The following is a 72,089-nucleotide window of genomic DNA, read 5'->3' as shown; positions in this document are numbered from 1 at the left end:
AGGACCTTGTTTACCTTTGTTTAGCTCTGGTGATTACATTGCTTCAAGATCGGTAGTAACAGGAAAAATTCAGTGAACTTTGACTGATAAATGGTGTGGAAAAACCTTGCAAGTGTTTCCCAGCTCTGCTCTAGAGTAGCTTCCAATAATGTTGTTTACAGCAATTTCTCATTCACACACAGTCCACACACCTTGTAGGCCTACATTCATCTTCTCTAGTCTTATGATCCTCTCTTTTTACCATATGAGTTATGATATCTTTCCCTGCTCCCAATCTCTTAACAGCAAAAGCAGACCAAAAGAGGAAAATTCCAAAAAGGAAACCCCATAAAGAAAAAAGGTGTAAAAAAGAGATAAAAAGAAGCAGATGGAAAAGGGAATGACAGTGGAAAAAGCTGAGAGTAAAGAGAAAGATGGCCTGGCTGAAGGCTCTCCACCATTTCTCTTACTTTCCATCCACTGCTAGATTGCAGAAGGTTATTTCCAGTGTTAGGAGTGTGCAGTAAAAGTGCATGAGGTTATTCTTGAGATTTGCTGTTACAGGATATATTCAATTTTTCAATTTTCAGTTTTTCCACTTGGTCAGTCAGTCAAAAATAAATAAATAAAGAAAGAAAGAAAGAAAGAAAAAGACATAGCCCATACTAACAGTAATTAAAAAGCTTGATCTATGCTCTCTGACACATTTTAACTTACTGAGCAACATTATTTACAAAATAACCCATCACTAAGAAATACTGGTGACTTTCAGAGCATCGCTTTTGAAAATTTAAAGCATTCCATATTCTCACCCCTCTCTCTCCTCCTCTTTTTCTTCTCTTCCTCCCCAGCCCTCTTTTTAAAAACTCCAATACAATGTCAAGTCCAGGGCCTCCTATGACTACTTTAACATCATATCTGTATTCCCAGAATTGCAAGCAGTCCATTAAATCCTGCAATTTCAGAACTGGTCAAGTTTTGTACCAAAAATAGTGTTTTTGCCCCCGTATTCCTGAAAGGTTGTTCTAGAACTTCATAGTTTGGATTGTTAGAAATTTCTCCTAAATTTTCAGCCCACATCCTTCCTTGGAGAATATAAATAAACAGACCATATGCTCTTCTGTCAACATTGTCTTTTAACTTAAATGTACCTCCTCCTTTGTGTTTTCCCTCCTGGGGAATAAAAGAAGCAATCATATTCCTTTTTCAACTTCACTTTTGTCAGGCTAAATAAAGTAGGCATTTTTTTTTAGTCTCTTTATATGATAAAACATCTCCTTCCTGGATCATCCTACATGTGTTTGCTCTGCATCTGTTACAGTTATAATTCATCTTCTTCAAACACTGGCATAAGAGTCATACACAGTATTTCAAAGGAAAGCATACTGATACCTAGTGCAAAGTAATTTGTATTTTACAATTTGCATGAAATGCTTTTCTTGATTCATACTAGGATTTTCTTAAGTGTTTTCATAAGTTTGTCCTACTTTACACTATTGAATTTCACCACAATTCTATAATTCCAGTCCTCTAGCTTATCCATTTTTACTCTTTTTTTAATTTATTTTCCTATCTCTTTCTGCAAAATTCAACATTTCCTTTTTGGCAATAGGAAAAAGAAATTAACAAAGCAACTAGATCCCTTTGCCCTCTTCACCTAAAGAAAGAATGTTTTAGGCAAGACATGGTCAGTAAAAAAGTTGAAAAGGTACAAAAGTGCTTAAAGAAGGAAAAGGGCAGGAAAAAAAAAATGGCTTAATTTGAAGCGAGAATATTGGGTTTACATCAGCTTTGAAATTAAGGCTGTGGAGGCACGTAGGTTGTGGAATGTACAAATTCACATCTATCTGAGCCAGTTGTGGAGTATAGGGAAAGTTTGTTTCTGTTAGGTTGAATGAAATACGTTTTGAGTCCACAGGCAAGGACATTACAATTGATTGTCAATAGTACTAAGAAACCTTAGAAGGAATCATTGATTTTTGCAAAATTAGTTTTTACCCATGTAAACACTTGAGCCTGCAGCATTCCTGTCTGCCATTCCTGTGCCAGTGTAGCTAGAGTTTCCTGAAGTGTGGAAGATTGACCTTTCTCTGTAGAGGAAATAGTAAGAAGATAGCTCTTGGTATTTTCCAAGGAACCATGCTTTCACAGAAAAATAATAGCTTTGCAACTAAAGCATTCAATGGCATTTTGCTTTCAGAAAGCTCCTGAGAAAACATAGGCAGAAGTTGGCTTTGCTTCTTGCCAATCTCAAGGCTTAGAGTGCTCTGGCTTCTGCAGTCCATGGCTTTAGAACAAACTTTGTATCCTATCTCAAGGTGAAAGGCAGAGCGTTTCCTGATTACTGACTGTAAACTCTCCACAGCAGGGGCCATAGGAGGGTTTGGGTCTCTTCTTTGTGATCCAGAAGATCTGTGCTATGCTTGAGCAGATGAGGCACTTTAGAACTGAGTGAGGCACAATATTCATACTCAGTGTCTGAAATATTTAATTTCAAAATGAAAAAAACTGCACAAAATGACATTTTCCAGCTGGGGAGTTTGGGGTTGTGACAAACTGTAGTGAAGCAACCTGCTCGCTTTGTTTAGCATGTCCTTTACAAGGCTCTCCCTTCTTTCTTTCAATATTAGCACAACCATCCATTGTAGTACTGCAACTTACTTCATGCTGCAGCGTCAGCTACCACTGCCACTGAAGGGAGAAAATGGAAAGGTGTGTCCTGTCAGGTGGGTGCTGCATGTCTGAATAAGTAGCCTCAAGCCAGCTCTCATTGGCAAAAGATCCCATTGAAAAAAGGAGGTATTTCCATTCCTTAGGACTAACAGGCACTGCATGAAACAAGTGTAGAACAAACTGTTAGAGCAAGGACCCTTGTAAGCTAGCTGGTGGAGTCTGTTAGTGGCTGAAAGTTCCAGAAATGTTTGGAGGTCTTTAAGGAAATCAGGTGAATTCTAGCACTGATGTAATGCTACAGTTCAAACCAGATGGCCCAGTGCAAGTGGATTAAACACAAAATTAAACAATGTTTGCAAAACTTAAGGAAGTATTCAGAAGTCAGAGGAGTTACTGCTTTGCATCTGCAACAGCTTCTGTTTTCATTGCATAATTCTTGAATAACATAGAGATTTATAATTTCTTCTCTGAATTCCTCCTTTGTGTTCCTGACAGCTTTAAAATTGATATTATCACACACACACCCACACGTGCATACACACACACACAGAGAAAACAAATAACAACAAAAATAAAACAAACTAACCAAATGAAGGAAAAAAACAAAACAAAACAAAACAAAACAAAAAAACAAACAAAACAAAACAAACAAAAAAAAACAACAAAGGCAGTTTCCAGGTTACCCATTTTATCAATGGTTATACAATTTCTTTGGCTTATGTAGTGTATTAGCAGATTTCAGGGTATAAAGTGCAGCTTGAGGCTGGAATAGAGAACGTGTATGGAGCCGTAACAGGGCTCAGGTACTCCAAGTATGGTTAGAGTCAGGTAGTGCAGTAGAGTACAAGTCAAGAAGATGGAAGGAACATTTGAGACCAAAATTAGAGATCAGCTTAGATGCTATGTACAACCAAGAAATTGAAAGAATGGCAGTCTTATCTGGGATACGGAAGTTCAAAGTCTTAAAGGGCTAGTATCACACATTGTGGAAACACTACAACCAAATCTTTTGCAAGTCAAAGTACATTTTTAAGCACACAAGAACATTTTTAGGGCAAAATTTTTTGAGCTGTTAAGTCACATGGAGCAAAAGACGATCTCACTACGGAAAAAGTTACTTAGTAGTTTAGTGTCTCAATCTTCAGAGCACATATTTGGAAAGATTAAAAAATGATGATTTTGCTCACAAAATTTTAAATTCCTGCTTTAGAAATGTCAGTTCATAATTTTTCTGTGGGCTAGCTTTCAAGAAAGTACCAGCAAAACATTTTTTGAACAATGCACTAAAGAATATTTTATCATATACAGGATCTCCAGAAATCAAGTGTTGATTGATGTTGTCTCTGAATGAAATATTGATGTAATATTGAAGGCTGTTAGATGAATAACATTCTAGGAGTCTTCATGAATCTTTTGATATTTCTTTTGATACTTGCAAAGAAATTCATAGAGCTTTTTTGCTTTTTTTTTTTTTTTTTTTTTTTTTTTTTTTTTGTCCTGGCAGAATAGTATTCCATCAGGAAATACAAATTTCATCAAACTGTTTTGAAGGCACATAATGAAAATCCATTTTATTATAAGTTCTAGCAGCTTCTAAGAGGCTTGGTCAGCTGTCCCTGACCCAAGGGTGCCTGGAGCTTTGTTGCATCTACCCCCTGATTAGGCAGGGTTGGCAACAGGGTTTGGATTTCTATCACCATGAGACTCTGTCTGAAGATTACCTGGGAGATATGGGATCTGTGTCACTAAGCAGAAAAAGAATCTTTTCCAGCAGGATGGCTGACCTGGTAAGATGGACTTTTAACTAGGAATGATGGGCAAGGGGGATAAGCTACCAGTAGCGCTACGAGGGAATGAAGGCAGGGTTGATGACCAAAGGGCCTGTGGTGATGATAACAGAAAGGAACACACAATCAACAAAATGGGTCTTAAGTGGGGTCACCTACAGCATTTGCATGTGAGTAAGCAAATGTGGACAAGGTATTGTTATGGAAAAAAAAAAAAAAAAAACAAAACAACAACAACAAAACAAAACAAACAAACAAACAAACAAACAAAAAAAAAACCACCACGAACCATTTCTGGGAAATCAGCATACTGGGTTGCCTGTTTGAAGTGCCTGTACACTAATGCATGCAGCATAGGAAATAAGCATGGAGAGTTAGAGATCTGTGTGTAGTTGCAGTTCTGTAACCCCACTGGGATCACAGAGATGTGGTGCAATGTCTCCCATGACCGGAGTGTTGCAGTGGAAAGATACAGGCTCCTCAGGCTGGGAAGATGAAGTGGTGGAGCTGCCCTTTGTGTGAGAAACCCGTTGGAGTGCCTGGAGCTCTGCCTGGGGATGGGTGGTAAACTATCTGAGAGCTTATGACTGAGGATTAAAGAGCATACAGGTAAGGCTGATACTGTTGTGGGTGTGTCTGTGATAGGCTGCTTGACCGGGAAGAATAAGGAAGTGAAGTCTTCTACAGACAGCTAGCAGCAGTCTCATGTCCACTGGCCCTAGTCCTCATGGGGGGACTTCCTCCATGCTGATATCTGCTGGAGGAACACAGCAGGGCACCAGTAATGCAGGGGGTTCCTGGAGAGCACTGATCGCCCAAGTAATAAAGGAGACAATGAAGAGAGGTGCTCTGTTGGACATCAAACTCACAAATAATGTACTTTTTGGGGATGTGAAGACTGAAGGAAGCCTTGGAAATAGGTGAGTTCATGAACACTGTCTCACCTGGAAGGAGTTAAGACCGACCCCCTATGAGACTGCCACAGTAAGTTGGTATGATCAGATTAACTTCAAAAGCAGAGTTCTGATCCAAAGTAAGCAAACATGATGAATTTCCCAAGACTATGAGTAAATATATCATATCATAGCAATGATCTGTGTATTACTACACTAGACCTCTGTGTAAAGGAGCTTTTGCAGGACTACAACTAGAATGTGGTGAGCAGATAAATTTTCAGTGTTCAAACTAGTCATGGCCTTATCAGACAGCTCATGAGGAATGAACATCATTAAAAATCAAGCTTAAAATGAGTAAGGTAACATTGCAGCTACTTTGCAGGTTTATGAGGCTGAGACAAATTATGTTGATACAGCGTCTGACGACAGCAGCACAGAAGTAGCTGGTGAAGATGCTTAGGCTAGAACTGTAGTAGAACTGTACATCCCAGTGTTGCCCAACATGCCAGCAGGCAGACCTAACTGGGGAAACTTTGCTTCTGTCAAGCAACTCAGACACAACTCAGCTGAAATCAGATGCACACTTCCCTCTCATCCTACTAGAGGAATGTTTATACTTCCCTTTGTGAAAGCTAACAGAGGGCTTAGTGGTACCGTGCAGTATGGCTTTACTGTGCAAATATTTGGTTCCTTTGCATGTACATTTGCAAATATTATTCTCCTTAGAGTATCACCAGCATTACACAGCGTTTAAACAAATATCAGTTTTGGAAGTATATCTCAATGGGGCTGTTTAAGGCTGCAGGAAACTGTAGAAGAAATGCAGCATATTTTTCTTAAGGTACATGATTGTGCATAGCTCCAGTCTAGGTCTTCTGACATGGGTAATACAAAATTCTAAGCCTGCAATTTCAGGTTTGCTATGATGACTCCTGTATCTTCTCCGACCCAATGTAAGGAAAAACTTTTTCCCCATCAAAATGATTCAACACTGGCAAAGCTCCAAGGGGCAGTAAAATCTCCATCCTTGCAGCCTTTCAAAACTGGTTAAGTTTTGAGCAAGCTAATCTAAATTTGAAGTTATGACCTAGGAAATTGTCCTAGATGACCTTCTGAAATTCCTTCCACCTTAATTCCCACAGAACTACAGGTTTTGTTTGTAAAGACACTCCCTCTAGCTCTGGTATCTCCCTTGACCATGCTATGATCTGTTCTGTGGGGTGTGTTCTTACAGGGAAGAAAGGTACCACCCTGTGTACTTTTTTTTTTTTTTTTTTTTTTTTTTTTGAGAAAGCTTAACTAGAATCAAACTATTGTGCTATATAGAGTGATGGGGTGGTTACTCTGACTGCTGGTAAACAAAGGAGTTATGTACCAAACCATGACATCTCCATCTGTGGGCAATGGATGGCAGGCACCCAGAGCTGTTAACAGAACTTGAAGCATTTTGAGTCCACAATTTAGGCAGCTTTTTTATCTTCTTAGTGTACTTCTTAGTGTGGGACAGCCTGGGAGCTGAAAAAGCTGGGGCAGGATCTGGTACAGGTTTTAAATTGGAGGATGGTCTACTGCAATTTATCACTGGGAGTGTCTGAGAGAAGAAACTATGCTCAATAAGCCCTTTTTTTTTTTTTTTTTTTTTTTTTTGTCTTAGACTCCAGGTGCAAGATGCTACTGGATGACAAAACAACTCTGCCATGTGCAGTACCTTTCCTCATGCAAAGCAGGGAAAATGAGTAAAAACCAAACTGTCCTAAAGAACTGAAATGGTAATATGTAAGACCCCCATCCTAGCCCTGGCTCCCAGTGAATTTCTCTTACTTGTGAATTCTTGTTGTGAAAGTTTTCACAAAGCTTGCTCATGCACCTGCCCAGGCTCACGTTCGTCCCAGGGATGCTCTTCCCACCCCCAGACCCCCGGACCCAGCTCGGGCTGCAGGGCGACCTCCGGAGGGGCGCAGGTAACGCAGCTGCGCCCAAAGTCTCGCTGTCCTCTTCGTTTAATGGCACAGAAATCTCAGACCCCAGAAATTCGCAGACCCCGGAGCCGAATGTACCCGTCAGCCGGGTTCCTGCGCCTGCTGTGCCACCCACAGGCACGGGCGCGAAATGCGCCCTGTCTCCGTTTCTTTTTTTTTTTTTTTTTTCTTTCTCCTGATTAATTACTTTATACCCTAAAACCTCTCTGCCTTGGCTGCTTATCGTCAGATTTCTGCGGTATCAGCTGGGTATTAGTAGTGCTTAGTGTTGAAGGTTTTTTAACCTTGTGGTTTAGTGCACCTGGTTGCACTTGCTGATATATCTCCTGTATTTCCAGCACTATGGCTTATTGTAGGTACTGCGAAATGCACTTGCTCCTGAAAGTCTAGATGAACTTCAGAATTTATTGACGACAGCTTTTTTTTTTTTTTTTTTTTTTTCCCATGCAGAAATGCCATCTTGGTTTTCTAAATTTCCATTACATTCTGCATGTGTTTTTTGCATGTCAAACTTTGCATTTGAAATGTTTTTTTTTTCCTCTCCTTAAACAACCCATGAGACACAAGTACTATCACATAAAATTTGAACTGTTCTTATACTTCAGAAATTGTTCCTACAACCTTGAAATATGTGTGTGTGTGCTGAGAGAAGGGATTTCACCTTGTCTTGCTTCTCTGGGACAAAGCCATAACAAAGCTTCAGATCTTTTCAGGTCGAGAAATGCAGCTCCCATCCGTTCCTTGTCAGTATGTTTTGAAGCCTATACATGAAAGCTACACAGTTCATCAGAAGAGTCCTGGTTTCCAAATGGTTGAGTTGTATCCCACTCAGTTCTATCTAGATTCACTGACAGTCTAAAGCCATGAACATGCAGTGAAATAGGTGGGCAGGGATTTAGCCCCAAATGTGTCTGCCCCTCAGCTTTTTACAAGCTTGCAGCAGGCTGGGCAAGCTGACTAGCTGCTTGCCTAATCACCAACCTTATATTTTTGTAAGGAACACCTATACAAACATCCCACTATACACATGTTAGGAGCAGTCTGAGTGTGGGAATAAATAAATAAATAAATAAATAAATAAATAAATAAATAAATAATAATAATAAAACTACATTAATTCCTATGTATTTGTGCTTCAGGGATGAATTCTATAAGAATTCTTCTATGTTAATAGAGTTGAGGCTTTTCTCTCTGGCACAGAAATTCCCATTTTTTCTCTCTTTTGTGTTTAGCAATTTCTGTGAAAAAGTGGGAACTTGCTATATCAGAGATCTAAGCCTTTCTGTCAACTTTCTGTTGAAATTGGCTGTGGTGGAAGTGATGGCTGCCAGAGGGACACAAACAGTCATTTGGTCAGAGAGAAATCAGGTGGCACTTGACTAAAAAGCAGTTCTTGGACAATTTTAGCATGACTCCTGTCCTGAGGCTACATTTTATGACCTGTTTGCAGTTGTGCTGGCATGATAGCTTCCAGGAAGTGAGCCAAGGAGGGTTTCTAAACCTGATCTTGTTCAGATTCTGTTCAGCTTCTTACTGAAGCTCCCCACATCCTCCATGGGTGTAGTAGTGCTCCTGGAAAGCCATTCTTATCTCAGATATGAAAAGTTGCTGGAGCTTGGCTGTAAGTTGTTGGTGCCTTGATATCCTCAGAAAAATGATAATTTCTCATATGCTCCTATTAAATTTGCAAAACTAGTCTAAAAATAATGTAGACAGATTCAATTATTGAAAAATGAGGTTTAAACCAACAGAAAGTATGCCAGTTTCAAAGTTGGACCCATCTTCTCTTAAAGCTATGCTACTTAGAATGAACTTGAAGAATCTGTGGTTTATTGGGTCATCTTCACTTTAATCTTAACATATAACTTCACAGATTACCACATTTCAGTTACCAAATAAATCTGAATGCCTCTCTGTTGAGTATGGTAGTTTTTGTACGAGGCCATCTGTGCATTAAATGATACTTTTTGACAACTGTGCAAGTCAACATGAAAGAAATGTAGCCTTAGCTACAGTCCATATTTCTGTAGTGATAATAATGATAAAAAGGAATAGACAGTTCTATAACAGATACTATGTCTTAAAAAGATTTCTTTGACACTCTGAGTAATAAATCTGGCTTCATAACAGTGGTTGTATTGAGGCTACAAGCCTGCAAACATGCACTGGTATGGTCTCCTTCTCCTAGATGGAAAGAGCTCCAGGCTTTTGTGGAGTAAAGTTTCATAACAGTGTTCTTAGTATAAATCCTTGGTCCTATGATTTTCTCCTTTGGCTAGGAAGGTTCATTCCAGGTTGACAGCTGGCACAAAAATGTTGGTGTGACCTAATGATCCAACTTTTGTTTTTGATACTTCTGATGGGAGCAAAACAGCTAGTTGAATACTTCTCATCAGTAGACAAATTTCTAAACAGGAGAATGACAAACCCCTGTAGAATGGGATTTAAAACTGAATGATTCCTTTGGACAGGAGTGCTGTCTCTGTCAGTGTTTGTACAACAGTGAAGTATTATAGCCTGTATATCACCATGTAACTTTGCCCAATATTTTAATATGTTCTTGAAATATCTACTTTCTTTGTTTTTACAAATGCTGTAGAATAATTCATCTAGTCTAACATGCTTAATTATGGGGGAGAGCATGACTCTTCATGTATTTTTTAATAAGTGGACATAAGTGAGGAGTTGTGAAGTTTCTGTTCAGAAAAAGCCATGAAAAAAATGTGCTCAATGCATTGTGCATTTTGGTGCATTTTCCATGAGCAAAGTTGATTTAATGAAAATTGGCTGGGTGCAACATCATCCCATGCTGATGCTGTTATTTGTACTCACCTGTGTAAGGTGGCATACTACACACAAAGACAACATATGGGGTAGACTTGGGCATAGTGTTGCAGTGGGAAGATTTTCCAGGTACCCAAATGTACTTGGAATTTCCAAGTACTTTCATGTAGATAGTCAGAGAATTTTGGATAAAGCAGCTCTTCACAAAAATGTAAGGAGTGTCCTACTTTCAGTTTTAAAGAGCATCCCAACCTGGACAGTTTCTGATTCACTACAAAAATACAGGCTGTGTATCACAAGGTCTCAGTCTAGAGTGTAGCATGGCAATGTATTTTCTGGCCACCTGATAGAAAAAAAAAAAGATGCACAGGTATCGCTGTCTGTTGAACATTAATCTATTTTTTAAGAGATTCCCTGAAATAGCTGTTTAAGTTTATTTTTTTTATTTTTATGTTTCCTCTAAAAGGATGGATAATAATAGATTAAATATTTTAATTGGATGTCCTATATGCCTGTGTTCAAATATGTGAACAGAGCATCTGCTTCACATTTCCTTGACATTCTGTCTGGGTTATCTTCTTTTTGTGTCATGTCTCCCCCTCCCCCATCAACCAGGAGTCCTGTTTTCTTTCCATGAAAAAAACATGTTTTTTTACTTTGGACTTAAATGAAGCTGAAAACTAGGTTCTCAATGCTTTGTCCTACTCCTACTGCCTGTTTCATCAATTAGGCCAAACAACAAGGCAGTACTGCTTAGAAATCTATGTTTGTGTTTTGTCAAGTAGAAAAAAAAATCTGAATATTGCTGTGTATGTCATATCATCATGTTGAGTGTTAAACAATGCAAGTAATTTACATTAATAATGCAATTGCATGAGCTTTTCTGTCAATTTATCTGAGCATATTATATATAAAGCCAGGCTTCCCCCACACACCACTACAAAAGAATGTTCCTTCCCTTCTCAGACTTGGTCAAGAAAATTATTTCAGGAATAGAAATGAATTATATAAGGCTATATCCTGGCCATCTGACAATCTTACATCTTCCCAGTAGGCACAGTACTAACTTTATCCCAGCACGATGCTCAGGCTAATATGAGTCATCTGATAACCTCCTCATTGTGCGTTGACCTCAACCTTGGACCAAAATAAACATAAATTAAATTACAAACCTATACTTGGTATCCTCGCACTTTCTTTTGTGTCTCTGAAGCTCTGAGAAATGTGGCAGACTTGGAGGCTTCACTTTCCTTCCATCTGGCTGTCCTGAAATGGGAGCTGAGTCTCAGAATATATTGTTGCCTTTGTCCTTTGAAGAGCCTCTTGGGCTGATCCTGTTTTCACTGGGTTCAGCACTTATGCTGCTGTGTTCATTTCAAGTGAATTTCTTCTGGCTGATACTTCTGTAAGTGTGAGCAGGTATCCTCTGTCATATGGGAAAAACACTTCTTCCTCTGAAGACAGGACCTTGCTTCCACTATCTAATTGACTTTGTGTCTGATCATATTAATGGATGTGAAAGGTCTCTGAAGCTTTAGTTTTTTTGAATTGTATTTTACCATTCTCCCTGCCTGAAAGACACATGCAAGTTGAGCAGAAAATAGACTTTTTTTTTTTTTTTTTTTTTGGTGGTGGTGGTGGGAAGGGGTTAGACACGCTTTTTGAGATAGACAGTTCTCTGAAGCAAACCTATCTAAATCTCTGTCCATCCTGGCCCTTCTAGGTAAGGGTCCCTTAGCCAAATGCTGTATCCAAGAATGGGCGGCTGAGAAGATGTCCTCTGAGTGTGATGGCACATTGCCACACATGGATATGGGTTTATTTAGAGCTCTGAACAAAAGTAACCTCAGCTCTAGGGTTTGGTCTGCTACTGACTCACTTTGTGTCCTTGGGTAAGCCACTTGGCTTGCTTGTTTTTTTTTTCTGCAAAAAGGGGACCCTCAGTAAGACTGACCCGTTCTAAATATGCATGCTTCATCTGTTTTTTGATAGTGCATTTGGAGATGAGAACAATGTACAAGTATTGGTGAGCATCCCTCCAACAAAATATGACTGCTCTTTTTCTAAAGCATTGGTTTAAAGCTCACTAAACTCTTTTCAGTGAGTAAATTATACAACAAATTAACTTACATTTAAGCCATCCAGTCCTGATTTATTTTTAAATGAATATTTTGAAGCTTTGCACTGAATAGCAAAGGGGAAGTCATCTTATTATGAAGGCTGTCTTTGAACTCCTTGCTTTAAAGTAAGCCTTCCTCCCTTCACTGGTTTTCTTGGTAATTTGCTCCCCAATGTCTGAAACTTTAAAGCAGGAAAGTAATTAATGAAGAGAGAATAGTGAATGTAACACTTTTTGAACATACATTTCCAGATACATTGTAAAAAACCTCCCTAAATTATTCAAAAACATATTGTTGCATAAATTTACAAGGATACATATTTTTATGGCCCGTGAATAATTCTGCAAGTAAGCACAGACCTGCAACCAAACATATGCATATAAACATGCACATGTACACATAGAGATATGTACAAATTTCACCATTATTTGTTTTTAATAACTACCTTAATATCTGGAAAGAATAAAGCAATTTTAAAGGTAAGTCGAGAAGTTTGGGTGGAAGATAATAATGAAATATCAAATAATTATTTCTAAAAAGACCCTTCAAAAATAGAGACTTGCAGACAGTTCCAGTAAACTTTCAGTAACTGAACATAGCAGAGAAAGAAAAGATGGTTAAGTTCCAAAAACCAGCCTACTCACTTAACTTGTACCTGAGCTATCCTGGAATGAAAGGACTCTTTCATTTGAAGCATTCAGACTCAATGCACCTTTTATTCTACATGAAGCCTGAAGTATTCACCTCCTGTCACTTTACCGGTAAAATGTTTTACATCCTTTAGAACTTGATCAGAAGATCTTTGTACTCAGCAGAATGTTCCCTTTAAAGTCAGTCAGTTAGGGATGATTTGTGCATCTTGGTTTTGAAAAAAAATGGCTAATGATTCAGAAGAGCATTCATTTTGAATACTTCAAGGCATCTTAAAAAGTGTGATCCTAAGAAGTGGTAAGAAGCTATTTTGCAAATCAGACCTTCTTTTTCTGTGTGTACAAAGAATACACAAACACAGCAGTTACTTGTGGAAATGTACTAATGAGCTCATGCATAAGCTAAATCTTTTCTGTAAGCAATGTTCATCGTGTAGGATAAAAATTTGAAATTGAGACTGAGTGTGGTGCCTTTGTAGTAAGCACAGAAGAAAAAAATATGTTTTCTTTTTCTTTTTCTTTTTCTTTTTCTTTTTCTTTTTCTTTTTCTTTTTCTTTTTCTTTTTCTTTTTCTTCTTTTTCTTTTTCTTTTTCTTTTTCTTCTTTTTCTTTTTCTTTTTCTTTTTCTTTTTCTTTTTCTTTTTCTTTTTCTTTTTCTTTTTCTTTTTCTTTTTCTTTTTCTTTTTCTTTTTCTTTTTCTTTTTCTTTTCTTTCTTTTTCTTTTTCTTTTTCTTTTTCTTTTTCTTTTTCTTTTTCTTTTTCTTTTTCTTTTTCTTTTTCTTTTTCTTTTTCTTTTTCTCTTTCTCTTTCTCTTTCTCTTTCTCTTTCTCTTTCTCTTTCTCTTTCTCTTTCTCTTTCTCTTTCTCTTTCTTTTTCCTCTTCCTCTTCCTCTTCCTCTTCCTCTTCCTCTTCCTCTTCCTCTTCCTCTTCCTCTTCCTCTTCCTCTTCCTCTTCCTCTTCCTCTTCCTCTTCCTCTTCTTCTTCCTCTTCCTCTTTCTCTTTCCTTCTCTCCTCTGGAGAGCATCAGTATGCTTCTGAATAAATCAATTAGATGTTTTGGCAATGCATAGTGCTTGGAACTTCCTATGGAATTCCCTGGTGTGGTTCTGCCCTTGCAGATAATGGCATTCATTTGGGAACAGCAGAGAAAGAAATACATGTCATGATGATCTGTGCTTTTTCCTCCTCACCCAATGACCTGAGTCACAATATTAATCTGTGACTCTGATTTTATATGCACTACATGCATTGGTATGATTTTGAAGCACACAAATGCTGACACTCAATTGTTTAGGTTTTCAGAACTGTACCTGTTATAATACCCTTAAAAATATCAGTTGCTGTGGCTGGGCTCTAGAGAAAGCTCCCTGTCAGGCTTTAAAAACTATCTATGTTACATTTTATGTTTAAATTTGTGTCTGCTAAAAGAGTCTAGTTCATTCATTTCCATTTCTGATCTGATTTGGGACCAAATGCTGTACACCACTATCATCCTAGGACTGAACAGTTTTTGCTAGCTCTCTGTGGATCTCTTGGACCTCAGTTACCCTGATCTAGACTCACAATAATCCTGATGGCTGCTGTGGAATTTCTGGTTGTTTACCCAAGGATAATCAATAACAATTAGTAAGAAACTGAGTACTTTATTGTTATCCTCTTCACTGTTCTTATCCTGAATTAAAAGATGGAGATCAGACATCATTTATTTGAAACAAAGAAGATGATAGTCCTTCTTTATTTATGAGGATTTAGGAATTACATTTTAAATAGGACTAGCTGGGAATCTTTTACCTGATCAGTTTTCCCATGAAAAAGACGTCAGACACTCAGATTTTATACAGAGAGAGCTTCCCCACTCTATCACCTGCCCCCTCTCCTGGGATGACTGGAGAGAAGGATCCTTGATCGTGTGTTCTGAAGGTTTGAGCTTCAGAGGAAGAGTGAAACTCAGAAGCACTTACCAAGTGCAACACAACAGCCACCTCCCTGCCTGCATCACTCAGGATCCTCTCTGGCAGACAGGGACTGGGAAAGGGGGGAAGCAGAGAATCACAAAACTTTGGTTCTCAGCCTCATGATTCCTATAAAGAACTACTGGTAAATTATCTTTCTCCTTAGAAGTAGCCAGGAAAAATGGCAGAAGAAATAGATAAATAAGGCAACAAAACCCTTAATGACATGCATCTAGTTAGTCAAAATTTCCACCAGTGTATTTCTCATGCAGAGAGATAAGAAAAAGTGGAAGACAGATGCGTGGTGTTCCTTGGGATTATGATTTGAGTAGGTGCAAAGGTCAGATGAATTCATCTGACATGAGGCAAGATTAGTGTGTGCAGCTTGATATTGTTTTCTTGCTACACTGTTCTGCCTCAGCTAGATCTGTCTGCAGTTTTCTGCATAACTCAGAAATAAACAGCTGATGAGACATCTCCTCATAGCAGTGTATAGAATGGCAACTGATATCTCTGAATCTATCAGTGTAAACTGGATATGTTTACATGTAATTGAAGGAGCACTGGAAGCAAATCCATTTAATGGGTTTTCAGTAGCACTGATGTCCTTCTAATAATGTAGCAGAGGAATGAATCTCAGGTCAGTACTGCCCATAGTAAATGTCAAGGAGAGTGGAGAAAGATCAGTCCTGTTTCAGCTTGTGTAAATGCATTACCCTGTAGAAACATCTGCCAAAGATGCCTGCTGGAGTGGAAAACAGTCTGATCCTTGAACAGTGTTCACGTGGGAAATGGATATTCCTGCTTGGTAGAAGCACTGGTTGGCTGCAGAAAGAAAAATCTGTGCAAGAGCCCTCCTCAGAAGGCTCTGGGAAACTTTGTCTTATTTAACCTTCCTAATACATTGTTGAGGAGTACACACAATATTTCACTGGACTACAATCACCAAACCCTGGGCATCAGGTATCACGCATATCTCAACATCTTTGTTTGAAGAATTATTGGTCACTTTTGGCTCACAAAGATAGAGTAGATCCTTAAGGCTTCATTCCAGTAATTGGTTCTGATGACAGCTCAAAATGCCTTACAAAATGAAATACAGTTAATGCTATTTCTGTCCTTAGCTAATCTTTTTTTTTTTTTTTTTTTTTTTTTAATTCTTAAATATTAATAGCAATGTCTCTACAAAAGATTTTACATTCAGAATTCCACATTTACCAGTCATTTAGTCAGACTATTCCTCACATTAGGGGTTATTTATGCTAAAAAGGCTAAAGAAATGCTTCTAAACTGTGTAAAAAGCTGCAGGATTAGGATTACTATCATTATGTGAAATGGTTCCCTTGGGAAAAGTCCTAGAGAATATGCTCCTGAGAAACTACTGGAAATGAGAGGGATTTTATTTGTTGTTAAAAGCTTGGAATATTTGATTTATTTTTAGATGTCTGGAAACCAATCTGGCTGCTTTAAGGATGTTTAAGCTCGTCATTTTATCAAGTGATGTTGCTTATTTTTCATCCAACATCAAGATGTCAACAATAGTTTTGATTACATAGACCTGTCAGTTCAGTTATATTTGCTTCATTAGCATTGTTAGTTTGATGGAGTCTTGTTTGCAAATACTTAGTTTTAAGGGATGAGCTGGCCTATTGCATAGACAGGATACAGCAGAAAAGAGTTAGGCGATTACATTTTTGTAAAGACAGCCTAATTTGTAAAAATCACAGGCTACTGAGTCCAGAGTTTTACAAAGGGTTAGTATGTGATGATGTATACAGACAGAAACAGAAATTCCTCTTTTTCAGGGCTGTGGAACTGAAATGTGACAATGAATTTATGAAGCAAGTTCAAAAACAGTTTTCATGACAAATTTAAGGCTCCTGTTAATTTTTTAACAAATAGTTTTTGTTTTTTCCCACAGGGGGTAATTGACCCCAGTGAGGAAAAAATCAGAAAGAAATTCTGCTCTGAACCATACTGACAAGAGTTTTAAAACCTTGCTGAAAAGCTATGGGAGAGATGTTATGCATTTTTCATAGAAAGAAATAAAATATTAATTCCTTTTAGTGACTTAGATGAACACTATAAAAAAGTATCAGAACTGGGGCAAAAGAGTTACATTATTTAACCACAGCCTCTTCATTATATGTTATTAAAATGATGTTCGATATTTTGAGAGGAAAAGGACTTTTATAGTTCTGGTTATTAGAGAACTAAAATTAAAATCTATTCAGTCTTGGGACAGAGAATAGAGACTGCAAGATGTTTCCCCTCCTTTTTTCCACATCTTCTAAAGAAGCAAGAATCAAAATTGTAATTAAGAATTTTGTTTGACACATTTGTGGGCACATACCCTGTGCTGGAACAGCATTTTGCAAGTTTGCTCACCAGAAAAAACACAACTCATGATAGTTAGAGCCTAACTCCACAAACATTGACATGCTAGGATAGCTCTACTGACTTTGAGCAATCTCAGAGAGGTTAGCAGGATTCCACAGGCCAATTACAGTTGCTCCCATGCCTGTCGCTACAATAGTACCTAAGTGACTATATAAGGCTTCTCATGAGTACAGGATTGTGTAATATTTTTTTCTTACAACCATAATCCATTGGGTGTTGACATCTTCACAGCAAGCTGTGACTCGGCAAGGATATGCAAGGTTAACTGTATGTATATCTCATTAAACTTTGAGAGATGACTTGAGGAGGTCCGTGTTTTATGTACAGGCAGCTTTTGCCTGTTCAGGCAATTTTAAAAGAAGAGCGGTTCTGCTGTTATTTTTCCTCACTTAAGATCGTGTCTGTGGAGCTGAGGCTTGGTTTGGCAACCATTAAGAAAATGCTGGATATAAGTGGATAAGACAGCTCTAATTGTAGAGATGTCATGGAAAAAGTGTGATTCATTGCTTTGAGCTGTGCACAGAGCTCGAATACTTGGTTTAATTTGGTATTAGGTGCCAAACTACATCTCTGGAATTTGACACCAGGACTAGGAGAGATCACTTTTTTCCTTTTCTCTTGTTCTCTGATCCTGAAACTCTTCCTCCTCTTTTGAGAAGGCTCTCCTGAATGTCCCAGGTTGACCACATTCCAGTTAGATAATTATATTTTACCACTATAGACATGCTCTGCAAGGAGCAGTTGGAGCTTGAAAAGGGCACACTTTCCTTGGAACTCCTTATTCTTTAGGAAGTTTTATACCAAAGATATTGCAGGTCTGCTTCCCAGATTATTTGATATGGCTTTAAACTGCATCTAGTGCTTTAAGTTATGATTCTGCCAAGATTGTAATTTTGAAAAATCATGAAATTGGAAGACCCGTATCAGAAATATCTGTAGTACAGTTCTCTATTTCCATTGCTATTTAGCACATATTTCAGGATACATTAAGTTGTAGGATGGTGGCAGTATACATAGCGTGGAGAAGGTAATAGCTTTTGTTTCCTATATTGGTGCACATTTAAGTACCAGTGGATGTTTTATGAGACAGGGCTACACTGGTCTTGCAGAGATGCACAATTTTCCTCTTTTCTTTTCTTTTCTTTTCTTTTCTTTTCTTTTCTTTTCTTTTCTTTTCTTTTCTTTTCTTTTCTTTTCTTTTCTTTTCTTTTCTTTTCTTTTCTTTTCTTTTCTTTTCTTTTCTTTTCTTTTCTTTTCTTTTCTTTTCTTTTCTTTCCTTTCCTTTCCTTTCCTTTCCTTTCCTTTCCTTTCCTTTCCTTTCCTTTCCTTTCCTTTCCTTTCCTTTCCTTTCCTTTCCTTTCCTTTCCTTTCCTTTCCTTTCCTTTCCTTTCCTTTCCTTTCCTTTCCTTTCCTTTCCTTTCCTTTCCTTTCCTTTCCTTTCCTTTCCTTTCCTTTCCTTTCCTTTCCTTTCCTTTCCTTTCCTTTCCTTTCCTTTCCTTTCCTTTCCTTTCCTTTCCTTTCCTTTCCTTTCCTTTCCTTTCCTTTCCTTTCCTTTCCTTTCCTTTCCTTTCCTCTCCTTTCCTCTCCTCTCCTCTCCTCTCCTCTCCTCTCCTCTCCTCTCCTCTCCTCTCCTCTCCTCTCCTCTCCTCTCCTCTCCTCTCCTCTCCTCTCCTCTCCTCTCCTCTCCTCTCCTCTCCTCTCCTCTCCTCTCCTCTCCTCTCCTCTCCTCTCCTCTCCTCTCCTCTCCTCTCCTCTCCTCTCCTCTCCTCTCCTCTCCTCTCCTCTCCTCTCCTCTCCTCTCCTCTCCTCTCCTCTCCTCTCCTCTCCTCTCCTCTCCTCTCCTCTCCTCTCCTCTCCTCTCCTCTCCTCTCCTCTCCTCTCCTCTCCTCTCCTCTCCTCTCCTCTCCTCTCCTCTCCTCTCCTCTCCTCTCCTCTCCTCTCCTTTTTCCTTTTCCCCTACAGATTTTGAATTTGTTCTTTGTTTCCTGCTAAATCTTAGAATCACATACTCATGTAGGTTGGTAGGTTGGAAGAGACCTCTGGACTGATGTGGTCCAGCTCCCTACTCGAAATAGATCCAGCTGTGCCATGTAGCTGAGGAACTCATTCTGTCAAGTAGCTAATATCTCCAAGGGTGGAGATTCTTCAGACTCTCTGGGTATCTGTTTCAGTGTTTCACCACCTTCTTGGTGAGTTATTTTTTTCCATACATCAAGTTGGGATTCCCCATGTGCCAGTGTGTATCTAGTGCACCTTACCCTTCCATTGTGCAGTTCAAAGAGTATACATTCTTCAACTTCCTCATACTCTTCCATAGGGCAGTTGAAAACAGCAGTAAGATGTCCCTTAAGTCTTCTCTCCTCCAGGTTGAACAAAGTTAGCTCCCTCAGCCTCATATCTCTCATTCTCCAGAACTCTCACCATCCTAATGGCCTTTCTCTGAGCTTACTTCAGTGTGTGAACATCTTTCTTCTGATGGGAGACCCAAAATTAGGTACAGTACTCCAACTGTGATCCCACAAATGCCAAAAGGAGGAAAGAACCAGTTCCCTTACTATGCTCTCTACTCTCTGCTGATATATACTGGGATGTGTCTCACATTCTTTTCTGCAAGGACACCCCGCATACTCGCATCTTATTTATGTCCCATGATGACCTCAGGTCATTTTCTGCAAAGCTGCTTTCTATTCTGTGTATACTCAAGCTATCCCAGTAACAACAAATGCATATATATATATATATATATATATATATATATATATATATATATATATATATTAACCTTTTCTTGTCTTTTTCTTGTCCTTTGTCCCTAGGTCCCCTGTCTCACTGAGCAATGGGATCTTTTAGCAAAGGGGTTAGTTAGCCTTCCTTTTTCTGGCAGTTTACTTATAAAGCCCATTCCTGTTGGCCTGAAATTTGAATCAGACTGAAAGCTTGTGGTTCTCCAGTGGTTTCTAGAAAGCCCAGGAGTGAATGGAGATTATTTTGCATGAATAATTCCTACCAGACATGTCATTTCCACCTTATCAGTGGGCTTTTATGCAGTTTCTCTGAAATGCCACACTGACTTTCCCTTTCATCCAAGAAAAGAGATGGCTCATGTTACCAGACTGGTGCTTACATCTGTTTCTTATTGCTTCATATTTGGAGATCATCTTATTGTCCCAGTGGTCAAGAGTAGGGGAAATTACACTTGTTCTTTATAGGCATTAAGATGGCAGCAATGTGTGAATTAAATTAGCCTGAGTAGTGTATTTTCATGTATCAGGCTCCTCTGTTGAATTTTAATTGGCTTTAGTGCTTATTTGGTCAACATTTAGTGAAAAAGGTTCTAAAACATTGTCAGTATGCACCATGCACATGCTACTTTTATCTTAGAAGAATCTGTCTCTTCCTGCTCCTGCTGGAGGGTTTCTTGTTAATCTTAAGTCCTTTCAAATTGCATTTTTTTCATGTTGGTTTTCTACCTTGGGGCTAATTTGTTTGTTTTTATTTAGGAATCTTCTGCTAAAACAAACAAACAAAATATTATTTGGCTGCTGCTGAAACAAAGTTAGTGGAAAATGTTTTGCTTTGCCTGTCAAGATTTATTACACTCATTTTACTGCAAAGCTCTTTTACTTTTTGAGCAGATATGGAATAGTTGCCAGGGAGGTTGTTCTGATATTATGGTTTCATTTTTGCCATCCTTGAAGAAATCTGCTCAGATCTATTCCTTTGACGTGTATTTTCATAGAGACTTGTCAGAGATTTGCCACAAAATCCCCGAGGATTTCCTTGCACGGAGAAGACCAAGGGTTTTCACATCAGTAGGAGGAGCTGTGCTGTCTAAGACCTTGCTGCTCCTGTCTGTGCAGGATGGATGTGATGACAGGCAGCAGAACAGAGAGCTGTTCTTGAAGTGCTCCAAGTGCCTGCAGGCAGGACACTGGGGAAGTTGGAAGCTGTGTGTGTCAGGTGTAGAAATGCAAGGAGTGGCAGAGGGAGCTTGAGATAGGAGTAGGAACACAGTATTGACAATTTTGTCTTCATGGGCAGTGACATGTCCCATTTTGGTCAAAGAAGCTCTAGAAATCCCATAATTTCTATTCCAGGAGTGAAGAGAAATCCCTGTGAAGAGCAGTTAGGCAGGGATGTTGCAAAAAAAAAAAAAAAGCCATTTTTTTTCCCCTCCCCTTCTCAGGTGGAATTGGAATGGACAGGGAGAGTGAGCAGAAAGATCCATGTGGCTCTAGGGTCTCTCTTTCCCCTCTTGTGCACAACTGGTCAGTCTACTGCCTACACTTGCCCTAGCAATACCTTGGGGGAGAAATGGAAAGACATCCTTTTATAGAGACCCTCCTCTCAAAGGCAGCATAATGAAGAGGCCCCACAGACCTGGGCAGATCTGTGTTTGAGAGACACTGCATTTATATGCACAGAGGGATTCTCAGTCAACGGGATGAGGACAGATGCATTATTTGGTGGACAACTGGGTCATATGGAACCATGACGGGAAAGAGCTTTTTGCATCCAGAATATTCCTCACAGCACCATGTTTGTGTGTTGGCGTGGGAAAGTGGCTGGGACAGGATGAAGGCTTACCCTGGGTTTTCTTCCCATCAGAACTACACAAACCTCACTTAAACATGTCTTATCATTCTGTTTTAATAATGATTTGCAGTGCCAACATACAGTAAAGGAGCTGACATTGAACAATACAGGCTACACGTAACACATAGTAACATGCAAAGAGTAACAAATTTAAATATGTTTCCATAGTTGCTTATGTTGCTGCTGCTCTTTTTTTATTTTTCTATTTTTTTTTTTTCAAAAATAATGTTTAAACATACTTAATGTGCATGTGTCTGCAGAGACTTTCTCAGTGGAAATTCTACTGCCTATCCCTAATCTCCCATTGATGGGTGTTAAGGGATGCTATATCTATGCATATGCTAGGGCCTATAAGTGACCTCTGAAGAACCCAGAAGCTCCTCACAAAGAAGTTCCTCATTCCTGGATGTTGGTGCTCAATCCTGAGCCCCCAAAGACCCAGAGATCTCTATCCCACGTCAATGGACATTTGTAGGTTGAAAGAGTAGTGAGGCTGAGTGTGCATCCCAGAGACAGATGCACTGACATAGCCAGCTGCACAGACTGCCACAAAACAGGTGCTGCCTTAAGCAGCACCCAGATGTAACACTGCTAGGTCTCACGTAACTACAGGCAGACAAGTCCCTTTCCTCCTCTCTGGCTGCTCAGGACTGCTGTTCACTGGTGACAGCCATCACAGAGCCCTGCCCTCACCTCACTCAGCCCAGTTCCCCAGAAGCTGTTTTTTGGGATGCGCACACTGGTCCTGACCCAGTGGCAGGGCTGAAACCCTTGCCCACCCCAGTCTGGCACCACAGGTTGGTATGCCAGCACCCTGACCTGGCTCCAGCCACAGGCACCAAACCAACTCACGCAGCTCCCAGTTGGTGGCACCTCGTCCCTACAGCACTCACACACGTGTGGTGGTGAGAGCATGTGAGAGGTAGCTGAGGCAGGCTTTGCAGAAGAAGGCAAATCAAGCTACCAGGCTCAATCAGATGAGCACACTGACTGTCAACAGCTTTTGCGTGCCCTGTGTTGTTATACAGCATCTATTCACTCTTTTGTTTCTGCCTGAACCCCTTCCCCTAAATGTTCCTTAACAGGTTTTGTGTTAAGGAACACAAAACACAGGCCCTCCTCAAATATTCTCAAATAACCTAAATCCTCCTGTTCCTACGTTTTCCCCATCCTTATCAGTTACAAAGCACAGGCTGGCCCTCTCCAAAGCTGTGTCTTGAGCTTTGCTACATTGGCAAGCAATGTAGCAAATACCACAGCATGATTTTAAAGGATTGCTTCTTTTGCAAATAAAGTCATTCTCCTGCATGGGAAAGGACATCTGTTGAAATACTTGGAATTTGAGGAACTGAACCAAATTTAAATATAATGTTTAGGAAGGATGAACTAGAAAATGAGATAGGATAAGAGCAATGGACTGAAAGGACTGGGAGAAATAGAAGATGGGAACAGAAGGAATGAGTATGGGGAAGAGCCAAGGTACAGGATGGCAGGGTAAACATTTGGGGCCAGCTCAGGGACTATAAGATATAAATAAATTAAGAGAATGAAATTGGATGATGGAATCCAGAAACAAAAGAAGCTGAACAGAACCAAAAGAAGACAAAGTCAAGCTGAAGGGTGGACAGACATCTCAAAGGAGCTGCATCTCTGACATTGCAACATTGCAGAACCTGAATTTGGACAACACGTCTCAATAATTCTAAGCTGTCTATCAAACAGTTACGAAACCCCCACTTTATATATATATATATATATATATATATATATATTTGTATGTTTTTTTGTTGTTGTTTCTTTGTTTGTTTTTGTTTTCTGGTGATAGGTCTGCATGCTGTTGTTACCTTCTGTTTCACTCATTCACATGACATAGGGTTGTGTTGTGAGCCTAAATACCGTGGCCGTCTGACAGGCCAGCATGTTTTTTAACTTGTGATAGATATCTCCTGGCAGTTCCTGTAATAATTCTAAGGTATTTCTGAAAGGCGATTAAAAAAAAGTGTTTTCATGAAATATACTTGCTTATTTAGAAATAGCTCATGTTTAAATGTTACTCATCTGTGGGACAAGTTTGGGGATTTTCTTTTAAAATTTAGTTTTTTGAAAGCCCAAGATAAGCACAACTTTAACAACACTTTTAAGGTTACAGGAGTAAGTACTTGAAAGCTAGGAAGTACTTGCACAAAAGTTTCTGATACAACCTTGTTTTCCCTTCCACTTCTCCCTCTATTCCAGGATTGTGACATGCTTTTTAGTTACATGGTGGCATATTTTTCCCAATACTAGAACCTATCCTCATTGAAGGTACAGAAAAGATAGCGCTCCAGGAATATTGCTGAGTGATGTAGTGAATGAGGCTATCACCTCCAGCTTATTGTGGAAGTGTACTTCCTCTTTCCTCACTTAATGATGGCATAGGCATTCTATTTGAAGTGTAGTGTAAAGACAGCCTGTATTGTATGCGATTTATGGGGCAATGTTTGGTAGTGGGGTGGTTGCTAGGGTGGTCTCTATGAGAAGAGTACAGAAGATGCCATGTCAGGTCAAAGACAGTTCCAGCCAGTTCCAAAAGGGACCAACTGCTGGCCAGAGCTGAGCCAATGAGCGATGCTCGTTGCACCTCTGGGAGAGCAGACTTAAAGAAGGGAAGAAATCTGCTTTACAACAGCTGCTGGAAGAGTGATGAGTGAGAACCAGCCCTGCAGACCCCAAGGTGAGTGCAGAAGGAGGGCAGGAGGTGCTCCAGGCACAAGGCAGCACAAGTTCCCCTGTGGCCCGTGGAGAGGCCCCTGGTGGAGCCCCCCTGCAGCCCATGGGTCCCACATGGAGCAGATCTCCATGCTGCAGCCCGTGGAGGAGCCTGCGGTGGAGCAGGTGGATGTGGCCTGGAGGAGGCTGCGGCCCATGGAGAGGCCCAGCATGAGCAGGTCCCCGTCCGGAGCTGCAGCCTGTGGAGAGGATCCCACGCAGGAGCTGCTGCCCACCCATGGGGGACCTGTGTTGGAGCACTTTGCTCCTGGGGGATGGATGGACCCCGTGGTACGGAGCCATGTGGGAGCAGTGCTTGAAGACCTGCTGCCTGTGGGCAGCCCCCGAAGGCTCAGTTCGGGAAGGACGGCATCCCGTGGGAGGGACCCAACATGGAGCAGGGGCAGAGAGGGACCATGAGGTAGCAGCAGAGACGAAGCACTAGGGCCTGACCACAGCCCACATTCCCCTGTGCCGCTCGAGGGGAGGATGTAGAAGAGGGTGGTTGGGGGGAAGGTGTTTTGAGTTTGCTTTTAATTTCTCACTCCTTTAGTCTGTTAGTAATAGGCTATAAATTATATTACTCTCCCTATGATGAGCCTGTTTTGCCCACGACAATAATTGATGAGTGATCTCTCTGGCCTTACCTCAACCCTTGAGCCCTTTTCCATCATATTTTCTCCGCCTGTTGCAAAGAGAAGGGGGAGTGAGAGCACTTAGCTGTCCATCAGGGTGAAGCCACCGCTGTTGCATGTTGTAAATATAAGAGCATTGGAAACTACATAGCTTTTTGATATGCAATTACAACCGTAATCTTACAGGAAAAGTTCATTCAAATGTGCACGTGTGAATGCATGTATGTGTGCATGCATGTGTATTCATTGTGCTATGGCTGATGTAATATCCATATAACTTATCCACTGAGTTTTCTGTTTTTATTTATTTATTTATCCATTATTTTTTCTTCATATGTGTAACTGCTGGGGGAAGGAGGGAACTTAAAAGGACAAATTAAAGGTGACAGCACCTCAGGGATCAGGGATAGATGCACTATCACAGAGTAGTTGAGGTTGCTTGCATTGTGGGAAAAATTGAAGTCTGATCACTGTCCATTGTGGCAGTTGTAGAAACAGCAACATGACTGATACATGATGAGGGTATTGTTAAACACCTGGACTCTCTGTTCACCTTGTTGCCTTCAGATACTTTGAGACCTGCAGATGTATGAACTGAGAATTCCTCATAATTTCTTCCAGTTCACAGTGTAATGTGGATACAAAAGCCAATGTTTCATTTCTTGTAGTCAGTGAAGTTGCTCATCTTTTGTAAGTGTACTTAGTGTTCTATCAGATGAAAAGAGTATCATTTTGGACTGATGCAGTTCTTCCCCCATCCTTGTTCATGTCCACAGAGCCAAACACTTGATAAACAATCCACCTCAAATATAAAGGTAAACAGTTGAACTCCTTGCTGGGGTAGTCTCTGGCCCACATTAACTTTCTTAACTGCTCTCAGGAAATTATGGATGGTTTTAGTAGTTCCAGGCTAATACCATGCTAGGGAACAGGCTAAACAACATTGCTGGCCATGAAATTTGCTGTTATGAACACCATTTTAAGGTCTGCATTATAGTGTTTCTAGAAGTAGGTTGTTATTCTTCTGGTCACTCAGTTCTTCTAGTGAGTCAGGCAGTCAGCCACCATCTGTAGTGCTTACTGGGCAGGGTTCAGTTCCAGCAGGATTTTTGCAAAATGGATATGAAAATTATAAAATAAGTGAAAATATATAAATAAGTGAAGAAACTGGTAGGGTCAGAGGGAAGAGATACTTCATAACCAGGAAAAGTACACAAATGTGGGAAAAGATGACATTCAGGGAAGTCAGGGAGTCAGGGAAGCAGAAGATAGGGGTAGCACAGAAGCCATGGAAGAGAAAACCAGAAGGTTCAGGAGAAGAAGGAATGACTGGGAAACACAGAAAGAAAAGAAATGGAGAAGTTCTGCATATGCGAGACACAAATCTAGATACCCATTTAGGATATCTCAGTTTTGGAGAACTTACCTTGAGGAGCTCTGAATTTGTCTTTGCTGAGAAAATGCTATGTACCCATAATTCTGTGGCAGCTACAGTGCTGAGGACTTCAAATCCACTGAAAGGGATCCAAAGGGATTTCAGAGGGTTACCCAAAATGCTGAACCATGTTCAGGGGTGTGTAAGACATCCAAGCAAACAATTTACTTGTTGAAGCTGTACTGCTGTGCCACAGAGCCAGTCTCCAGGCAGCAATGCCCTTCCAGCTTCTCGACTGTGATGAGGGCTCAGAATCAGGTGTCTTGCTATGCTAGAACCAGCAGCAATTTTTATTTTTCTCATGGATTTATGGAGATCTTTTTGTGCACTTTGGGATCACTGATTGATACATCCCGGGGGGGTTGCAATCATCCTTAACTCTTGAACTGTAGCAACCTATCATAGCTGAGCTAGGAGGGGTGAACATGGCCACCACCTCAGAGACATGTTTAGTGGCACCTTTAGCTGGCACTGATCTTGAGGTTTTGGCCCCAGACCTAGCAGCCAAATCATCCTTTGGAGTGTGTTATGGTATTGCTGTGTCGCATTCTGGAGTACTGTTGTGGGGTTTGCATCATGTCCTCCTCCTTGACATCGCTGGATCTCTCTTGCTGTACTTCTTCAGCAAATTGTATACCACTGCAAGATGCTGGCCCAGCAAGATCCCTCACGGAGGCTGAACAGTGGCAGCCGGCATAGGATCTTAATATAGAAGTGAGGGGTGTGGCTGCACAGGCTGTGTGGTGCTGATCAGTTCGGGAACAGGCTGTGTGCTAAAAAGAGTTTAGTTGCATGTTGCAAAGGCTTATGGGGCTGATACTGAGTCTGAGGGGCAGCCTAAGTTCTCAGAAGGAAGGGAATAGAGGGACTTCCTAAGGGCTTCCAGGAGCGAGTGCAGACAGGCTGGGTGCCTGCTCTAAGATGGACTGTGGTAGCAGCTGAGTAGACATGGCTGGACGGGACTGCAGCTCATGTGGAGGCACCTGAGCTATCTGCAACACCACTAGCTCAAGGTAGTGTGAAGACCAGAGCTGTGGCAGCATGAGATGTCTGCCTGGGCTGGCAAATTGTCCTGCAAACCATTGCAGAGCTCCACACTCTCTCTCCCGTGCTGCTTGAAGCTCTCTGGTTTAAACCTAGTATGTGGTGAGCTGAATCACAGCAGTGATTGCAATCTAGGCATGCCTTGTATCCTCTTATAAACCTCAGGATTTTTTTCCATCCCTCCCAAAAGCTGTTTAAAAAAACAATAGCTAACCACGTGAATGAATAAATCATAATAATTATTCAAATAATCCTATGAATGAATTATTCATTGTAATAATTGAAAAGGAATCCCAGCAAGAAGCATTTTACTATTATAAAGGTAAATATTGATTCATTTTTTTTAGAAAGTATATTCTCCATCAAAGTATTTTTCATCTGCTTGCTATACCCTAATTGTGTATAATATGAAAGAAAAATATGCTTCCTTGTGTGTCAGCCATTTTCATATAAATGAAAAAATATGCTTCCTTTTGCAACAGCCATCTTCAATGCTATTCAGAGGGAAAGGAAAAAGGATTAAGCAATGTTTAGATTATATTCACCTCCTTCTTGAGGACAGAGCCAAACAAGACACCTTCAGCTGGTCAAAATGTCCAAAGCCTGAAGTAACTGAATATTACCAGCTAGTTATAGAGGATTTGGGAGGAGGGGTAAAAAGGGAAATATTTTGCTTCTAGTCCTGTGCTGCTAAGATAGTGTAGGCTAAGCATATGGCTTGCAGCCAGCAAAGGCATCAGATACTATGATGAGAAAAGCCTCATTAATAATATTTAGCACTGACAAAAGGCTTTCAAGGGAAAGACAGACTTTTTGTTCTGGGAATGATGGATGCAGCCTTACCTGTTAGCCCTATTTTCAGAAGGACAAAGAGGACTGTCATAAGTTTCTTTATGCTTTCAGATCCCACACATGACATGGATGGAGCAACAGGTTTCTGAAGGCAAAAGGACTGGAAGTCTAATTGCCTACAAAATGTAGTGTTGTCTCCCAGGGAGATTGGGTAATGTGTGGTGGTAAACAAACAAAGAGCAAGCTCAACTGTTTGATACCTGGAGAAGGGACAAATCCTACGCACTCCAAATCAGAAAGTGTATTTACCTGTGTTTTTCCCCAGCTGCAGTTCAGTGTGTGACAGGTTGCCTCCATCTGTGAGCAGCCAGATGCCACTGCCGTGCTTGCATCCTGGCAGTGGCATTTATAAACGGAGGTCTACGAGCCACAGGCACGGAGCGCCTCGCTCAAGGTCAGCTGGAGAGCCCGCAGCGGGAGCAGGCACAGCACCGAGGGCTCCTGGCTCCAGCATCGGGGTCGGAGCTAGCGGTGTCCAGCCCTCGTCGGGGGTCTGCCTGCAGGGGCAGGGGCAGGTTTTGACGGTGGACGGGTGGGGAGGAAGAAGAGCCAGGGGGTGCCACCGCTTAGGCGAGCTGCTGCAAAGCGCCCGGCCGGGGAGCAGCCCCCTGCAGCTGGTTACACGCGGGGGGACCCCAGGGCCGCCCCCCTTCCCTCCCCCCCGGGCTGGGGCTGCAGCATGTCTCCGTACCTAGGCGTGTGGGTGCCGGCGTACGTGTCCCTGGGTGCCTCTGTCTGTCCCCGCGTGTCCGTCTGTCCCTCCATCGCCGTGTAACCGGCGGGGTCTGTGTGTGTATGTGCGCGCCTGCGTGTGCGCGCAGCGGGGAGGGCAGAGCCGGGAGTGCCGTGCAGCAGAGCACGCCGTGCCCGTGGCCGTGACCGGGACCGTGACCGTGGCCGGGACCGTGGCCGGGACCGGAGAAGGAGCTGCGGCGCTCCGGCAGCCCCGCGGAGCCGCCGTGCGAGCGCGCCGAGGCGCAACAGGCGGGGCGGCTCCTCCCGGGCGGTGAAGGGGAGGCGGTGGGGAGCGGGCACGGGCACGGGCACGAGCACGAGCACGGGCACGGGCACGGGCACGGGCACGGGCACGGGCACGGGCACGGGCACGGGCAGGGGCAGGGAGCGGGCGGCATGCGGGCGGAGGAGCCGCTGGCGCTGGCGGCCCCGCGGGCGGGCGGCGGCGAGGCGGAGGCGGCGGGCGAGGAGCGGAGCGGCGGCGGCTGCTGCAGCAGCGAGCGGCTGGTGATCAACATCTCCGGGCTGCGCTTCGAGACCCAGCTGCGGACCCTCTCCATCTTCCCCGACACACTGCTGGGGGACCCCAGCCGCAGGGTGCGCTACTTCGACCCGCTCCGCAACGAGTACTTCTTCGACCGCAACCGGCCCAGCTTCGATGCTATCCTCTACTACTACCAGTCCGGGGGAAGGCTCCGGAGGCCGGTCCACGTACCCCTCGACATCTTCCTGGAGGAGATCCGCTTTTACCAGCTGGGCCAGGAGGCCATCGAGACCTTCCGGGAGGACGAGGGCTTCATTCAGGAGGAGGAGAAGCCCCTGCCCCAGCACCACTTCCAGCGCCAGGTCTGGCTGCTCTTTGAGTACCCTGAGAGCTCTGGGCCAGCCCGGGCCATCGCCATCGTCTCTGTGCTGGTGATCCTCATTTCCATCGTCATCTTCTGCCTGGAGACCCTGCCTGAGTTCCGCCAGGAGCCCAAGGGCTCCCAGCCTGGCTTCGGGGAGGCAGCAGTGCCTGGGGACGACACGCTGCTGCTGCCACCACCGCCGCCACCGAGTGGGACCCCACAACCCCTGCGACCTGCCACCGGTGCGGGCCCTTTCTTCACTGACCCCTTCTTCCTCATCGAGACCCTGTGCATCATCTGGTTTTCCTTTGAGCTCCTCGTGCGCTTCTTTGCCTGCCCCAGCAAGCCCGAGTTCTCCCGTAACATCATGAACATCATAGACATCGTGGCCATCATCCCCTACTTCATCACCCTGGGCACGGAGCTGGCCCAGCAGCAGCAGCAGAAGCAGCAGCCTGGGAGTAGCAGCAACAACGGGGGCCAGCAGCAAGCCATGTCCTTGGCCATCCTCAGAGTCATCCGCCTGGTCAGAGTCTTTAGGATCTTCAAGCTCTCCAGGCACTCCAAGGGGCTGCAGATCCTGGGGAAGACTCTCCAGGCCAGCATGAGGGAGCTGGGCCTCCTCATCTTCTTCCTCTTCATTGGGGTGATCCTCTTCTCCAGTGCTGTCTACTTTGCAGAGACCGATGACCCCGATTCCCTGTTCACCAGCATTCCTGATGCTTTTTGGTGGGCAGTGGTGTCCATGACCACTGTGGGCTATGGGGACATGTATCCTATGACAATTGGTGGCAAGATTGTGGGCTCCTTGTGTGCCATTGCTGGTGTGCTCACCATTGCCCTGCCTGTCCCTGTCATCGTGTCCAACTTCAACTACTTCTACCACCGAGAGACTGATCATGAAGAGCAGTGCCAGTATACCCATGTCACCTGTGGCCAGCAGCAGTCACCCTTCTCTGAGCCCAAGAAGGGGGACAGTAATCAGTCTCTCAGCAAATCTGAATTCCTGGAAGCAGAAGACCTGGAGTCCATGAAATATTCCAACTTCATTCCCCCCAACAACCAGGGTTTTAAAGAGAAGAAAATGCTGACAGAGGTGTGATCGGTTTTGTTGTCATGGGTCCAGACAGAGCTGCAAGCTGCTGCACAGCCGTCTTCCCACTAGCAGCTGGATCTATTCAGCATTTACATACCAGACTGTGAATTGTGATACCGTAAACAGAGTGATTGTGATAATGGGCTCTTCTCTGCTGATTTGCTGTTTCTCATTACTGTGTGCAGTCAGAAATGTTCTTGCTTTATTCTGTGGAGTGCTAGCTGTCATCCCCACTCCCTCATGAATGTCTTTTCCTTTTTTTTTTTGGAGACCGCTGTAATCCAATATTAGCTCTGAAGCCTAACCTTTCTACTCTGCTAGCAAAGAAACCCTTGCCACAACTTCAGCTGAAGGATTCAACAGGGAGTAAATAGTTAAAGGGGCTACAAACATCTGGCTCAAGCTGTGCCCTTCGTTCCTGTGCCAGTGCAGTGCCCTTGGCTGTGGGATCAGTCACGCCTGCCATGCCATTGCCTTTGAATAATGGAAATGCTGTAGCCAGCATCACAGTGAGTTCTGTAGCTGTAAGGAAAAAGTCAACAAACAGATGCCTTTCTTCTTTGCAACACTTGGCATGCTGAAGACCCTCTTGGTTTATGTTTCGAAAAAGGTGCATAGATCTAAAAGCTCTTTGCCACTCCTGACCATATACCAATTATCAAAAATGGGCATAAAGAAATCAACAGGCTTGTTGAAGTATCTCTGTGTTGTGAGCTTATTTCAGCCTTATTTGTTCCAGTGCCCTGATGTTAATTGGCTTTTATAGTACCAAGTTAATCTTCATAGTGCTAAGTGTCTTTCGATGCTAGGCACATTTGAGAAAATTCATTTGTTATCTCCGCAGTTTATCTCCACAAAATAGTGTTTAATGAGATGTACTTTATGCTTCAGATATCCAGTTCTGTATTCAGGCATGTGAAAGCAATTGACATCGCTGCATTTTTATTGAAGTGTTTCTATAGCTGAGGGAAGTTTGTATGTTGGTATTTTGTTGGCATTGCTGAAAACCCCAACCACCTGTGCTATCTGAAGATTGCACTGATATAGTGGGTCACAGTCATAAATTACTGCAGGGTAAGTGTGTCAACATTAGAGATTTAGACTGGCACTGATGCAAGCTTGCCCAAGCCATCTGCACAATCTCAGTACCCCAGATCTTTCAAATGAGAGGAAAAAGAGCTAACCTTGAAGAAATATTTTTGCTTTTTTTTTTTTACTGATTCAGCCAGTTCTATATATTTTTTAAACAAAAGACAGAGAAATGTCTTTTGCATGCACTAGGTTTTATGAGAGCAACTTATAGTAAGTAGCATTGCAAAATGCATACCTTGGCCCGCAGTGCTGGGCTTGTCAAGGGACCAGAGATTTGCATCTTAAGATGCATGTTTTGCTTCCCAAGTAATTTCTTTTTCTTTCTCTCTTTCTTTCTTTCTTTCTTTCTTTCTTTCTTTCTTTCTTTCTTTCTTTCTTTCTTTCTTTCTTTCTTTCTTTCTTTCTTTCTTTCTTTCTTTCTTTCTTTCTTCCTTCCTTCCTTCCTTCCTTCCTTCCTTCCTTCCTTTCCTTTCTTTCTTTCCTTCCTTCCTTCCTTCCTTCCTTCCTTCCTTCCTTCCTTCCTTCCTTCCTTCCTTCCTTCCTTCCGTCCGTCCGTCTTTCGGTCTTTTGGTCTTTCTTTCTTTCTCTTTCTGTCTTTCTTTTTATTTAATCAGCTGTGTCTTATACCCAACTTTAAAATGTTTCAAATGCTGCCAGTGCGTGAGAAGGGGAAATGGATGCTTTTAGATTCTATGGATGATTTTTTATGTGAGAAAATGTTTTTGTTTGTTTTTAAATGTAAATGTATATTCTGCATTCACATGTGTGCATGTGTATGAAAGCAAAGGCAGCCATTAATGCCTTGCATCATACCGTATGATTTACATATTAGAATGTACTACATATTGCATGTGACACGTGTAATACGTAAAACACGTAATATCAAGATGCAAAATCTATAGAGTACATTTTATGCAAATGTATATATTATGCTTTTCAATCATAAGGCTGAGAATGCTAAAGACATATCCTTTAATATAGTCAGAACTGTCAGGGTTGTGAGATGGTATCTATTTGCATCTTTGTTACTCTGCTTGTTTTTCATTGTCTTGAGATCTGGCTCCATGCTTAGAGAGCTTTTATTGTGGCCTCTCCTCATCTGGGTCCTGATCATATGGTAGCGGTTGTTTGTGTGAGACCTAACTGCTGCATTTCTCCAGAGTCCCATTGTCTTCTCAAAGGGTTTTAATGTACAGGGATCTCCCCTGGGGTCAGAGCACAGCCATTATATTGAAAACTGTTCTCTCTCTTGCTGAAGTCAGTAGCAAAATGCTACTTGTCTCGGTTACTGCAGGTCAGTCTTGGAGATGCAAGTGTTGTGTGGTGAGGGCTCTGTAGCTCAGAGGAGCTTGCCTGAAAAAAAGAGCAGAATGTGTCTTTCAGGGCAGTCTCCACAAAGGTACGTAAGTGCCTAATTACTCTTTGGTTCTTTGGGACTGAGGCAAATGTCTGTGAAGGTCTGGGTCTTGGAAGTCATTCTGCATCCCCTGAAGCATGTAAGTGGTGGGTAAGTAATAAGTAGGACTGAGGAAGGGTCTGCAAGGTAGGATTTTGTGTAAAAAGTTGTCTTGGTCTCTGAGTTAATTCCGTGAAATGGTGTTGTTCTTATCTGTATGTCAGGTTCACTATAATGAAATATTTTTCAGAGTAAAAGGGAGTAACTTCAAATTTTATGTTGCTGTAGCAGATGCACTAAACTAGCAGAGTAACCTGCTATTTAAGAGGGATGTGTCAAGGCTGTTGCAGTCTCCTAGTAGTCCATGTTTGGTGCTATTTTATGCCTGAGTGTATCAGCTGATATAAGTTTTCCCAAAGTAAGATATAAAAAACTCAGGTTAAGCACAAGCCACACTGAGCCTACGTCAGAAAATTCCTGTGCTCATTCTTTCCCTTGGGCCTGACCCCACTGGCCCTGCCAGGCAGGAGCCATCCCTCCTAAGAACAGGTTGTTCTCCTGGCCAGTGTGACAAATGGCTGGACATGGAGGCTCCAACAAAAAAAGATGTGAGGCAAATTACCAGTAACATAATCCCAGCATGTCTTGCAGAGAGCTCATGTTGAGAGGTGAAGAGAGTTTCTGCTTTGAGGTGAAATTCAGAAGTGAGTTTCTAGCTGGAGTGCTGTGGCTTTGGGCAGTCTCCACTGGTGCAAATTAAATTTGCTGCAAACACACAACTTTTTGTACAGCTTTTGTGTTACATATTTTCCAGTTCTGAAAAGCATGTGCAAATGAAAATTTGTGACATAGGACTGGTGGTTGCTCCCTGGATGTTCTGTGTTAAAGCTAAGAGAAATGCAAAAGGAAACAGAAGCTTGGAAATGTAACCTAGGTGTTTTCATTCAGGCATGTAAATACTTTTCTAAGCATCTCCTAAAAGACAGTATAGTGTAGTCCCACAGTCATCAACAATACTATATATTATACTACTTCTGGCATTCATCATTTTTATTAAGCAGCTTTCAGAATTTCTTCAAGTGAGTTAAGTGACATAGTGGTGACATAATGGCACCCATGCCACTGACTTTATAGATGGCTCATCCTGTCAAATCACAGATGCTTTCAGAAATCTTACCTCAAGTCCTCAGCTGTTAACACTCACTCCTGGATGTTTGAAATGCAGTTCTGTCTGTCTGTCTAGATATTTTGTTCTTAAGGCAGAGCACATCCTTGCAAAGTAAAGTAGGCATCTCCAGGGACTTGTTTCCATAACAACCTCCCAGACTGTTTCTCTACCCTGTGACTTTGGCTACAAGCAAAAGCACTCATTGAATACTTTCAGTTCTCAGATATTAGTGCACCATCTTTACAGCATTTTTCCTTGCTTACTGAAGATCCCATCACTTTATATCATGTACAACTGCCCTGTCCAACTCCAAACTGGCAGACCATTATCAGCATTTGAAAACTGACAGTGCAAACCAGGAGATGGGAAAGGACTTTGTATATCCTTGCACACAGAGAGGAGATGAGTGTGTGAAGGACAATCTGAACAATCACGGACAAGGAGCATTGCATTAAAAACCACAGAAACATTTTTTTTCAACAATCTCACTATGAAATAAAGATTTTGCTGTGGATGAGACTTGCTTTCTCCTGAACCCCTGGCTATTCTGTGACAATCAGTTCAACAGAGAATTTCAACAATTAAGAACAGGGCAGAAATCATCTTCTTGTTGGAAGTGAGGAAGGAAGGAAAGGAATAATTTTGTTTAGGGCACCATTTTTATCCCAAACTTATCCTTATGTGAAGGACTGTAACAGTGAAACGCATGAAGAGTTGGAAGAGTTGTTTTGCAGAATTTCAGAGTCTACATTACTGAAGGATTCCTGCACTTTCCTCTAAGATGAAATTTTTATTCTGTTCCTGTTTGGAAAATGTCATATTTTGAGATTTCTGAGCAATTTTCTGTTTTGGCCCTGTTCCTTCTGACCCAGAGTACATGGATAAAAATCACTGCTACAGCAGCTGTGGAGGTGAAGGTGCCTGGACTTGGTGTTCTCTGTTAGACCCACTCATTCAGTGTACAGAGATCCCTATGGAGATACAGAAGAATGAATATAAAGGATATTCAGGACAACCAAAGGCAGGGTAAGGACTGAAGAGTCTTCCATACTGTGATGGAAAGAACAGCATCATCCCTAAAAGCAATGGAACAAACAGCTCCAGCTTCTGCTTTACCTGCAGAAGTAGGTAAGGTTTCTTTTTTATCTGTGAAATTAACAACTATGAGTTTCTTGCAACTAATGAGAAAGGGTTTCCTAATTAAGATTTGCAGCCTAAAGGGAGAATCTGGTTCTGGATGAAAAAAGAGAGAAAGATAATTATATACTACAAAATGTAGTATGAGCCAGATCCTTGCCATCTGCTGATACAAGTTGGCAAAATTCCATTTAGTACAACTACTTTTGTTTATATCTGTCTCCAACACTTCAATCATCTGCATAAAGTCAAAGCATGTGTAATATATGTTAAAATGCTTATCTTACTTTTTTTTTTTTTTTCCTTTTTTTTCTTTTTTTCTTCTCTTGAGGTCCTGTTTACACTGGGGAAAGATCTACAGATTACAGCAGGAGTTAACCACAGCTTACCTGAAAACTCTCATCTAACTTGAGTCCAAGTAAGTCTAGTGAACTCTGAAAAGTTAGGCTTCTCTTTAAATTTATAGTGGCAAAAATAAGAGGAGTGGCATTATTATTATTATTATTATTATTATTATTATTATTATTATTATTATTATTATTATTATTATTATTAATGCAGTAGTAGAAATATGCAGGCCAATTCACAGATAGGTTTGAGACTAAATGAGATTCTACCCTCAGCTGTGGCCATGTATGCATAAGATAGCTCTATTTACATTGTGGTAACTGAGATCACAGTCTGAGTTCTTCATTTTTGATTTTTGGAGCTTGCATTCTAGACAAATCCCATTCTGACAACATTTGTAGCCATATTACCAACATGTTCATAGTAGAATACCTGATTTGCTGCCATCTGCTTTACACATAAAATTAAGGAGTGGAGCAAGTGTCTGCATGATCAGAAGATTTAATCTTCTGATGAAATGAACAATTGCCAGTGAATGCTGAGTGTCCTTAGCTGCCACAAGAGACAGTTGGTAGTGAAATTCAGTGATGTGCAGATCAGATCCTAAATAAGGCAAGATGCTGGCCAGGGACATAAACCCAGGAAAATGTTTGTTGGGGAAGCAGGCAGGGACAGCAGGCAGTAACATTGATTTCCAGTGTAGCATATGTTATTAGTACACATCAATTCTATATGTCTTGGCTAACTGTCTGAGTTTTAGCTTGCTCCAGGGCAGCCTGTTCAGGGCTTGCTGGGTGGCACAAGAGCTTGAATATTACAGCATGATTTTACACTTTGGAAACAAGTAACTGTGAGCAGTGTAGGTTTTACTTTCCTAAAGCACAAACATTGCTAAAAAATCTCTGTAGGAAATATCCATGATGTCTGTAGTGCAAATTTGCAGGTTAATCTTTCCAGTGTCGGATTTTTTCTTAGCATAAGAAAGGAAAAGATTTGCATGAGGGAAATTTTACAGAAAATGCTCATCAACTTCTATGGTCACCCTAAAATACTGAAGCTGTGTTGCCTCTTCATTAGACAAGACTTAAAGGAAACCTTGTCTTCATACAAAATATAATCAAAAGTTCAGTAAGTCCTTCGTTGGATTCACTAGCACTAAGTGGATATAAAAATGTTTACTCAGTGGTATAAAGGTGTGGAAGAAAATTTATCAAAAAGTGCAGTAAATCCCAAAGTATTTCACTGGGATTGTAGCCATTTTTGGTTTGAAGAAAACTGGGGTCTTGATTCAGCTCTCTAGCTGAGGTTGGGCAGATGTATCCTTAAGGTTATGAATGCTGTTCCTTCTAATTTAAGTGACTGCGAGAGAAGAATCAAGCCCAAAAAAGAGGGCTGTAAATGCAGCCATCTGCAGCCATGTCTTTAGGTGTTGTAGATACATCTAGGTTCATTCACCTAAAAGGTTGTAAAGAATTTTATACCAACAGAAGATTTAGCTTTTAGAGCACATATTGGTTTATTCTCATACATTCTCAGGAGAGTAATGAAATGTTATTTGACAAGAAAAGTGGAACATTACTGTCTCCTCTTGCTTTTCATTGATGCATCTGTTGTTTTCAATTAGCTTGATGGTATCCATTTTCAGGAAGCAGATGCTGCCCTCTTTTACACCGGTGCAATTCTGGAATAACTCCACTGACGTCAGTGAAGTGAAATTTATCCCAGTTGAAAGCAGAATTGGACCACAGTCTGATCGTCTGCTTATATGCTATGGTGCTCTCAGGAAGGTGCACCATTACCATACCATAAGGTGAGTGCCTATCTGCTGTTCCCTACTCGGCTCTTTTGTGCCCTTGACGGTCACATGTCTGGCAGAAGTTAGGCTGGTGTGGGGCTTGTGGGATCACCAGATTCCCCACATCAAATGGAGCAGATTTCCTTCCTAGATTCTTGTCCACTTCCCTATTTAATTTCCATCAGCTTCCTCTTGCTTAGATGTGATTTCCAAGGAGACAGAGTTTTTTATGGTAAGGAAATATAATTGCAAGTCTTAAATAATATAATAACAGAAGGGTAGCAGAGATAGACATGGAGACAAACTCTACCCTCCTACAGATTTTTGCTGTTATGGCCATCTGTTAAAATTGCTGCAGTCCTTGCAGGTTGGCTATAGATCTGATGGCTCTAGGGTCTCCATCTTCAGGATATACCAGGTTTAAACAAATTGGGTCACTTCTTTCTTGCTCCAGCTCTGCTGATCTTAATGATGCCTTCCCTGAAACTAGACAAAAAGCTTCATATAAAACCCATTAGCATGCTGTGTGGAAAAATACCACTTAAGATGGGACAGATGAGGGTCACTAGAGAAAATACAGAGTCAGTAAAAAAGAGATCAGTATGAGAAAGAAGGGAGGTTCATAAAAGAGATCTTCAGGGGTTAGTCCCTGGATTGCTTAAAATATTAGCTGTAGGGCTGAATTTATAAGACTTAGCAATGATGCAACCTAAACAATGCCATTAGACCTGTGGATTAGGACACAGGACTAGATGATTGAATTATGGACTTAAAGAAATGAAAAGATAGTAAATAGTATAAAAACTAAAGTTGTGATATGGATTTTGGTAGCAAGTTTATCACTTGGGGAAGATTGAAATGTATGATTGGGAGTGCTAAGATGAGTCAAAGCATCAATGTCACTTACTAAGCCACCAGAGTAATGAAGCTGCAAAATCGCTTCTTGAAAGTCTTAGAAAGAGACATTTTTATACCACTTGGGAAATGTTAATTCTATAAGGCCTCATCTGGAATTCCATGGGTCTTTTTGGTGATCTGAGTTTGGTTAAGTTTACCTTAGAGTGGGAAGAATGCATGGAAAAGCAGCAAGAATGATCAGGTAAATGGAAACTCATTTACAAGATGAATCTAGAAGAGCCTGCCTCTTCTAGCCCAGCAAAAGATTGGCAAGACCTATAGTTACAAAAATACTGGGAGCAGAGTAGCTAACAAGACATAAGAGCTATTTAAGTTGAAAGGCTGTGTTGGTATTTGAACAATAAGGCAGAAATTGTCAATGAATAAATTTATACTGGAAAGCAGAAGGTGATTTCTGCTATAACAGCTGAAAGAGAAATGAAAGTCTGCTCTAGATTGAATAGGAGAAATCAAGGCAAAAAGCAAATTCATTTTTTTGGATGGACTTCGTTAAATTTTTGAAAGGCTTTACATGAAAGTAGTTACATGCAATAGAAGGAGCCTGGTTTCAGTGACTTCATCTACTAGAATCAGTCTATCCTGAACCTTGGATATATTTTGGATGTCGAATATAAAAGCAATCGTATCTTTATTGCCTATGTTCTCTGAAAAATGCAGCCACACTATACCTGCTTAGCTAACAGACACCAAATCCCGTTGATTATATTATTTAATACTTGGGCTTTTGGTGTGTGTGTAGGAAAGAGAAGAGTGAGAAGAACTACATGTCTTTGGAGATGGTGTTTCTCCATGGGACTGGGTAAAGAGAAAAAAGTCCTTGGAGTGGGGTAGAATGGGGTGGGTGTACCAGATCAGTCTAGGAGGTAGTCTGGAGACAGATGGAGGGTGGGCCGTGCCTTAATATTTTCTTACCTTTTGCACTTTAAAGACTCAACAATCTCTGTCCACTGCTTTTCCTCTCAACCTGGAACCTCTGCTGACTGTGTCTGGTCCTTTCTTCCTGTCCAAAGCTTTCCAGCTGTCCACTGATCTTTCTACTTCCTGGGGCCTCTAGTAATTCCTCACTCCCATTAACTTGCCGGAGTCACTTCAGTAGTGCATTGTACCTAATTTTGAGGATAGCCTTGAGGTGGCTCTGCTGCAGCTCAGCCCGGGTTTCTGGTTTGGATGCAGAAATCAACAATAACAGAAATGAAGTTGCCTGCAACAACTTTCATTGAACTGAAGGTCAGATAAGTTGATAACAATGGTCACTCTTGCCTGAAGAGGTTACCTGAATAATTTCCTATTGCAGGCATTGTTCTGACAAAGACAAAATAAAGCCATGGCTTCGTGTTTCCTCTTTCACCTCTTTGAGTTTTACCCTATGAGAAAGAGACCAAGTATGTCTTCAATCTCAGAGGATAGAACAGACATTGACCAAGGTGGGATCTTCATCCATCCATCCATCCATCCATCCATCCATCCATCCATCCATCCATCCATCCATCCATCCCTGTGTCACAAAAGCATGTAGGAAAATCTAGACATACTTTGTTCTCAAGCCTTCTAGCTTGTTGCTGCTCTGTCCTCACTTATGTGATGAAGCCATTAACCTGTGATTTATATCTATATTAGCAAGTTCATTTTTTAAACTTTGGAATAGCTCTTTTTTCTTCTGTAAGTAGAAAAAAAAGAAAAAGCAAAGCAAAATTTTACCAATGACTATAACCATTATGAATGCATGTGAACATGAACATCATCTGAGCTTTAACAATGATGTTAGCAGAATGGTGCACACAAATGCCGTTGTACATAAGTTGTCCTAAGGGCTTGTCATCTTTTCTAGAGCTAAGGAAGTAAGGAAAACGAAAAAAGAATTTTCTTATGACATTTACAGAATGAGCCAACAAGTTTCATTTGAATGATGAACAGTGTTGCACCCGTTTCTGGGCTCAGTTGATTTTGACGTTGATAAAAGAAGCCACTATTAGTTCATGTGCATCTTAATTTACAGTTGTTATATCATGTGCACTGCAGTTGTGTATAGAAGCCTTAGTCTTGACACATACAACATATTAATGGTAAAGATCTTACTGCAGTAGTCACTACCAGCAAAAAGGTGGTCAAAGTGCTTGATTAAATTTATATTGATGATTAAATGATTAAAATTATATATACCTCTATGGAACTCAAAGAACATTCCAGTGGTGAGAAAACATTATTACATTTTGATTTTATAGTAGGGATAGAATAAGGTGCAATTAGCTATGCAGAGTGGTGGAAAAATAAGAATCTAAATGAAGAAGAACCTATGTCTTCTTCATTTGTACAATAGAACAAATCTGCATATTCTTGGCCCTGGCAACCATGTCTTTTAGCAAGAAAATGTTGACTTCATAAAGGAATACTGGTGACAAATAGCACAGGAGCAAATCCTACAAGTAAATCATGTCAATTCATGATGATATGTAAAAAGCATGGGAAATGTATTTGTTGTGAATCTTCAAGCCAATCTGATTTATTTATGCATAAATAAATGAGGATGAGAGGCAATGGGCACAAACTGAAGCACAGGAGGTTCCGGCTGAATATGAGGGGGCACTGCCGTACTGTGAGGGTGACAGAGCACTGGAGCAGGTTGCCCAGAGAGGTTGTGGAGTCTCCGTCTCTGGAGATTCAAACCCCGCCTGGATGCCATCCTGCGCAAGGTGCTCTAGGTGATCCAGCTCAGCAGGGTCTGGACTAGATGATCTTCAGAGGTCCCTTCCAACCTTAGCCATTCTGTGATTCTGTGGAATAGTATTTACCCATACTCCTTTTTTGGGGGGGAGGGATATGACTTCACTGCAAATTGAACAGCTCAAGAACACTCTATCCAGTGTTTGAAACACTGACATGCTCTTAACTTGTGACCAAGTTTTGACTCTATTTGCTCCCTCAATGCTTCTGTTTTAAACCTTCCTCAGTCAAGAGCTTCGTTCTTAGAATGGGCTTATATCTTTAAGGGTAGAGCTGTAATTAACAGTGAGAAGTTCTATGCAAAAGCCCACTTATCAGTGATGGAAGGACAGACTGCCTTTGTGTTTGAATCCCACTTCATCGTCAGTACAAAACAAAGAGGTATGGGTAGATATTTATGCAAAGATATTTAAAAACACATCTACGTATTTAAAAAAATATGTAGATATTTTGGTCTTTTTTCTAATATGTTGCCTGATAGGCACAAAGTTAGAACATCTATTTTATCACTCTAACTTTTCTTTAGATAAGTACCAAAAAGACATTGTACATTTCTCAAGATCTGAATTGTGCTGCAGTTCTAATGTATCAGAAATAGTACTGTCAGGTACATTCCTTTTAGTGCTGTAGACTATGGGTTTTCATGCTTACGAAATGGTGCACACAAAGCAATTGATCTTTGTAGTCTGTCCTTGGAGATGTCACAGTGACTTTCAAAAACACTCTGGAGGGTATTCAGTATTGCTTATCCATTAGTCTATTATCTGATATCTATTTCAGTTTTCTATACTGGACTGCAAACATTTCTGCAGGATATATTTCCATCAAAAGATGCCTCTTTCTCAAGACCTGGCATGTTTGAGAGCAGTTTCATTTCACTTCATGTTGGTGTTCTTTAGAAATTGAATGCTTGGAAAATTTTGTAATATGCACGAACATTTTTGTAATATTATGAATATTTTTGCTTTTTTTTATTTTTATTTTTTTGTACTAAGGACATCTATGTATACAAGGCAAAATGCAGAGTTTTGCATTCATGTCTTTTTTACTTTGATCTATAATGAAAGATAAAATTGTTATAATTATAAACAACCACAACTTTTTTTTTTTTTTTTTCCAAACAATATAGTAGTAGCCATTGACAGTTCCTGATTGCTGTCAGTGTGGCTCCCATGTCAGCTCCAATACTTCTTTGCATTCAGTTAAGTGCTATTCATATGCTCCAAACCAGATGAAATGACAGGTCAAATGGCATGAATACTGGAGCACGTGCTAGAAGTGACAAGATTTTAGGGAAAAAAAAAAAAAGAAAAAAGAAAAAAAAAAAAAAAGATTACAGTCCTGATAATTTTCTGGGTGCAGGGAGAGGAAGAATTGCAGAAGAAGGTGCCATCTGGAGTGTGCTGTAGCTCACCTCATTATTTACTTTTTTTCTTTGGCTCTTAAAAAAACAACAAACCCACAACAACAACAAAACACCTCTATGCAGATTTGTGAACTCTCAATAACACTTACTTGGACAAGTGGATTTCAGAGAAGATGGATAGTGAGCTCTCCTTTGCACAGTAACCCTTAATCAACATTTCCATAGAAGATGTCTGAATACATATTGATCAAGCCAGCTGCAGCTGTGATATAGCTGTGAGGAGTGTTGAAGAATGATGCAACTTTTCTTTCCATCATCCATCCCCCAGTCACGTAACACAAGTAGCCAAAAAACACCAGCTGGTACTTCTGATGCTAGCATTTCTGCTCATGAGAAAGTTGCATCAAAAAACAAAAAAGTGGAAAGTTTTCCATTAGTTAAGTGACCACTTAATAAGGCAAATCTTGTAATTAAATACTATGCTTAAAGTCAAGGGGACAGTCTACAGCTCTGTCACATGAGCTTTGGGTGTCCTGTATTTCTCAGTGCCTCAGCAATAAAATGCTGACATATTAGTTGTTCCTCCATTTTGTTGCACCCTTTTCCTAAGCAAATTAGACAACAAGATCTTTCTGAGTGTGCCCCATCTCTTACCTAATACCTTTTCAATCTCAGGTACAGCTGAGAACCACTACTCTATAAGGACACTGTGTTGTATTACTGTCATAACAGTAATAACTAACATATGGATCAAACAAACACAAAAACTTTTGGACCTGTGCATGAGACTCTTGGAATACCCAAATGCTAAAAAATCCTGCTACTACCTAGCTTTATGTTGGCTTTGGGCCAATGCCGTGGCCATGCTGATCCGATTTATATTTTTCAGTCTCAGACACAAAATATTCTGCCCAGCCCCCCTTATTTGTGACTCTCTGTTCCCTTTCAGTCTGCTTTATAATTAAAGGCGTGCAACATATTTCTAGCTGACAAAGCCTGGAGCAACGTATTGCAACGTAAATTGAAATCCCACTGAATGCACTATAGAGATAAGAGGCTGACATCAACTTTTCACAGCTAGTCCAAAAGAAGTAAATTTATGCAGATTTTCTTTTTTCAACTCTTGAATTGCTATCGGGGACCAAGGTATTGAGGCAACAGAAGAAAATATGCTGAAGATGGAAGGAGTACATAACATCTCTCACCTAGATTTTTATTAGATCTCCAAGCACGAAGGTGGTTTGGATGGTAGCAGCTCACTGGTACTGAGCAGTCAAATCTGCTCTTTGAATCTGTCAAGGTCATTTAAAAAAATATGTTTTCACTGGTACTGTTAACAACTGTGAATTTAATCCTTATTAAATGTTTTGCTATTTTTTGTTGCTTCATGGTCTTCCAGGGGAATATGAGGATACATAGATGGCAATTAAGGCTCCTCATGTTTTATATTTAGTCATATATTGGTGATTCAGATGCAAGCATATGTGAAAAGGCCCAGATGAAACCTCTTACAAATTCCTTCCTGTCCTATGAGACATATTTAGGTGCCTGAGTCAGTTACATTTCTGTTGAGGGCCATTGTCATGTTTTTCTGCCCACCGCAATGCATGAAGAGTTTTCTTGATGGCTGAAATATTTTTAACACCCCTACTGATGCAGAGGGTTGGTTACAGACAAGTGGAGCCAAATTCTCAGCTGGTATTTGTACATTAACACTTTTTTTTCTTTTTTTTCTTTTCCTGATGCCAGCTAGGCGAGGTGGTGGTAGAGGGTGTTTTAGATGTGTTTCAGTTTCAGCTGCTCTGTTTTTCTGTACAGGTAGGAAATGAGACCTGTTATCTTCAAAATTCAGTGTCTTGAAGCAGCTAAAGCTCCCATCTGAATGTTTTTGAGTAGGCACTTACTGTCAGATCTGCCACAAGGATTTAACAATCTGTGGATAGACTGAGGCTTACAGGCATATGCAGGGTCTGAATCTGATGTTTTATTTCTTCATGCCTCAGCTGTAGAATGGAAATAATGTCTTTCTCTCTTCAGCATGCACTTGGCTGTTTATCAGCAATAAAGATCTATAGGAACAATCAACAATTCAGTTAAGCTCTTTTTTAAAGCAGATAAAGCAAATGATGCTTTTTCTTATAGGGAATCACAAGTAGTGTGAGGCACAGCTGGAAGATTAGACTGGGGTTTGCAGCTCCAACGGCTGGTTACAGTGGAACCTTCAGTCAGATCCTCTGTAAGCCTCTTTCTGATTTCACTGGGCTGTAACTTCCATAAAGGGCATCCTCATTTCCATGGCTGGAAGCAGGATAAGTGAGAAGATGATGAACCTCTTTACATGATCTTCAGTGATGTTGCTGCTGTCACTGCTTCAGTGACATTGCTGACAACACTTGGCTGCTGTGGTCATTGGAATTTATTTTTTTTTTGGTGATGTTAATGAAACAGAACTGGACCAATAGCAAGCATGTTTGAAATTCCTGCTCTAGGTTGGATTATTATTTGACAGTGAAAGAGCAGCAGGACCAAAAGTTCCTTTCTTCCAAGATTACCAGCTTAGGGACTGGTAAGGTCTAAATGCTTACTATCTGTATTTACTTACTAAATACAAACTATTACTGTCTGTATTTACTTACTATTTGTATTTACATTGCTCTTTGTGATCACACTCCATATCTTCAAGTGATTATTGCTCTGGTGATCCCTTGCACATACGGCGCTTATGAACTGCAGGATGCCACCTACAATCACACCTCCACATGTGGAACCAACTGAAGCAATGTCATGGTGCTTTCTTAAACTCCATGACTTCATTAAAGCTTAGCAATTTTTCCATGATGTGGTTGTTTTCAGTATTAATGTTTTACCATGCCAGCCTGATGTATATCAGCTGTGAAGGCAAAATTAAATATTGCTGCATATGTGGGGCCAGACTTACATGTACACCATGGGGAGGAAAAGAGAGAGATAGAAAGGAGAGCTGAGACAGGGGCTGGAGAGCCTTGTTTGCCACTACTTGGGAGGAGGGGAGAGGTGAGGAATGGTGGCTGCTGCTGCTGCTGCCACAACCGTGGCAGCATTTTCCAGTTCCCCAGAAGCCTGGCTTCACAGGGTTATGGTGTGAACAAAGAAGACAGGAGGACCATGGCTATTTTGCTGTCCCCAGCAGGCTGTTGCCCTTAGCAACTGTTGCCTTTGCCTGTACTGTAAAACCAGCTCTAATATTTTGCCGTGATTTTGTTTGCTGGTTCCCTGGGTATATGCATCCTGCAAAAAAGCATTTAAAACAGTGATGAAGATGCAAGAGACAAGGTTTTAACAAGGGGTAGTAGTTGAAGTTTAAGCTGTTAAGGAAGGTTAGACTTAGGTTGCCAATCCAAGTAAAACTCAATTTACTTAATCTTCTCAGCTACTTTAAGCTGAAAAATTGATCTTAGTGATCCTTTAAAAAAAATAGTAAGGAAGGACAGGTATATCTAGCAGAATTTTAATTTACAGTCATTGACACTGCAGTGATCCCAGAATATTTTCCTTAGGAGATGCTTAGGAGTTAAGGGAAATACTTAAACCCTGCATGAGATGATCCTCAACCACTGAGAATCAAAGAAGACTTTGAAATCTGATGCACTGTACAAATTAGGATGTCTGTGGGTTGGCCCCATCTTTGACCCATAAATAGGAGGGGATTGAGTAACTTCATGATGCTGTAACAAATGATCTGGAGTATATGTGCCTAGTGAGTAGCCATGCAAATGCATGTAAGCATTTGAGCTCTCTTCAGTCCTTGCTTGATAGCTGCAGTCTTCATGAGTTCCAAGAATGCAAGTGATGTGGTAATTATCAAGACTGTTACCTGAATTTGGTTTTCTACAGTATTTTGAACATACAAAGCATGTTGTAAGTAATAACTGTTATTAATTAGTTTCAGGCTGCTGAGAAAATACAGTTTCTCAGCAGCAAAAAGAAGCATTTGTTCTGGTGGCTGCTGTGTATGTACTGGGTTAAGCCTTTGGGGGCTTTATTCAAGCAAAATGCCCACAAGAAGCAGATGGTGATTTTTCTGAGCAAGGACACAGAGGATCAGCTGGTGTGTCGTCCTGAAAGAATTTGTAGAATTACTCTGAACTCCGGAAAGCCTGGAAATTCAGAGGAAAGACCTGTGATATGACAAAGTCCACCTCATACTGACAGCTGCCATCAGGAAACGCTACCAAAAGTCAGTTACCAGTTTGCGGAGTGGCACAGTGCCATCCTGTGGGCCGTGGAGGTACTCAGCAGGCAACGCGTGGATGTGCGATGTGCGCTTCAGTGTAAGGTGTAGGCAGTTTGCAGAGAGGAGGGTTAGGCCATGTAGGCTCAGTTTTTGTGGGGAGGGTTGTCTGCATCGGCAGTTAAGGTATTTGAGCAGTTTCCTTTGCTACTGAAGAGCTGTGTGTATACATATATCATATATATATATCGTATCATATATACATATATATATATATTATATCTCTTTGACCCTTCTTTTCTGGCGAGAGTTTTTCCACCAGCAACTTGGGAGATTTGCCTTGCTCTGTCATTCTGCCAGTGCTTTTTGAAATTGTAACACTTTGCAAAGCACAGGTAAACAGGCAGCTCCAGGAGCACCTGGTGGCCAAATTGCTAAGACCTGGGGCTTTGGAGCTCTTGTGGGAGGCAGCTGCAATAAAGGAGAGCACAGAAGCAAGGTGTCTGGTATCCTGGGTGACTGCCCTCACCCCTGAATTGTTTGTAAAACAAGACAGCTAACCTACCACTGTCTCTTCCCCTTTAGGTATGATTTGAAAGAGGGTAGCAGTGGTCAGCATGCTCAGTGTGGAACATGTCTTGTCAGCCATGCTCAGAGCTGGACCTGTTGTGTGGGGTTTCAAGCAACATGTGCAGTGAGGTATGGACTGCTGGTATGTGCTGAGGAGGCCCAAGACAGCCTGGGGGAAGCTGTCATTTGCTGTACACACACAGACAAATTCAGTGTTTTCTACGTTTTGTGAGTCTCTATTGCTTGGTGGCAGCATGATCACAAGTACTTGGCCTTGTTATGTTGGGTTTAGGCATACAACAAGAGAACAAAAATGGAACTTGACCATGTGAGCCACTTTTAGAAAAGTTTGCATATTTTCATAAAGGACATTAAATCCAACAATGCTATTTTAACTGTTAATGCTAGAATTACACACATTTTCTTTAAAGTTGAGATTCCTCAAGGATTTTCACCTGGCTTCCAGGGAGAGTATACAGGTACGAGATACACATCACCAGCACTATGTGGGGTTAAAATGGGTATTCAGTTTGAAGAAGGATGGTGGTATACTGGGATTTTCCCTGAATATTTTGATTCACTCAGTGCTGCAGGGGCAGTACTGCAACCTTTCACCTGAACCGTACATCAGATGAATGTGTATTACCTCTGTTTTCCTTCGCTGTGGCAGAACACTGAGAGCATTTTGCAGTTTTATCCTCCCATTTGAAATACAATTGCTTGCTTTACAATTCCATTGCTCTTTCTTTGCTGCCAAAGGTTTCATTAGTCAGTCTTGTTTGGGGATGGGCACTATAAATATATTGGATCTGAACTGTTTAATTGCCTCTCCCTTATCCATGCACAGTGTAATAGCCTGGTTGCCACATTTGTCTATCATAACAGAGGCAAGTAAAAATTGCTTCAGTGGAGTTACACCCACTGTTACTCTGTGTAACTTTCCCTTTATTTTTACTATCCCCAATCTTTTTGAATGACAGAGATACTCAAGGCCTTAAATTCATCTCAGCTAGCTCCCAATTAGTTGTTTATTTGTAGTTGTTGAGAGTTTGTTCATTCTCATCATTGAGAAGGATTCAAGGATCTTTCATGACAGCAGTTTCATTTATTATATTTGTATATGTATATATGTGAAGATTATTGCATTATTTTAAAACATAAAGGCACTAAGTGTCTGCATGTGTGTGCAAAATTGCACAGAGGAGTTTCCAGAGCATCATCAATTTTTTCATGTCGCTGTTTTCAGAAAGCCTCTCTGAGGATTAGGAGCTATTTACTATGAACTTAAGCATCAATATCTGACTCCCCAAAATAAGAGTAATAAGGGATATAGAAACGGGTCCCCTAAAATTATCATTTGCCTCCCGCCAAACTTATATATGCCCTTTCACATAACCTAAAATGAGAATGTTCCATCTATTTTGCTATGGAGGCTCCTTCTCTTCTTACCTTCCTGAACAATATGATTCTCTGCATGTGTAGCTATATAACATTATGCAATTTAGTTTTTAAGTGCATTATCTGACATTAGAGTTACGATTTGAGATTATCTTGCATTTTAGTTCCTCAATGAAAAAAGATTATATGTACAGAACATCACAATTTTTCACCTGACAGACTCCTGAATATGGTTTGGAGGTTCTGGAGAACTTATCTCAAATTCGTTTTTGAAAATTTGAGGCCCACGTTTTCAAAAATGGTGACAATGTAGTAAATCATGTTTCTGGATGCCCATACAAGACCTGTATTCTCCTTTCTGAAATTTAGTTTGTAAAGCTGAGCATCTCATGTCACTGGCCAGTCTGGAAATTCTTGGTCTCTTCATCTACTTCATATTGAAGTGTAATTTAAAAGTAAGTGATCAGTAACTGAGTAATGAATAAGGCTGACATAGCCTTAGTATTTCATTTATCTTGTGCCTCAACAATTGCCTTGCTTCACTTCTGTTCCTTTTAGATATTTTATTACTTTTACAATAGTGGGATTATAGGCATAGAAAAGTCTGTCTTAAGTCCGTCTGCCATTCTTCTGGCCAAGTCAAAATCTTTTCTATCACTTCCTTTGTGTGAGTGATTGTAATCTTTATTTAAATGGTGCTTTCAAACACCATTATAAACTTGGATCTGTCCCCTGGTTTCATGTCAGTCCCTTCACTGCTGTATTATACTAGCTAATTCCTTGCTTACTTGAAAGATTTAAAATGACAGTTTTGCTATCCTGTTGCCATAGTGTTTGAGTTTTTCAGAATATTTTCAATGTTGAATGACTATGCATTAATTAGTTATACTTTCTGAGATGTTTTCACACATCTGCTTAATGTTGTAGTGTTTGATCCTTGCAGTTGCTTCGTTTTTTAGAATATTTGATGAAAAATATTCCAGAAATAGTTAGATTTGGGCTTTTGGATTTGCCAACACTACAAGAAAACATATCGTGCTAAACTCATAACCAACCATTTATGACATGTCTGTTTTTAATTACTGGGACCATTTCTACAGCTATTGAATTTAAGTTTTACATAATTGTCAATTTAAGCAGGCAGATGACATTACATGCCTTAACCATGCAATACATTCAGTGCAAGTAGAACCTTGTTTGCTGCTAAGGAGTCTTACTAAGTAAATTTAGAAACATAGAAGAACATGTTTTTGTTTTGTTTTGCTTGTAGATCACAGAAACAAGCTATAAGGAAGAATATTTTACGATTTCTAAGTATTTGTTGGCCTATTAATGTACACAATGGAAAAAAGGAGGTCTGAGATCTCAGGTATTGAGTATGTAAACTCTATTCTCTACACTCCATCCACTGACTGAGCAGCATCCATGTCAAGTACATCAATATAAAACTAAAAGTAGAATCAGAACAGTAAGTCCCACCGTGATTGTTGATTGCGCAGTAAAATACAATAATTTGTCATAATTTAGTGCAACTCTGCAAATATCTGTCTCTTCCTGTAAACAGTCTGATGGGGTCTCTGACTTACCAAACTTCAAGAAATCACTCTATCCAGTTGTTGTTGCTCTGCATTTTTGGAAAACCATGAGCCAGCCTTCTAGCTTGTTCAGTATTGGTAATCCCTGGATTGAAAGCTTCCATCTCCAACATATAAATCTGCAGGAAAAAGCTTACATACAAGGAAGTTCACTGAGGGACTTCTGCTTTGAAGCTCAGCACAGATTTAGTCTGCAAATCAGATATTTCTCACAGTCTTGGTGAGCTCATAGCAACTGGACAAGTTGTTATATTGATGTACATTACTAACAGTTGAAGAACTGGATTTTTCCTAAAAAAACATTTTGGAAGGTAAATTAATTTTACAAATTCTTCCTTGTAATATTTTACATATCAATATCCCTATCTATCTATAGTCCTTGATTATATATGTAGCTTATACCTGAGAGTAAGAGCATTTATATATATATTCAAGTTTCTATATGCATGCATTAATATTTACATAGTTTATGTATCACTGCCAATTTCTCTTTTCTGAATCTATGCAGAGCTCTTGACAAATTTTGTTTACTTTGAAGGCTTCTTCTGTCTCTGATATTTCTCTCTATCTTTGTTCTCCTGTGGGCTGTAGCACTGCTTTGACCATCCTTGGGGCCCAAGTCTTTCTCACTGGTACACTCTCTTTATAGCCTTTTCTTGTTTTTCTGGTCATTGTTGAGCAGTAGCTGTGGGAGCATGAGGACTAGGAATATATGGTCTTCATGGTGGAAGAAGCTGCTTTCACACTCCTGTACAAGCAAATGGAATTGTCATGGGAAAATGCTGGATGAAAATATAAATGCTGTAACTTCCTTGCAATGCAAGGCTTGAGCTGCTTGTGGCATTTCAGCACATGCTTAACATCCCTAAGTTTAGGTCTAGCCATGTCCACCACTCATACAATTAAATCAAGTATGGGTCTCAAGCTTTTGGTTTTGGGAACTCAAAAGCCCACATACATGTATTATTACTTTAATAACATATCCTAACCATGTGTCGCAGGAATATGGAAGCCATCCTGTATATAGAAAAAATGCAACTGGAAACTTTTAGGGGCATGTTAGACTAGCAGAATAAAGGTGTTGTACTGTTGACATACAAAGAGGAAAGAAACAGGAGTATTGCTTGCTTTATGAGAAACTATTATTTGACCTTTCAGGTTTAAATAGATTTTGACCAATTTAGGAAGGCCCTAGTGCCACATTTATTCCAGTCACTTCATCTTCCCTTTTAATCTCTCCCACTCTGGAGGACTGCAGATATTTTTAATAATTCATAATTTTTAAGAATAGCTCTTTAGGTTCAATTTGTCACCAGCACAGATGGACTTGTGCAGCTAGAAGTGACTGTATCAAAATATGACAAAATTTGTACATGAAGAAAAGTCCTTACAGGCCAAACATGTTTATTGCTTCTTTGCTTCAATAAATGGTTTCATATCATATTAAATGGTTTAAATTAAATTAATTAAATGGTTTCAGATCTGTTTTGTTGTTGTTGTTTGTTTGTTTGTTTGTTTTTTAAATTATCTTTCTGTTGCTCTGATAGACTTTCCTGACCCTGGCATGGGGGAAGAGGTTTACAGGCCAAATTGTAAAGAACATAACATTGTCTTAAGAGGACTTAAAATTAGACAAGAAAATGACTATGGGAATGTAGTAAAGTCCCAGTTACAGTAATGGTCAGACTTTGGGTCTCCATCCTTGGAGCAGCACAGTACTGCAAAGCATCCTACCAGACTCTGGAGCATTCCAATATATATAATTCATCTCATGCAAGAAAAAATGTATATAGTTCCCAGCAGATGGAAGGAAAGACCCCATCAAACCAATACCAGTAGGTGGCATGGTAAAGCAAAGTAAGCTGGGTACAGTAATATTGAGAAGATGCTCTAAACTGACTTCCTTCAAACATTCTCATTAAAAAATTAACCATTAGGTTGTCATATCTTAGCTGTGATCTATTCAGAATAAGGCATTTCTCTTGGCCAATTTTTTAACATTTAACACTTTTTTTTTTTTTTTTTTTTTTTTCTGTCTCACTAGGCTGGATTCCGGATGATGCAAGGCTGTTGTGTCAGAATGCTGCAAAAGACGTTGCATCTCCTCCTCGTGGTGTTGGTGAAGTTTCCCTCCGTGCAGGGAATACAGCATTTATGGACAGGAAACTGCTTTCCTTGCTTAGAGGTTTTCTTATTTTCTTTAAAGGGGTTAGCATGCTTAGTTACAGGAAACTGAAATTATATGTGAACAGGGGTTGGAGGAAGGAGGCAGGGAGAATCTTCTACAAGATTCAAATGTGTATGATTTCTGGGAAAACTAAATAAAACAGAATTTAATTCCCAGTGTCTAAATAGCAGCAATTTTTCATCTATTAATCAAAAGACCCAGACAAGCACTGAGTAGTGTGGGAAGCTGGAAATGGACATAGGACACCTACAAACCATTCTGTTACTGACACCTATTTTAAATCTTTTTTCAAGTGGAGGACCCAGTCCTGGCAAATGCGTAAAGTCAGCCCTTAGAAGAGCACAAAGCTTTCTCTAGAGAACTGAATAGCTGGTGAAAGCATGCCCATTTGTCTGCCTGTCTTTTGCCCCTGGATTACTGTGCTTTTATAGACTGTTTTCATAGCTCAGATAAATGGTAGAAGCTTAACATAGCTCTACAAATAATAATCATCCTGATCATGCATAATATGCGTTATGTAAGAGGTGGGCCCAAACTAGAGATATTTCTCATTTCCCTATGAAGTGTCTTGTTTGAGTGTATTTGGAGTTAGTTCTTGTGAACATGTGAGTCTATTGCCTGCTTTAAAGGAGGTAGTGACTTAGTTTCAGTGGCTGTAGAGAGTTTCACTGAAATAACACTGTTTATAGTCTTTCATGTGATTTAGAAGGCACAATTGCCATATAGTTCTGAAAATGTAATATAATTGTATACAGTGTTCCTGGGAAATGTTCTGAAGTTTTTTCCCACTGCACCATTGTGATGAAAACTTCTGTTGCTCTTCACGCTCTGTGAGCCCATGCTGTACTATGCTGAAGCTGATGGGAAACCCACTTAGTAATGGGAAGTGATGGACAGAGAGGGATGCTCTGGCCTGGAATCTCCTCTCTTTGGCAATGGCACAGGTCAGCCCTGCAGCCAAAAGTCCAGAACAAAAGGCAGATCTACCCTTGGTGTGTTGCCAGTTCTCCATGTAGGTGAATAGGAGGATGAGAAATAGAGAAGTGATTCTGGAAGGAGAGAGATTGAGAGGAAGAGTGGAGTAAAAGGGTTCTGATCATTACAACTGGGATTTTCAAAGGTACTCTATTGATGCTGGGCATCCAGCTCCTCCAGACTATTTATCAATAACACCCTCTAAATTTTCATGTATGACTTTTAGCTTGTGTGGCAGTCCTTACAGTCAGCGCATGAGGGAAAAGAGGTAGAAAGCATCTCCTAATGTGACAGTTCTTGGCACCTGTAACAAGCAAGGATTGTAATATCTCCTCTTGGTGCTGACTGAGGGTCTGGTCCTCTGATAAGATCTGACCTCCTGTCTACATGTCACTCAAAAAGATAATCAGTGTCTTATAGGACTGGGCTTAAAGCAACTATGACATGGGAAATCCAAAGATACTTATGGAACAAGTCTGCAGAGTAGTCTTGAGCATGGATGTAAAACCACAGTTCCTAGGAGGCAACATTCACTCTGTGTTGATATTATTTGGGTGCAAACAATGCAGAGACCTACTCTGACTGTCAGTGCAGGCCAGCTTGCAGTGTGAGGCTTCTTTAGACCTGTGTGACAAGGCAACATGGCTGGCACTGGGCAGCCAGAGCTGCCACAAACCCTTCTTGCATGGGCAGTTGTCTTCAGAGGTAGACAAAGTGTAGGCTGCCTGCTGCAGAAGTCTGTGAGCCTTCAGATGCATGACATGCAGATCAGAGACTTTGGATGATACTGTGTGCCACTACAAACAGAGTGGATATTGGTTGCAGGACCCTTTTGCTTTTGCTGTGAAATCTAACTCCTAGACGTTATTTAAAGGAAAACAGTTGGGATTTGCAGGCCAGGTCATGTGGTGACAAAAGTATTTCCAGTGCCCTCATTGGAGCCAGGCTGATTTATACAAGTCTAATCCAACATTTCTGAGAAATTGTGGATGATAGTTTTTTTTTTGTTGTTGTTGTTGGCTGCACTGAAAACCTGAAGCCTTTCAAATAAAGTATGTGAAGGAAACAGAATTTTTAGATGGAATAGTGAAAATGCTGTTTTCTGGACTCAGACTTTGAGACAAATTTTTTGCAGAACCCACATGTTGTGAGAGAAGAGGGTATTTGGGCTTGAAAGCTGACCAATGAAATGGGACTCAACTGAGCTTTGAAAAGCAATTATTGTCCTTATTGGTGTTGCCATAATATATGCTTAACTCAAACCCAATCTTGCACAGGCCAGAACCCAATGAAACCATGTAACTAGGTATTTGTGATTGTTCCTATCAGTGTGATCCACTGTTGAATAGGCTGGACATATGAATAAAACCAATATTTTTTAAAGTGTTGTGTGTTTTTCATGTCAAAAAGACTGGTTGCACTCTGGTACTTTACTATGTCCATATGAAGTATTTTATGTGGGATTAATACAACTGTACAGCTTTCTTAGGACAATTGGCAGCCACTTGCTGAAGAACACTTTTTCTTCCTCGGAGGTGATTGTTGCAGTACTGCACTGAACACCAGTAAACTGGGTCTGACTGGGATGGAGTTAACTCTCCCTGCAGTGGCCCATACAGTGCTATGCTCTGAACTTGTAGCTAGAACATCATTGCAATCACACTAGAGTTTTGTCTATTGCCGATATTGCCGAGCAGTGCTGGCACACCATCAAGACTCCCTCTAACCCAGAACCAGCAGGCTGGGGGTAACAAGAGGTGAGGAGGGGACATCACCAGGTCAGCTGACCTAAACCGACCAAAGGGATATTCCAGGTGGGAAAGGGGAAAGAGAAGGAAGTGCTTTTTTTATGAAAACATTTGTCCTCCCAAACAACCACTATGCGTATTGAGGCCCTGCTTCCCAAGACGTGGATAAACATTGCCTGCTGATGGAAAGTAGAGAATAATTGCTTTCCCTCTTTTTGCTTCCACGTGGCCTTTGCTTGTCTTTTTTTTTTTTTTTTTTTTTTTTTAATGTGTCTTTTCCTTTAGTTAAATAACCCTTATAACCCTTATCTCAAACTGTGAGCCTTTTTTTTTTTTTTCCTCTTCATCATATTTCCCCACACACACTTCGAGGAAGGGGAGTGAGAGAGAGAGGTGTGCTGGAGTTTGGTTGACCATTCATGTGAAAACACCACATCCTGTCACATGTAAAGATGTAAAGATAACTTGGTATGTCCTCCTCCTAGTCCTGTAACGGTCGTCCCTTTATTCTTTGACAGAGCAGTCAAGGCCACTCAATGTTCCATCAAAGTATGGGTAAGGGGAAGAGTGTGTGTCTCACACCTGCTGCTGCTGCCTGTGTCCCTCCCTTTGTCTTATGGCTTTAAAAATACCAAACAACAGACGTATTTTGAAAGATTTTCTCTATTTCTATTTGATGTCTGGCTGCATTCCAGCCCTCATCCAAGAAAAGATGTTTTCAAAAGTATCTCTGAGGTACCTTTGCGTCTCATAGATTCTGGGTCTTGTTGGAAACCTGGGCAAACTTGAAGCTGACTCAGACACTTCTTTGAGTGTTGCTGCTTCCCTGGAGAGCTAGCTTGCCTCATCAACCTGACAGAAGCTGGGAATGCTCTTTGTTAATCTCCAAATTATTCCTGACATATGGTGCTTGCTCCTTGACTTGGCAGCCACAAAGGTAAGTCCCTTTACACAGAATGTATCCACAGGGAATGCATTCTGCCTGCTTCACAACCCCACTGAAATAGAGCAATGAGACAAAGTTTAGGAAAAAGGCCAGACCCTGCTCCCTTACTAGCTGCAGTGGTATGTCTCTTGCTGAATGAAGAAAGTACAGTAATTTAACACACAGCATTAGTTTTTGTCTATTGACAATGTGACAGTGCTGTTAACAGTGGTTATATGAGCTTGTCTGTTCCCTATCACTCATCCTAAGATCTCTAATCACAGCCTCAAATACCATTACATAATTAGAATAATTAAGATTGGAAAAGATCTCCAAGATCCATCCTCCTACTACCAATGTCACCCACTAAACCATGTCCCTAAGCATCATGTCCAAACTTTCCTTGAACACCCCCAGGAACACTGACTCTATCACCTCCCCAGGCAACCAGTTCCAGTGCCTGACTGATCTTTCTGAGGAGAAATGTCTCCTAATTTCCAACCTGAACCTCCCCTGGCACAACTTGATGCCATTCCCACTAGTCCTATCACTAGTTACCTGTGAGAAGAGGCTGACCCCCAGCTCTCCACACCTTCCTTTCAGGCAGCTGTATAGAGTAGTAAGGTCTCCCCTGAGCCTCTTCTTCTCCAGACTAAATAACCCCAATTCCCTCAGCCGCTCCTCACAGGACTTGTGCTCCATGCCCTTCACCAGCTTTGTAGCCCTTCTCTGGACACACTCCAGGGCCTTGATGTCCTTCTTGTAGTGAGGGGCCCAAAGCTGAACACAGTACTTAAAGGGCGGCCTCACCAGAGCAGAATACAGGGGGACGATCACCTCCCTGGTCCTGCTGGCTACACTATTCCTGATACAAGCCAGGATGCTGTTGGCCTTCTTGGCCACCTGGGCACACTGCTGGCTCATGTTCAGGTGAGCATTGACCAACGCCCCCTGATCCTTTTCCTCTGCACAGCTTTCCAGCCACTCTGATATCTTTCTAGTTGCTTGAAACTGTCTCAGTTTCAAATCAGAGTTCACATGCTCCTTTTGTTTATCTTACAAAGTGTTCTCTAAGGTGCCTTATTTCAAACTGCAGTCTGAACCTGACCCCACTTGCCTGTTTGGTTCATCTCTCTTTCTTCTTCTTTCATTCCAGGTGATCTTTGAATATCTTCTATTTGGAGGAAAGCAAGGATAAGAAAAATTACCCAGCCATAAGCTTCATACTAACGTGAACAGCAGAAACACCATTGAGGAACCAAACAATGTATCAACATTGGTTCCCACTGTCAAAGAGACTGTCACAGCAAGCTCTGCATCAGCGGTGGTCAAAGCATGCACAAACACAGTGAAATGAGAGGTATCACAACAGGCAGTAGTGTCAGATAAGTGATTTTCTTTTTTTTTAACGTTTCTTAAGTAAAACTCAAAAATGCTCATAGAAAAAAAACAACAACAACAAAAACATGCCTATTTTATCTATCAGGCAAAAAAAAGATCTAAAGTATTGCCAGGGGGGAGTGGTTATCACATCTTTTTAAAGATGCGGGTAGGTGGTATCTCATCAGCTGTAAATGGATGATGGAGACGAAAGCATTCCCAGTCAAGCTGTGATTTTATCCCTGACCTCTACTCTTATAAATGCTTACAGAATAAAAATGTCTTCTCATAGAAAAAACAACATTTTGCATAGAACCATAATGCTTTTATGTGTGGTGGTGCTGTATTATCAAACATCATGATTTCCTGCATGATTCAATTCATGTCTATGTGATCCCCTAGCCATTTTATTCCTGCAGGCCAACTCCATTCATATGATGATGTTCTTCCATATGTTCTTGCCTATTTGTAGAATCTGTCTTCTCTTAGCAGGACAACATGAAATAGAACCTGGATGCACTGATACATGCTGGGGACTACCCAGCTGGAAAGCAGCCTGACAGAAAAGGAGCTGAGAGTCCTTGTGCACATCAAGTTGAACGTGTGAGTGTCTGTGTGTGTGTGTGTGTGTGTGTGTGTGTGTGTGTGGTGCCCCAGAGAGGTGGTAGTGTCTCCCTCCTTGGAGATCTTCAAAAGCCACTTGGACATGGTCCTGGGCCACTGGCTCTAGGTATCTCTGTCCTAGCAGGGGATTTGGATCAGATGGCCTTCTGAAGTCCTTTCCAACCTAAACCATTCTGTTATTCTGTGACACAATCAGATTTTTACTGCTCCATCAAGCGAAGCAGCCAGAAATTGAGATTATTGAGCTAGTTGCACAAAAGGAAATGCATTTTCATTTTCTGTGTTGTTGAAGGGAAAACAAATTACTATATGGCTCCCTCCTGAAATCTGGGATTCAGAGAATCCTGATAAAAGATTCTAACAACTACTCCAGGACAGGGTCTGTAATCCTCAGAAATCTGTCCTCTTTATTTTCCTCAGACACATTGGTAAATTCATTGACACCCTCTTAATCTGACCTACTGTAATGTAACTGTATGATGGATAGCCAAAGAGTTTTTTGATCCCAGTCAGGTTTAGGGTAAGTTTGAGAGCTTTGATTTGGAGAAATGATTGAAGAAGGCCTAAGCTTTGTGAGGTTAACCCTGGAGCTGATCAATTGAGCTACATTTGCCATAAAGGCCCATGGAGCCTGTACAGTATGCAATCATAAATACATTCATGGGTAATATAGATATAAAAGAAAGAACAGGAAGAAGCAGAAGCAGTAAGAAGTATAAATCTATTAATTATGAGTATGGCATTTATATTTGCTATCATAATTGGTCTATTACAATGATTCTCCTAGAAGTGAATTAACAATCCCAATAGAGAATACAATTTGGAAAGTCATTTAATTAGGAGAAATGAAATCAAAGAAAGACTAGCATCTCTCCTATTAAATAACCATGACAGAAATTGTGTTGCAGACATCCAGAATGAATACTAATGAATCACCAGAACTGAGTGACATTCACTCATGGCTTTCAAGAGAAACAGCAGAATTACTCATGGCACTATATAATTCATTTAAACTTCCATTAGTGCCTGAAGCCTGGAAGCTAACAAGCATGATGCCATTATTTGCAACAATTTCCACAAGGTTATCTAAGGAACTGCACTCTTGCAAATTTGATGTCTGTACTAGGCAAATTAATAGACAATGTAATAGGGAACTGAATCAATGAATGCCTGATAAATGTGAAAGATTTCCATGGGAAAAGTCAACATGGTTTCTATTAACAGAGGTTTTGCCTCAGAAAACTCATTTCTTTGAAGGGGTAAATAAACACTGTGATAATTCTATTTGGTTAGATTACATTTCCAAAGGCTTCAGAGGAAACTGTACAGCCATGGGATAAGAAAGAAGATCCTAGCATGGTTAAAAATAGGAAACAGAGGGCAAAGTCTCTGACCTACTCATAGAATGAAGAGAAGTCACTACTGGATGGAATCCATGCTAAGACTTGTGCTGTCCCACGCTTTAAAAGATGATCTTGCAAAGGGGATGAGCAGTGAGGTGATCAGTTTTGCTTATGATAAGCTCTTCAGAGTAGTAAGGAAGAGGATTGACTGTAAAGACATTATAAGACTGAGTTTCTGGGCAGGAATGGGCAGGTGAAATTCTGTGTAGATAAATGTAAAGTGATGGGTATGGGGAAAAATAATCCTAGCTTCACAGTGATAGGCACTTGTTGATCAGCAATGAGACGATGGGGTTATTATAAATCCATCAAAAATTATCTCAGTGCCCAGTAGCAGTCTAAAAAGTAACCCAAACATAAGGCTCTGTTAGGAAAGACATAGATGCATAAGAAAATGTCATCACAGATCTTGAGGATCAGTTCTGTTTCCCCATCTTTATACTATAACTGGAAAAGATTCAAAGAAGGCAACGAGGATCATCAATGTAAGTGACAGCCCTATATGACAAAAGACTGAGTGAACTGACACTTTTCAACTTGGAAATGGGACTATGGGTGGTGGTGAAAGTACGACAGAGGTCTGATTTTAAATGGCATGGAGAGCTTGAGTACGAATTTAGAGTTTCCTATTTCCCTTGGGGTAACTCGGCCAGGAGTAATCAAATGAGGCTGCTTGGATCCAGATTCAAAAGATATTGAAGAAAGTGATCTTTCATGCAAAGCAAAGCAGTACTGGGGAGGTCATTGACAAAGGATGGTGCAAATGCAAAAATTTTATATTGAAATAAAGGGAGAACTGATAAGCATGAGTACAAGACAGTGACTGTGAATCGCTAAATAAACAAAACACATCAGATTCAGTAGAACCTGAGAGACAGAAATGGAGAGAAGCTGGAAGAGAGTGAGGCAAAGTGTCATATATGTTTGCTCTCTTCTTATTTTTCTTTAGGTGTTTGGTTAGCATCATTTCTGGAGGCAGGTGTGGAGCTATATGGTCCCTTGATTCGAGCCAGTGTAGGCATTCTTAGGGTTACTACCAAAAAGACTGCATGTCATGTGGACCTCACAGTCACATATCATCAAATCTTAAAGCTAAGTGCAAATTAGGATAAAGTCAACAGTCTAACAGACACTGAAAAAAAAACAGATCACAGATATTGTAACCACATCCATTATACCAGCAAAACATTTCAGCTACAATGCAACAGCAAGATCATTAAGAATAGGGTCAGGTCTTCAGCTGGTGTAACTCGACCCCACTAACACGCAATAATCTTGAGAAGAGATAAAGCGACAATCAGCCCCATATATTTAGTAGTTACTGCAAAATACTTATTCATCAGATGTGCTAAAACACACACAGAAGATAGGCAGAAAATATAGATCTAGACCAAATTCAAATCAATTTTAATGGTAAATAATATTAAATGGGGTTCTACAGCTTTGGACCTCTGGAGAAACCTAGATCTGAGTGTTTTTTTTTTTTTTTTTTTTTTTTGTAGTTTGTTTGTTTGTTTGTTTTTGTTGTTGTTTTTTGTTTTTTTAATTTTTAATTTTATTATTTTTTTCCAAGTCCCAGTTAAACAAATGTTTTCAAATCTTTTATTTATTTATTTATATTTGTAGCTATTCTGAATATTGATGGTAGAGGTGAGAATAGCAGTATAGTAAATAGCAGTTTACAGACAAGTATATATTTTTTCATTGTGACCTTTGTGGTCTTTTTAAAACCTGTTTGCAGACCTTCAGAGAGACTTGAGCAGTAGCTTGGTGGATGCTTGCTCTACTGTGTAGAGCTCATCCTTGCTTTTACAATTTATTATAGGCAGCAGATGCCCAGTCCTGGGGAACTAGCAACTCAGTAGACACAACAGGGAGAGTCTGAAGTACATATAAGAAGAGATGAGAAGTGATCATCAGAGAAAGATGGGAGTTCTACATCCATTTATCTTTTTGACTTGGCCACATTTGTTTTCGTTAATTATCATACACGAAGTGTTGAATTGAAGTAATGATGATCTTGGTGGCATTATCAGCTAAGACAAGGTCTGCATAGCAGTCTCTTGCTCCTTTAAAAGGGAAGAAATGATATTGTATCCCCCAGACCAAGTTGAGCCAGTGTAACATGAGTGTTTGCCTCTGAACAGAGTAGGCAATCTGCCTGTATATTGATTTTGTGCGCATTAATAGCTCCTAATAACCCAGGCCATTTCCTGGGTAGCAATTTGCATACGCAAGGGAATCATTTCCTTGTTTATTAATATAAGAATTCATCCTTTACAGTATGCCTTGATGCCAACAATTTCAAGTCACTTTGTAGGGGTCAAGGATGTGTCACATAACCACAATCTTTATTATGCTTGCCATCAACAAGTCTAGAGTGGACTCTGAGCCCAGCCCAGTGTCCCTATGGTTATCAAGGTCAGAAAGCCCCGTAGAAGAAGCAAATGCTCAGATAAAACTTGTTTTGCTATGAATACTTAATCTTTCTCTGGTGGTATTTAATTGTGGGGGATGAAGAACAGCAGGATCCCTTCCCCAGTGGTTTTTAGGAAGCAGTCTGGAGATAGTCAGAATCCAAGCCTAAGTGCTCAATAGAGCAAAATAACCCTGTGCATTTGAACCTGATTGCTGTTTGGGAGCTGGAAGTGTCTGTGGAGCCTTGATGTGTACGCTTGGTCAGGCAAGGCCTGAAGGTGGAGTAGGTTGGGAGATGTTTTTTGTGGAGGTGTTAAGGATATACTGTGTTTCAGGAAGTCGCTTTCGTACACCTTCACTGTACTGGGATGAGTAGTTGTAGCTTCTTCAGTATCAGTCAGGTCCTGCTTGCCTACTGCTCACTTTCTGCCTTCTGTTTACTCTGTACTCCCAATATAGCCCTTTTCCTGCTTTATACAGCAATATGAGAATCAAATCTGAGCATCACATAAGGAGGCAAGGAAGTGTATAGCATTCCCACTAAGTTGTAGTACTCCCTGACTTCCAGAAGAAAAACAGAATACATATGAGGAGTCAGTGGATAACTCCCTAAAATGGGTTCTCCCTTGACACATTTCCTAGTGGGCCCGAGGTCCAGGTCCTCACTGGCTGTAAATGGGTTTGGTTTCACTTACAGAAGGAGCTTACTTTGATTTACATCACTCGAGTATCTTGTGTCAGATGTACTGTTGCATCAAATGAGGAGAACCCAGACAGCTCACTGAGCTCTGCTTTGACTCAGTTATTATTACTGGGGAGAGAGGGCAGGGTGGTGAGTAGCAGCAGACAGGAGGGTGTGTATTGATCTCAGCTGCATTAGAAACAAGGCAAGCTCATCAAACTATCAAAGACTTTACTCCTGGCTAGGGGGTGGTGATAATCACACAGCCTGAAGCATTAATCTGTAACACAGATGAAGAAAGGAAGCTTAGATTAGTACTCTGGCATCTGCAAAATACTTTTATTGTCACAAAAAATGAAGGAAGTGCTCTGTACGTCCTCTGCCAATTTTGATGAACTCTTTGGAGGTCAGTGATGACAGGCCTTTAGAATAGCAGTGTGAGAGTGCACCCTGCAGTCCAACGCAGCAATGATGGTTGTTGGTGAATGTATATGATGAGTATGGACTGTCACATACTGTACTCAAGGGGCAACTCCTCTGAGACTGTAGCAATGGTTGGGCAGAAGAAGGGCTGACATTCATTTTCACTTTTAGCTCAGTTAGATCACATATGATCACATTTAAGCCTAATGCAAATGAGATTTATGCCTTGGTATTTGAGAGGTACTGAGGGGAAATCCTCTCCCTTTCTCTTTGTCTTGTTCCTTCCGTTTGAGCCCTGCTGGTGCCTGGAGAGCTTTTGAGGAGCCAGCTGAGCACAACCCTTTCCTTTGTTCATACCACTGTTTTGAGTTGTGTTTGGATAACAGATTGGCACAATTCTGCTTGATGCCTAAAAATTATGTTCAATTTTTTTTTTTTTTTTTTTTTTTTTTTAGTAAACCTGCAATTCTGCCGTGCATCTCCACTTCCCCACTTGCCTGCTCCATTGTGGCATCCAAATTTTGGAGCCTACTACCTTAACTCTTCTGTGGAGTGAGTTAAGATAGCCCCAACTACTTTTGTCCTACCCTACCCTTCCCCTCAAGGCACCATGTAGGGAACAATTTCACCCCCTTCAGTGGTTGCATAGTGCTTCACTTTCCTCTCATATTATCGTTACAAACCTTGAGCTTTCTCCCCGCAGACGACCCCTGCCTATTTCTAGCTCTAATCCTTTTCATGGTACACCTCTGCTTCCCTTTCTCTCCCGCTCTGAAGCGGCCGGAATGAACGTAGCGCTCCAGGAGAGGGCGCAGGATGCCTTTAGAGACGATCTGAAGAAAGTTTGAGTGCCTGATTTTAATTTTTTACTTTTCCTTTTTTCTCTCCAGCGCTATTTCAGGAGCACAAATACTGCCTCTAAGACATTCCCTTTTCGAGCACAGTCTAAGTGGCGGTTTGTTTGTTTATTTTATACTGTTCTTGTATTAAGCAGCGTTTTATGGACTGGAGCCACTCATCTTCATGGGGCAAAGCTGTTTTAGAATTCCCCAGAATTAAAGCTCCTCTGGGAAAAAGCTTTTTTTTTTTTTTTTTTTTTTTTTTTTTTTTTTTTTTTTTTTCCGACAAGAAATACTCTTTCTCTCATATTGCATTTTTAATTCATTATTTATTTATTATTATTAATAATGGGTGATTTTATTAGCACTTGCAATATATTATTACTGTAATGTTGTCAACTTTTAAAATTATTAAAAATTATGTCATCTTATAGACAGATTAGTAGCCCAGAGATTTTGCAGCAGGTGCTCTCCTGCTGCTTTGACACTGAAGTCTATACTGCTGTTAACTATGGAGAATGACTCCATGGACCAAAGCCCTGCTCTGATGTCAGCCACAGAGGTGGACCTGCATCTTTCCTCCAGGGCAGTGTCAGCAGGTATCTTTGTTACGGGCATCTGTTCTGGTATTTGACAATCAGAGAACATTTTGAAGACAAACGTTTTTGATAAAAGCCACAAACATGTAGCTCAGGCTCTTACTCAGCAAGAGAGGACAGAATAACCAGACCTTTCATTTGCAAATGTATCTGGTGTCAAGAGTGACTCCTTTTCCCGTGGAAGCCATAAGTGAAGAATTAGTCAGCATTTGGTACTGTGGCCCATGGCTGGGGATCCTAGGGTCCACAGCAAAGCAGATAATGAATAGTCAGGGAAGGGTGTGATCTATCAGAGAGACACAAGTTTTAGTAACTGGAATTCTATTTTGTGCCACTAGGGGATACCCAAACTGTTGCCAGCTTTTAAAAAACACCTGCTTAATCTCAGCTTCTTTGGAAATCAATTGCTAGGAGAAGGAAATGTATTTCGACTGCATAGAGGGAATAGATATTTAAGCACATCTAAAATCTTTCCTTCGTGTTGCAATAGGAGTTGATACATAGATAAGCTTCCTGTACCTAAAAGCTGTTGCTTTCTCAGAGTCAGGAACTAGCTGTTTCCAATGAGATATGACTGACTTCACACTGATAGAGCAGATTGTTTAATTCCTCCAGAAAGAGCAAAAACCAGTTCAGACAGGGAAAAGTCTAATGATGTAATGAAGTTCTCAGGGAACTAACAAGAAATTGGTACTATATTGCTCCAGAAGTCATGCCAGGTAGGGATCAAAGTATTTTCTTACCTTGGCCAAACTAGGTTATGACAAATATACCAGCAATGCTGCTGCTGTATCTGACAATCTCACCACAAATCTTTCTATTGGAGTGGAGGCAGGAAATAAATTCCCCTCTGTCCTCTGATAACATTCCTTGCAGGGTAGTGTCTCATTTGTGCCAGGATTGTGATGAGGATGATTATCCTGTTGTCTGAGTTGCATATATTTAGGATGGTTAAACTGGCATATGTTGTTAATCTGGCAGTCTGAGCAACAAAAAGTTCTTTGCTAGAAATCACAGAGGTTTTTAAAGGTGCATGAAACACCTCCTCTTAATACTCATGGCAGAGATTTATCTTGGTAAAGTTACTCTTTAGTGGCCTCAACCAAGACATGCAGGATTCATGCCCAGCATTCATTCAGGGACTGTCTTTTCAGTCTGTGCCTTCCATTTAAATACTGCAATGGTTTGAATGGGATATATGCCAGATGAAGGGCCTTCAAACTATTTTCTCTAGAAATCAGAGATAACTTCTTTCATAGGACTGGTCAGGGATGCGCCTGGGAGACTCCACGTAGAAAGGCTATGCACTGGGATGTAAAATATGTTAACACGACCTTTCTTCCCAATCAAGGTCAGGCAGACAATCCCTTTCCCTTGCTTCTGCTGACACAGATTTATTGAGTGATTGCTTATCTGTTTCTTGGTGTCATCGTACCTGCCCATCTGAATATCGTCAGTATGCTGTTGGCATTAGGACTTGTTTCTTTTCTTCCAAGGGCTGTATATCAATGCTGAATAATGCAGCCAGAAGTCTCTAGAGCTTGTGTACTGCAAGTCATTAAACTGGAGTGACTTTGGCTCCATGTGTGGTGAACAAGCTGTTCTTTTTAAAACAGAGATTTAGTGTCTTTGATTGTAGTAAATGCTTCCCTATAGAACAGGAGTAACTTCCATTTGTAGTGAGACAGTTAGTTTAGCCAAGAGAGTAATTAAAGTGTCTTCAAATACCTTTAAACAATGTTATTTCCCCTCTCTGCCTTCTTGATATCAAAGAAGGATATAACACCTCTGAACATTTTCATTTATTTATTTATTTATTCATTTTTGTGACCGATCATGGTCCTTTTTTACCCACAGGAGGTTTCTCCAGATGTGCCTTTGTAATCTTCAAAATGTCTTCCGTCTTTCCCTCTCCTTCCCCACATGCTTGATCATGTCTTTTTGGCTCAAAAAACTATGCCAAATCCTTCCTTGAGTTCAAAATACAGGCTTTCTTTCATTCTTCCCTGAGCAAACAAAAATGATCATATTTTCTTGTCCAAGGGCCTTTGTAGTAAGTTTGCCCTCCCAGAATGGAAGGCATCATAGTAATGCAATTTATTGCTATAGTTGTTGGAGGAAATATTTTTCATTTGCTCACTACATAGAGTTTCCAAGAGGTCCTAGGGATGTGAACTTTTGCAGACCACCTTATGTTAACATTCAGGTTTTGTAGCATCAGGAAAATACCTGAGAACTGATGTATCTGTGGAGTGAAGAAAAGAATGGACAAGTGACTCTTCTTACCAACCCTTTTACAGTTTGGAGTTTCACCTGTAAAAATCCATGCCAAGCTTATAAACTCAGAAAAACTACTTTTTTTTTTTTTTTTTTTTTTTTTTTTCCCCTCTCATTATTTATGCCTATGATTTCCAGTGGGAACTAGGATAAAAAGATCATCAGTTTGGATGAGTTTGATAAGTCTTAAGACTTCTCTAGAATGTCCAGCTACTGGGTACAAAATTTGCCTAAGCCACTGTAGAAATGCAATTTAATAGAAAAACCTGCATAATCTGAACCTAGAAAAGACTTGAAATGGAAGGTGGAAAACTGAAGAGGGGAGTGCAAAGAGAGAACTCTGCAAGAAAATGCGTAAGCAGCACAGTCAAGAAAAATGAGTTTCTACTTCAGCTACTGTATATTTGTAAGATTCTCAAAAGTCCGTTCCTCTCCATGCTGTGTTTCATCATCTGTAAAAGAGAGGTAGTTTTGCTTATTGCCTCTGCTTTATCTTTACCTGATTGATATTGGTATACAGTAGTATTTTAGGTATTGATGTGTGCCTGTTATTAGTAGCAGTATATGCCTGATGGTTTAAATAGAGCTATTGTAGCTAAGAATTTACTTGCTTAAAGAAAACTTACAGTTGAGTTATAACTGGGCTATAACCAAAAGTTTGTAACTTTGACCTTACTGTCTGGCATTTGTAGGAAAAGGGAAGAAAAAGTATTGAAGACATTTAAATCAAAGTATTTTTAATGGGCAAAGAAAATCCTTTTAGGCATCAAAATACAATGGAACAGAATAGAATAGGTTTAGTTGGAAGGCATCTACAAAGGTCATCTAGTCCAACTGCCTGATGACTTCAGGGCTAACTAAAAGTTACAGCATATTAATGAAAGTGTTATTCAAATGCCTCTTGAACACCAATAGGCATGGGGCACCAATGACCTCTCTAGGAAGCATGTTTCAGTGTCTGACCATCCTCAGTGTAAATAAATTTTTCCAGTCTGATCTTTCCCTCCTGCATCTTTGTGCCATTTCCACACATCTCATCATCTGTGACCAGACAGAAGACATCAGCACCTCCCTCTGCACTTTCCCTCCTCAGGAAGTGGTGGGATCACCTCTCAGCATCCTTTTCTCCAAGCCAAGTTGTCCGCAGCCTCTCCTTAAGGGACATGCCTCCAAGCCTTTTTACCAGCTTTGTTGCCCTTCTCTGGATGCATTCAAGTATGTTAATATCCTTTTTGGATATAAAAGCCCAGAAATGCATACAATATTCATGGTGAGGCATCACCAATGCTAAATACAGTGGAAGAATCACCACTTTTGACTGGCTGGCTATGCTGTGTTTAATGCATTTCAAAATGCAGTTTGCTCTCTTGGCTGCTGGGGCACACTGCTGCCTCATGTGGAGCCTGCTGTCAAGCAGCACCCCCAGATCCCTTCTGAGCTGCTATCCAGCCACTCACCTCCCAGCCAGTGCCTGTGTCCAGCATTACTCCATCTCAGACATTTCCCTTTGAATATCTGCCATTGATGATTGTCCAATGCAGCAATGTACCTAGATCCCTCTGCAAGGCCTCTCATTCACCAGGGAGTCAGCAGCACCTCCTAGTTTAGTGTCATCAGCAGACTTGCCAAGGATGAATTCCACTCCTGCTTCCAGATGAGCGGTAGAAACATTGAACTGGACTGACTTTGAATTGAGCCCTGGAGAGCACTGCTAGTGACTGGCTGCCAGCCATATGCAGCCCCATTCACTGCAGCCCCTTGAGCTCTACCATTCAGCCAGTTCATCAAATGTTATAGCACGATCCTGTTCATTTCACAGTTGGACAATTTGTCCAGAAGGATGCTATGAGAGATGGTATCAAAGGCCCTACTAAAATCCACAAAGATTACATCCACTGCCTTCTCTTTGTCCGCTAAACAGGTGATCTTATCATAGGAGGATATCAAATTAGTAAGACAGGATTTTCCCTTTGTGAACCCATGTTAACTATGCCTGAAAAGAGCTTTGTTCTTTAAATGCCTTTCAATAGCACCTAGGATAATCTTCTCCATAAATTTTCCAGGTGCCTTCAGGTGGAAATGGAAGGCTACAAGGTAACATGATTGCTAAAAATCTGTGGCTATGTGAAGTAGGTATCTGAAGAAGTTCCTCAAGTATGTCATTCCAAAGAAGTAAACATACTAATGACTTTGATTAGGAGAGGAATGTAAATCAGCCATTATAGTACAAGCTGCAGAAGGGAAGACTGTAGAGCAGCACACAGCCAGGCTGTCAGGGAATGCTGACTACAGCTGTGGTATCTCTGCGTGCTGTGCTCATGAAAGAGTCAGCTTAGTCTGTGAGGCAGAAAGGCCCCTCGTGCTCCTATTCAGCATGTCAGGTGTGAAGGAGATTCTGGGATCAAGTTATAAGAACACATAAACATAAGAACACATAAGCATCTATTTTAGCCAAAAGCAATAATACCTCTTTGGGTCAGGCACAGCACTGTCGTCTTCTGTCCTGTCCTGATGTATTAAGGTACTGACTGTTGCCAGAGTCAAAGGAAGAGATTCTATCAGCCATTGGTGTCTCTTAATTGGCTTCTCTTATATTTTATATGCTGTGTTTTTGCAATCTTCTGGCTTTGTTCCGTGTCTTAGACCATTTTTTCTCTTTGGTTACATGCCATTTTAAAGTGTGATAAAGTTTCTGGAAAATAAGTCAGCTCATGTTTTACATTCAGTTTTCGTATCTGTGCATTCAGCTTGACTTTGAAGACCCATGAGAGAAGGCCTAATATGGACTGGAAGCTTGATCTTCTCTCTGGAGCCCAAGAGTGCTAGTCCATTGCATCCTCACAGCTCAAAACAGAGTATTCCTTCCCTATCTGCACCTATTGATGGGCAGGAATACAGTAGGCCAGAGATATGTTGGAGAAACACAGATGCCCATGAATCTATAGGATCACTCTGCCGCTGTCTCTGGAGAGCAAGGTAAAACAAGTGAATAGTGAAATTCTTTATGTAGCACTACAGGGCCTTGCTGTGACTCTGTGGAGGAGCAGCCTGTTAGAGAGGACCCTGTGCTAATCTTCTTCAGCTGGGGCACCCCAGAACAGCCTGGATCTGATGCTCAAAGCCTGCTACCCTGTGAGGGGGTACAGATAACCATGGGAGGTCAGACTGCAAATCACTTCTCCTCCATATCCCCCGAGCTAATCTGATTTTTTTTTTTTTTTTTTTGAAAGAAAAAGATGAAAAATCAAAACTAGGGGTATAAAAGTTCAGGAAAGGAAACCCTAGGCAAGCAAACCTGCTGCCTTTTGCTTTTGATAGCAATGCTTTTACTTCTGATGGCAATGAGAGACACAGGCTTAAGGTAATCCCCAAAAGAAACTGCAAGGAGCTACCATTAGGAGAACCTGTGACCTGGAGTGGCACACATGAGAGACTCAGCTTCTACTGAGTCTGCTCTTCGGTAAATATTGCACAGTATCTGAGAAAAGAAAAGTACATTTAACTAAGTGCTCAAGTAAACAAAGCAGCTAGGGTGAGCAGTTGTTTGCAAAGCAGCTGCCAAAAACACAGGCACAACCTCATTTGGCTGAGTTCTGTGGCTACCTTAAGGGAAAATGGTTCCCTGGAGGCTCACTATAATTCTCTGAGGTGACAGAGTGGTTTTCTGGGCATGTCTGACCTCAGCTTTACTGGTGGCTTGCCTTTCTATTGAGCTCCTGCTGAGAAATCAGAATAAGAGTTTCTTCCCCTGCAGCTCTCTTATTGGGAGATAGTAATTTCTAACACACCACCATGGCCATCTGAAATGGCTCCCCCTTCCATCAGTATCTTCTTATCTAGTGATGAAAGTGAAACCCGGCCCATGGTAATCTGTGGGTAAATCATAGGTTTAGCAGAAGTGCAAGGATTTTAACATGTGGGAGCCTGCAATCCATGTGTGTCTGTTCTGACTGCTCCAAGCCCCACGATATTCCACCAACTTCAGGTGCTCAGCCTCTTCCATACTCTTTGCTGGCCAGTGCCAGGGTAAAATAGGTCAGGTAACTCCAAGTCCATCTCTGGTTAGCCTCCAGGAAGTGTACTGGTGCAGTTTTGGCTAACATAGGGCTTCAGTTTTATTAAAAAAATCAGACAGAATTATACTAAAAATTACAATTGTAGTGGTACAAAAGGGAGTTCTAAAATCCTGCAGAAACCTCATGCTTTAGTCTAATGTTTGGGCATGCAAAATAAAGTGGGCTTGATGTCCAGCTTCTTGCATCATGAGCATCCCCCTCATGATCAAGAATCTGGGGCAATTGTTTAAAATAATTAATTACAATGATTTTCTCAGCCTCCCCAGGTCTGTCTCTATGCCAGTGCAGCAAAGATGTGCTCATTAAATTCCTTTTTGTGTTAAGGAGCATTGGCACTGGAGAACAGAGGCAGGGGTGTGCGTGGAGGGAGGGGACTGTGGGAGAAGAGAGATGGATCCATGCCACTTCAATGAGTTGCTTATATCAGGGGTTGGGCAGGGGTGGAAAGTGAAGGAATTTCCAGATGGTATCTGCTTATATTTGTCAAAATTCTGCCATTTACTATCTTCTCTCTTCACTGAGGTACCAGTGCAAGACAGGAGGGAATCAGAGAGGAAGCTTGAAAAATTGCAGAATACTGCAAAGAATTTGCTGTGTGTCCTTGAAGGA

General features: G+C 40.9%; 1 protein-coding gene and 2 long non-coding RNA genes across 8 annotated transcripts; 2 read left to right on the top strand and 1 right to left on the bottom strand.

Moving 5' to 3' along the window:
- Positions 1-25,085: 25,085 nt before the first annotated feature.
- LOC116502275 lies at positions 25,086-29,399 on the bottom strand. The gene is made up of 3 exons (XR_004254552.1): positions 29,222-29,399; positions 28,780-29,027; positions 25,086-26,279 (listed from the first exon to the last, which is right to left on the bottom strand). It is a non-coding gene; the product is annotated as an uncharacterized LOC116502275 (long non-coding RNA).
- Positions 29,400-29,661: 262 nt separating this feature from the next.
- Positions 29,662-32,428, top strand: LOC116488528 (potassium voltage-gated channel subfamily A member 6-like). The gene has a single exon (XM_032186172.1). The coding sequence runs from the start codon at positions 29,662-29,664 to the stop codon at positions 31,213-31,215; it is 1,554 nt and encodes a 517-aa protein (XP_032042063.1). The 3' UTR covers positions 31,216-32,428.
- Positions 32,429-32,900: 472 nt separating this feature from the next.
- Positions 32,901-55,469, top strand: LOC116488536. Of its 6 annotated transcripts, none has more exons than XR_004253197.1 (6): positions 32,901-35,993; positions 36,334-36,420; positions 37,996-38,160; positions 40,358-40,487; positions 47,946-48,059; positions 52,968-55,469. It is a non-coding gene; the product is annotated as an uncharacterized LOC116488536 (long non-coding RNA). The 6 variants fall into 6 exon arrangements; XR_004253200.1 differs by lacking the exon at positions 52,968-55,469 and adding an exon at positions 50,599-50,687; XR_004253198.1 differs by lacking the exon at positions 40,358-40,487.
- The last annotated feature ends 16,620 nt before the right edge of the window (positions 55,470-72,089 follow it).

The sequence above is a fragment of the Aythya fuligula genome, chromosome 1 (assembly GCF_009819795.1).
Source record: "Aythya fuligula isolate bAytFul2 chromosome 1, bAytFul2.pri, whole genome shotgun sequence".
NCBI classification, from domain to species: Eukaryota; Metazoa; Chordata; class Aves; order Anseriformes; family Anatidae; genus Aythya; species Aythya fuligula.
Note: the sequence above shows the minus strand (reverse complement) of the source record. Positions and strands in the feature narration are given on the sequence as shown.

Coding starts and splice junctions, on each gene's coding strand:
- LOC116488528 (XM_032186172.1), top strand. CDS start 29,662: ATGCGGGCGGAGGAGCCGCTGGCGCTGGCGGCCCCGCGGGCGGGCGGC.